The sequence below is a fragment of the Salvelinus namaycush genome, chromosome 18 (genome assembly GCF_016432855.1).
Source record: "Salvelinus namaycush isolate Seneca chromosome 18, SaNama_1.0, whole genome shotgun sequence".
Lineage (NCBI taxonomy): Eukaryota > Metazoa > Chordata > Actinopteri > Salmoniformes > Salmonidae > Salvelinus > Salvelinus namaycush.
The window spans coordinates 3,627,687-3,699,775 of NC_052324.1; the positions used below are offsets into that span (position 1 = coordinate 3,627,687).

Genomic DNA, 72,089 nt, shown 5'->3' on the forward strand with positions numbered 1-72,089 from the left:
AGGAATATATAGACTTAGACCTATGAACACTTAAAAAAAACGAGTCAGGGTTAGTGATGTGTGTATATTATTGGTTACCCTGACCTGGATGCCATGTATTATAGCCTCTAAAATGAGAAATATTACCACCGTCTCTTGCGCATGTCATTTTCCTTTCGTAACCAAGGGTTAGCTACGCTGCCAGCTTTTAGAGAGATAATTTAAACAACCTGTTTAAATTATTTGAGCAAAAAATATGTCATTTTATTTGGAATGGCAAGCCAGACAAAAAAGGGCCTATTGTCGCACCCAATGTTCAATAATGGCCTTGTTCCCTTTATTCAGATTACAACCGCTCACTTTTGGTTATTTGAAAACGAAATCTCCAAAATATCATTGTTTTTTAAACAAGGACTTGAAAATGAGATTGTGAACTCTGCAAACAACGTTTCCAGTCCGAGAATGGTAAATTATTAATTAATACCTTTGGTACCTGGCAGCGTAGCTAACCTTTGGTAGGTCATCAGATACGTCATCAGAGCGCGCAACAGAACATTGTACTGTCTACACTTGGTTTGTTGTTTATATTAAAACATTTCCATTAAATCGATTTTAATCCGAACTAAAGTTTTGTTGTTAAGAATGCCACGACGCAGTTAGCCTTTACGGCTGGGACTGCAAGTTATGTGTTCCTTTTTTTGCGTGGATTCCACGAGTGCTGGCTGTACTACAGACACCTGTCGTTGTCATGGGAAAGACTCATTGTTATCTTTTCATAAAACAACTGGTTGCAGTAAAGAGCCAATCTGGATACTAAGGAGATCCTGAGGGAAATCGATGAGTACCAACAGCTTTACGCTAAGGAGGAACATCATACTCCATCATGGAAAGATCCGACCACCTCAAAATAACTTTAACACGACAACAAAAAAAAGAAAAACATATTCATGTACAGACATGGACGATTTACTTACCATTGAGTTAGAGGCTAGTACTCTGGACGGAATCCATGCAACACTGGAAAAGTTGTGTGAGGAGGTAGCAGGGCAGAAGGGGAGTTTGGAGTTCAGCCAGAGTGAAATTCTCACGCTCCAAAGAGAAAACAAGACACTCACAGCCAAGGTAAAAATCCACGATTCTAACATGGATTGTCTACTCAGGGAAAACAGGGTGATGAGTCGCTTCTATACATACAAAGTCGTAGCATGCGTGAAAAATATATTTTTTTCTGTGATTCCTGAGGACGCATCTAATAATCAGAGAATTCATGCAATCCGCATTGAAACTTCCTATCTAGACTGTAAAGAAGGTGGCTTTTCACCAAGTACACAGACTTGGAGCGACAAGACCAATCATCGCAAAATTTGAACACTACCAACTAGAGGTCGACGGATTAATCGGCATGGCCGATTTATTATGGCCGTTTTCAAGTTTTCATAACAATCGGAAATCGGTATTTTTGGACACCAATTTGGCCAATTTTATTTTATTTTTTACACCTTTATATAACTAGGGTATATGCAGCAGTTTGGGCCGCCTGGCTCGTTGCGAACTGTGTGAAGTCCATTTATTCTTAACAAAGACCATAAATAGTTTGCCAGAATTGTACATATTTATGACATAACATTGAAGGTTGTACAATGTAACAATTTGTAAGTCGCTCTGGATAAGAGCGTCTGCTAAATGACTTAAATGTAAATGTAAAATGTAACAGCAATATTTAGACTTAGGGATGCCACCCGTTAGATAAAATACAGAACGTTTCCGTATTTCACTGAAAGAATAAACTATTTTTCTTCTCTTTGAAATGATAGTTTTCGGATTCGACCACATTAATGACCAAAGGCTCGTATTTCTGTGTGTTATTATGTTATAATTAAGTCTATGATTTGATATTTGATAGAGCAGTCTGACTTGAGCGATGGTAGGCAGCAGCAGGCTCGTAACCATTCATTCAAACAGCACTTTCGTACGTTTTGCCAGCAGCTCTTCGCAATGCTTCAAGCATTGACCTGTTTATGACTTCAAGCCTATCAACTCCCGAGATTAGGCTGGTGTAACCCATGTGAAATGGCTAGCTAGTTAGCGGGGTGCGCTCTAATAGCATTTCAAATCGGTGACGTCACTCGCTATGAGACTTGGAGTAGTTGTTCCCCTTGCTCTGCAAGGTCCGCGGCTTTTGTGGAGCGATGGGTATAGAGAAATAGTCCTATAATTCCTATAATAACTACAACCTAAAACTTCTTACCTGGGAATATTGAAGACTCATGTTAAAAGGAACCACCAGCTTTCATATGTTCTCATGTTCTGAGCAAGGAACTTAAACGTTAGCTTTCTTACATTGCACATATTGCACTTTTACTTTCTTCTCCAACACTTTGTTTTTGCATTATTTAAACCAAATTTAACATGTTACATTATTTATTTGAGGCTAAATTGATTTTATTGATGTATTATATTAAGGTAAAATAAGTGTTCATTCAGTATTGTTGTAATTGTCATTATTACAAATAAAACTTTTTTATTATTATTATTTTATTCATTTATTTTATTAAAATCGGTCGATTAATCGGTATCGGCTTTTTTTGATCCTCCAATAAATCGGTATCGGCATGGAAAAATCATAATCGGTCGACCTCTACTACCAACAAAAGGAGCTGATCAAAAGCAGGGGAAGGGAGCTTAAAGGGACCAAATTCAGTCTCAATTACCAATTTCCAAGGGAAATAAACAAACGTCGTAAGAGACTGTATCTGGTAAAAAGACAACAAAGGGAGAATGATAAGCGTGCCTTTATCATTGTGGACAAACTATTTATAGATGGACAGCTATTCCGAGACAGCTCCATAACACCATGGCTGTACTAAATTCTACAGGGACTTCAGGTTACGAAAAAAAGAAAGTATGGGAACTTTAAAAATATCTGAACATCATGAAGTGGATATGAACACACACGTACTCAATTACATGCTTGCTTACACATACACCTTCTCTCACTCTTTTCTCTTCTCTCCCTCTCTATTGTCGAGAACTGTTTTATAATTGAATGTGTTTATGGTTTGTCTATCTTTATGCATTTGTCTACAAGTTCATAACAACAACAAAAAAGTATCTGAATGTGCAAATAGTCAGTTATGATTCGCAAGGAAGGTGGTTCCTTTTGAATATGAAGGTTGACGAAAAGGAGATTTGGCTCATAAATCTATATGGTCCAAATCAGGATGATCCACACTTCTTCGAAAACATTTATACCAATTTATTGAACTTACAGGCAACAAATGGTCTAATCATTATGGTAGGAGACTATTACACAGTGTTAAGTACCTCAATGGACCGTAAAGGTAATCACTCTACAAACTATCATCACCGTGCCCTTAAGGAAATCACAAATATTATGGACACATTAGAAATAATGGTTATTTGGAGACAAAAAAAACCTGACCTAGTGAGATATACATGGAGGAGACTTAAGCTAGTCGTCTTGACTACTTTGTCTCTTGCATCAAAGGTTAAAAAGTTTTAATAGGAGACAGAATGCAATCGGGTCATCATCTAATTGGCATTCACATAACTCTTATAGATTTTCCACGTGGACGGGGATATTGAAAATGTAATCAAAGTTTACTGGAGGACAACTTATTTTTAACTAAAACAAAATAATCTGCCCAGGGACTGTGGTTGAAAATTAGCCAGTTGGCTAAAACCGGCACTTTTACTGAAACGTTGATTAATGTGCACTGTCCCTGTAAAAATAAAATAATTCATAACTGAATTTTACCAGTATAATAATCGGTTCAGCAAATCCCCTTATTGTTTGGGATTCCTTTAAAAATGTACCTTCAGGGGTCATTCAATTCAATATTCATCAATAATAAAAAAGCAGTTTCTGTCAAAAGAGACAAGACTAACAAAGGGAAATCCATGAACTAATAGCACAGGTAGATAGCAATAAAAACAATACTACAGAGATACAAAATAAGTTAGAGGAAAAACAAAAATAATTGAACTTATTCAAGAACGATTTAATGTAATCTATTACAAAAATAAAGCAAACTGAATGGAAGAGAGAAAAATTCACAAAATTCTTCCTGAATCTCCAATACAGGAACGCTAACAAAAAGAATTTGCAGAAACTCGTTACTGAAGACGGAGTCTTCTTCGATTCTCCGAATGATATTTTAAAAGAGGAAGCCAATTATTTTAGGCAGATGTTCTCTTTTCCGTCTCATCCTTTCCCACTGAATGAAGATTATGGTAAGGAATTCTTTCCAAATATAAAAAATTGAAAATTAACAAATGTACAGAAAGATCAGTGCGAAGGCCCAATTACAGAGGAAGAACTTTGAGGCTATTAAATCCTTTCAGTCTGGAAAAACCCCAGGGCTTGATGGCATACCGGTAGAGGTATATCAAGTATTTTTTGATATACTAAAAGCTCCATTGTTAGATTGTTTTAACTACTCCTATAGAAATGGTAGTCTGTCAGGTACTCAGCAGGAAGGTCTGATTTCTCTATTATTAAAACAATACCCAGATGGCAAATATAAAGAGCCAGTCTATCAAAAACCTGGAGGCCCCTTACACTTCAATGTTGTGATGAAAAATACTAGCAAAATGCATAGCACTCAGAATTAAAAAAAGGGTTTTACCAGGTATTGTTCATCCTGATCAGACAGGCTTTTTACATGGACGATACATTGGAGACAACTGCGTTTATTTTCAGCAAACTTAACATGTGTAAATATTTGTATGAACCTAAGATTCAACAACAGACAAACTGAACAAGTTCCACAGACATGTGACTAACAGAAATTGAATAATGTGTCCTTGAACAAAGGGGGGGGGGGGGTCAAAATCAAAAGTAACATTATCTGGTGTGGCCACCAGCTGCATTAAGTACTGCAGTGCATCTCCTCCTCATGGACTGCATCAGATTTTCCAGTTCTTGCTGTGAGATGTTACCCCACTCTTCCACCAAGGCACCTGCACGATCCCAAACATTTCTGGGAGGAATGGCCCTAGCCCTCACCCTCCGATCCAACAGGTCCCAGACATGGTTAATGGGATTGAGATCCAGGCTCTTTGCTGGCCATACAGAACACTGACATTCGTGTCGTGCAGGAAATCACGCACAGAACGAGCAGTATGGCTGGTGGCATTGTCATGCTGGAGGGTCATGTCAGGATGAGCCTGCAGGAAGGGTACCACATGAGGGAGGAGGATGTCTTCACTAACGCACAGCCTTGAGATTGCCTGCAATGACAAGCTCAGTCCGATGATGCTGTGACACACCGCCCAGACCATGACGGACCCTCCACCTCGATCCCGCTCCAGAGTACAGGCCTCGGTGTCACGCTCATTAATTCGACGATAAACGCGAATCCGACCATCACCACTGGTGAGACAAAACTGAGACTCGATGGTGAAGAGCATTTTTGCCAGTCTTGTCTGGTCAAGCGACAGTGGGTTTGTGGCCCATAGGCGACGTTGTTGCCAGTGATGTCTGGTGAGGACCTGCCTTACAACAGGCCTACTAGCCCTCAGTCCAGCCTCTCTCAGACTATTGTGGACAGTCTGAGCACTGATGGAGGGATTGTGCGTTCCTGGTGTAACTCGGGCAGTTGTTGCCGCCTTCCTGTACCTGTCCCGCAGGTGTGATGTTCGGATGTACCGATCCTGTGCAGGTGTTGCTACACGTGGTCACCACTGCGAGGACAATCAGCTGTCCATCTTGTCTCCCTTTAGCGCTGTCTTAGGCGTCTCACAGTACGGACATTGCAATTTATTGCCCTGGCCACATCTGCAGTCCTCATACCTCCTTGCAGCATGCCTAAGGCACATTCACGCAGTAGAAAGACCTCTTTAGTGTCCTAAGTTTTCATAACTGTGACCTTCATTGCCTATCGTCTGCAAACTGTTAGTGTCTTAACCGTTCTACAACAGGTGCATGTTCATTAATTGCTTATGGTTCATTGAACAAGCTTGGGAAACAGTGTTTAAACCCTTTACAATGAAGATCTGTGAAGTTATTTGGATTTTTACGAATTATCTTTGAAAGACAGGGTCCTGAAAAAGGAACGTTTCTTTTTTTGCTGAGTTTATATAACCGTAGAAAACAGTTGCAGGTCGGAGGGCCATCTAACGAGTGCAGATCGGAGGGCCATCAAGTGAAACAGACCAATGAAGCACGGGTAAACGGCGGGAGTATCTATGACTGAGGACTGGGACGGGGGCCCACGCTCTCCGCTTCTCCCTTCCCTCGGTGCGGAATTCGTCTCTCGCCCAAGCTCGGTTCCTTGCATCTACATGTCGCCTGGGTTGCGCCCGACCGGCTCCATCCCCCCTTTCCGAAGGGGATTTGGGTTGCTGGTGAACCAGGTCTTCCCGCCTCCGTCTCCAATATCAAGGTGCACATGGGCCTATTTCTATAATGAATATGAATTCGGAGGGCAGAAATGATTAAATATTAAAGTATTAGACCTCTCACTAAAGGCATCAGTCATACAATAGTTATACTTAAATCCTAACTGGTTCTCTAGCAAATGAGTAAGAATGGATTATTCACCATGGCAACCAACAAAATGTATTTCTTAGTTAGGTTGGCTTGTTTGCAGAATTCACAGCCTGCTACGCTTGAGGAAAAACAAAATGCCTCCAGCAGAATATCTAAAGGGCTTTTATATAATTAAAATGCAGGGTTAATAATAATAATAATAATAATCTTTGGATAACAGATCACTATCATAATATTAAAAACTTTCAAATGCATTCATGAATTAAATAGTTTTAGCCGACAATGTTGCGGTTCGGCCTATTTCGGAGGGCAGAAATTATTAAAGTATTAGACCTCTCTCTAAAGGTGTCAGTCATACTAAAGTTAATCTTATAATCTCCAACCTGTTCGGATTTAAGAGTACATGGCGATAAAGGCTAGATCCTTTAAGCTGTTCAAACCCAGCAGGGTCAAATAATATAAACAGTGGTTATAGAGGGTGCAACTGGTCAGCACCTTAAGAGTAAATGCCAGTTGGCTTGTCATAGCTGAGCATTCAGAGGTCAAGACAGCATGTGTGAGAGTGTGAGGGTGAGAGAGAGAGGACCGAAAGACACAGTAACGTGTGGGATATAGCAATAAGAAAGTCAGTTTAATATGCAGTGCAGATCAGCTCATATTACCCTTCTCAGAGTTTTAAGAATTGTGTGTGCTCAATTATTTGTGACATTGTGGCATTTAAAGATAGAAGCAGTAGGAGTTGAAGCGATAGCCTACCTGTGTGTGGTCAACTATTTCAGCACGGTTTCGCGCTGCTCTGAGACAAGCATGTGGACTGCTCTTAGCCTACTCCCGACCGGTCACGTCGTACAGCACCATATTTTCCTAACGGAAACCCTGAGGGTTTCGTGTTTCATTTTTCTTGGAATAGAAACACCATAATAGGGGCGGCATGTAGCCTAGTGGTTAGAGCGTTGGACTAGTAACCGAAAGGTTGCAAGATCAAATCCCCGAGCTGACAAGGTAAAAATCTGTCGTTCTGCCCCCGAACAAGGCAGTTAACCCACTGTTCCTAGGCCGTCATTGAAAATAATAATTTGTTCTTAACTGACTTGCCTAGTTAAATAAAAGGTAAAATAAAATTTTAATAATTTTAATCAAATTAAGCTAAATTTCTTAAAATCAATCCCATATACTATGTTCTTACTTAAATGCTCTAGTACAGCCAATATAAAAAAAAAAAGTAAAATGCTTCTCAAAGATGCCCTCGTGGTCAAACTAGCATTAATGGCAACAACGGCTGACACTTAAATAACGTGCCATAGAATTCTGTGGTACTCCATCTAGCAAAGTCAATTTAGTGGGCTTCTGCAGTCACTACGGGGAGCTCTTTCTAGAGCACCCGGTTAAATTGTGCTTAGGAGCATTTTTATCTCTAAATGATTAAACTAGTGAGAAATACAGTGCATTCGGGAAGTATTCAGACCCCTTGACTTTATCAAAAACAATATACGGGGATGTTTTTCAACCATCCCCGAGCCCGAAGGCTAACCGGGAGGGTTCCGGGGGACAGACAAGACAACTGGGACAAGCCCTCAGCGCCGCAATACTGGACCAAACGAGATGGCACAAGCCAAACTGAGTTGGGGACAGCAGAGCACTCAGGTGGCGAAGCTAGCTAGCTAGCTGCTCCAAGTTATTGAATAGATGCAGGTATACTTATGTGCTTATAATATAGAGCTTTTACCAAGCGAATCCTCTCTGGAACGAGCCGAGAAAAAAAAAGAAGTGGAAGTAGTGCGGCGGCAGCTATTTAACAGGGTCAGCCGCAGCACTACTAATTCTTACTTGGAATGTATCCTGCAGAGCGGAAGGATACCATATTGGAATAATCCAATATAGTGCGACGTAAATACATTCACAAGAGAAATCAAGTCAACAACTATGTGGGAGTTGTAGTTTTCATTAAGCAAATATTCAACCTAGTTCAGAGCAGAAACACTATAATTAAGCACAATGACCGTAATTCATTGCAAAAAAAAAAAAAATCCCCCCAGCCGATGGATCAGAGAGGAAGAGGCGAAGCGGGAAGTTTCACTTTTGCCAAAATCTGTCCAATACATTTCTATGGGCTTATTTGGGACCTAAGCTTGTCACCTGCCTTCCCAGATCTCTGTACAGATACACTTTTATGCTATGTTAGGTTAAATACACACAGACTGCATAGACTACATGAGAGAGGAATGTACACAGCACAATAACTAGAGGGACAGAGACAGTTCGTGAAATTTGACTTATCTACTTTGAAGAACTAGTAAAAAGGATTTCAGACAGCTCTGCAGCAGGCTAGCTAAATATGATGACTGTACAGTATGGGGAGCACATAATGTTATATGGCCTGGCTGCCTGACTGCTACTTCCTGAGTAGAGACTTAAAGGAATGAAAAATACATTTTATTTGTCTAAGTAATACACAGCTGAAATATTTCATAGTCATTTCCTATTGATGTCTACCTGATAGAGACAATATTATCAATGGTTTTGGCAATTGAATGTTCACTATTTTTGGCTTTGGAATTTCAATTACAAAGCTCTAAAATCATTGTAACGTCGTCATTATTTCATAACGCATTTCAAGAAAAAAAAAGAAGCATAGATCAAAACCAAAATCCGTGATTCTTTTTTAATAATCGAACTGAAACGACCTCAAAAAGCACAAATCACTCAGCACTAACAAATTGTCTTCTAACCAGTGATGTACACATTCCGTGTGGTTTTTGAACTGTGTTAAAACTAACAGTACGTGCAACTTCATCTCCCCCTCGCATGCAATGTGATAATCGATGAGCGATTGACAAAACAGTGTTGAGTTTCTCTTTCTGTTTTGGTGATCCCCGTATCAAAACGCAAACATTCCAGTGAACCGTGTTCTGCAGATAGTCCTCTAGGCAGTGTGTTGTGAAATCTGTGAATGTATTGTAATGTTTTTACAATTGTATAAACTGCCTTAGTTTTGCTGGACCCCAGGAAGTGTAGCTGCTGCTACTCAATCATTTATGTAAATGGTAAATCTCTACTGACAAACTGGGTAAATCAAGATGTAGCCAGTCTACTCACAATACAGGTGAATGCATATTATTCAATAGGAGTGTGTGCATGCATTGAGTTATTGAGCTTGTTTTAGCTGACTTCACAGGGCTACAGATGACAAACAATCCCTTCCATGTCAGACTTATTTTATTGGCAACTGCTATGAGAGCGTATTTTATAGTACTGAACAACATTTTCATAAAAGAAGCAAATCGCTTCTTTTATAAAACTGTGCATTGTCTCTAAGAATGTAATGACGTCATTGGTGAGGCAGAATGTGGCCAAAGAGTTTCTAAACCTACAATTTAAAATGGTGGAAAAACGATTGGAACCATTTCCGGGTTTTACCACTACGTTTTATGGGTATTATGACTCATAATGTTGTACTCAATTGCAAAAGAATTGGTGCTTTAAAGACAACTGGGAACTCGGAAAAAAAAACAAGGTCAAATCATGACGTCAGTGATCTTCAGGTCGGAAAGTCAGAGCTCTAGAAAGATGCCTGAGTTTCTGACTTGGAATTCCGACTTGGATGACCATTCCAAATGATTTTTCCTAGCTGGAGCTTATTTTTTCCCCCCAGGGTTCCCAGTTGTCTTGAATCCACTGAAGTCAGAGATTTCCGAGTTCGCAGTTGTTTTGAACACGACTTAACCTCTCTTGGGTACGTGAGACGTTAGCGTCCCACCTCTTCAACAGCCAGTGAAACTGCTGGGTGCCAAATTCAAATACAGAAATACTCATTATAAAAATTCAGAAAACAAAACATATTTTACATAGGTTTAAAGATGAACTTCTTGTGAATCCAACCACGGTGTCAGATTTAAAAAATGCTTTACGCCGAAAGTATACCTTACGATTATTTGAGAACATAGCCCACTAGACAAATCATTACAAACAGTAACCAGCCAAGTAGAACAGTTACACAAGTCAGAAATAGAGAAAATGAATCCCTTACCTTTGATGATCTTCATATAGTTGTACTCAGCAGACAGTCATTTACTCAATAAAATGTTCCTTTTGTTTGATAAAGTCTCTTAATATCCAAAAACAGGCTCAAACGCAGTCAAAACAGGAAAAAAAAAATCCAAATTGTATCCGTAAAGTTCATAGAAACATGTCAAACGATGTTTATATTCAATCCCCAGGTTGTTTTTAGCCTAAATAATCGATAATATTTCAACCGGACAATAACGTCGTCAATTTAAAAGGTAAACAAAAAACGCACTCTCTCCGTCTCACGCATGAAAAAGCTCTGTGACACTTTAGGGTCCACTCATTCAGACTGCTCTTACTTCCTCATTTGTCAGGATACAAGCCTGAAACAATTTCTAAAGACTGTTGAAGGCATAGAAACTGCAATTTGAGTCAATGGATACTGTAATGGCATTGAATAGAAAACTACAAACATTTAAAAAATCCTACTTTCTGGATGGATTTCTCTCAGGTTTTTGCCTGCCAAATCAGTTCTGTTATACTCAGACATTATTTTAACAGTTTTGGAAACTTTAGAGTGTTTTTTTTATCCAAATCTACCAATTATATGCATATCCTAGCTTCTGGGCCTGAGTAGCAGGCTGTTTACTTTGGGCACGCTTTCATCCAGAGGTGAAAATAGTGCCCCCTACCCTAGAGAAGTTAAGAACAAATTATTATTTACAAAAGGCCTACCCGGGGAACAGTGCCTTGTTCAGGGGCAGAACGACACATTTTTACCTTGTCAGCTCAGGGATTCGATCCACCAACCTTTCGGTTACTGGCACAACGCTCTAACCACAAAGCTACTTGCCGCCCCCAAAATTAGTGGACCTGGCACTTTGCTCTTCACTATAAAAGGGGCTGCACTGATAGAGTTGATCTTCTCAATCATGTGACACACATTTGACAGAAGTAGCCTAAAGAACGTATTTTAAAAAATTATACCGAAGTGTTTTTTGTTTTTTTTATCTAAAAATGTCAGTATACCATGCAACACTAGCACATAGGCCCAGAGTCAAGAGCACTAAGCAGTGCTCCATAGTCCTGCACGCACAAACATGCACACGCACACAAGCATTTAATTGTCCCGTGTACACTTTGCTGTATCCTGTGCAGATGACAAATAAATGTTGACGCAACTGCACACAGTCTCCAATTGCAGATGTAGCCAGTTTCATTGCTCTCTGAAGACCAGCTCATTATTCAGTAGCACCTCATCCACTTCCCCCTGGAAGCCCTCCTCGAATGGTCATTAGTCTGCAAATTAACCTCCACACCACACGTCAATGATAATTGCGTTGGTGGGTTAATGCTATCACTACTGTGTGAATGGACCTGCTCAACACCTGTAACTGCGTGCTCTGCTGTGTTCAGCTAATGAACCTCCCAGAGGAACCATTCAGACGTCTATGTTCTCAACGTTAACCTCAACACGTCTGCCATTGAGCTTTAAGATGAAAATCGAGATTATGACTATAGCAATGAGTGCCATTTGACATTCTCACCCATATCTGATCAGTCTCTACATACGAGTTAACCCATGTAGTCATTGAATATAGGCCTTGTTGGATGAAAGACCATGCCCAAGAACAAGAATGTCACAGGTCACTTTGGATGCCAGAGAAAAGACATTTGTTAGAACAAAAAGAAAATTTATTGTCTAGACATTTCAATTGATTTATATTAGCTAGCATTAAGACCATTTAGTGTTTTTTCCTGGTTAGATATTTTCCATGTAAAAGACATACCAAACATTTGTTATTTCTAAAGCAATTACTGTAAGAAAACAAATATATACACTTTTTACAAGTACTCGACCGATAAAATACAAAGAAAAGAAAACTAATTACACAATAGCAATAGCAGACATGTAGGAAAGGACACAGTACTAGGGTGTGAAAGGTCTGAGTGGAAAGTCATGTCTGAAAGAAGAGCAAGCTGAGGTCAGAGGTCACAAATGGTAGGAGGTCACCTGGCCATTCACATTCTTTGTCTGTAAAAATAAACTACAATGCCATTAATTCGGCACCTCTGAGGTTTCGGTCCGCCTTTCTGTCCATCTGTCTATAATGAGGTTTCGGTCCATCTCTCCATATCCATGCATACATCCGCCCGTCTGTCCATCATCAATTGTTCTGGAAGCTCTGCCCATGAATGGTCATGTATAGAGAATGTTCTGTAGGATCCCATGACCCAGGGTCAGTTGTACAGTTCAAAGGTCACGTATATACAGTACCTTCAGAAAGTTTTCATACCCTTTGACTTATTTCTCATTTTGTTGCATTACAGCCTGAATTCAAAATTGGATTAAATATAAAGTTGAAGTCAGAAGCTTACATACCTTAGCCAAATACATTTAACCTCAGTTTTTCACAATTCCTGACATTTAATCCTAGTAAAAATCCTGTTTTAGGTCAGTCAGGATCACCACGTTATTTTTAGAATGTGAAGTGTCAGAATAATAGGAGAGAGAATTATTTATTTCAGCTTTTATTTCTTTCATCACATTCCCAGTGGGTCAGAAGTTTACATACACTCAATTAGTATTGGGTAGCATTGCCTTTAAATTGTTTAACTTGGGTCAAACGTTTCAGGTAGCCTTCCACAAGCTTTCCACAATAAGTTGGGTGAATTTTGGCCCATTCCTCCTGACAGATATGGTGCAGAGTCAGGTTTGTAGGCCTCCTTGTTAGCACATACTTTTTCTGTTCTGCCCACAAACTTTCTATATGATTGAGGTCAGGGCTTTGTGATCGCCACTCCATTACCTTGACTTCGTTGTCCTTAAGCCATTTTGCCACAACTTTAAAAGTATGCTTGGGGTCATTGTTCATTTGGAAGACCCATTTGCGACCAAGCTTTAACTTCCTGATGTCTTGAGATGTTTCTTCAATATATCCACATAATTGTCTTACATCAAGATGCCATCTATTTTGTGAAGAGCACCAGTCCCTCCTGCAGCAAAGCACCCACATAACATGATGCTGCCACCCCTGTGCTTCATGGTTGGGATGGTGTTCTTCGGCTTGCAAGCCTCCCCCTTTTTCCTCCAAAAATAACGATGGTCAATATTGCCAAACAATTCTATTTTTGTTTCATCAGACCAGAGGACATTTCTCCCAAAAAATACGATCTTTGTCCCCATGTGCAGTTGGAAACCGTTCTTCCTTGCTGAGCGGACTTTCAGGTTATGTAGATATAGGACTCGTTTTACTGTGGATATAGATACTAGAGGTCGACCGATTAATCAGAATGGCTGATTACAAGTTTTCATAACAATTGGTAATAGGCATTTTTGGACACTGATCATGGCCGATTACATTGCACTCCACGAGGAGACTGCGTGGCAGGCTGACTACCTGTTATGCGAGTGCAGCAAGGAGCCAAGGTAAGGAGCTAGCTAGCATTAAACGTATCTTATAAAAAACAATCAATCTTAACATAATCACTAGTTAATGGTTGATGATATTACTAGTTTATCTAGCTTGTCCTGCGTTGCATATAATCGATGCGGTGCCTGTTAATTTATCATTGAATCACAGCATACTTTGCCAACCGGGTGATTTAACAAGCACATTCGCGAAAAAAAGCGCTGTCGTAGCACCAATGTGTACCTAACCATAAACATCAACGCTTTTCTTAAAATCAATACACAAGTATATATTTTTAAACCTGCATATTTAGTTAATATTGCCTGCTAACATGAATTTATTTGAAATAATTGTTTCACTTCTCTTGCATTCTGTGCAACAGAGTCAGGGTATATGCAGCAGTTTGGATGCCACCCGTTAGATCAAATACGTAACGGTTCCGTATTTCACAGAGAATAAACGTTTTGTTTTCGAAATTATAGGTTTCCGGATTTGACCATATTAATGACCTAAGGCTCGTATTTCTGTGTGTTATTATGTTATAATTAAGTCTATGATTTGATAGAGCAGTCTGAGCAGTGGTAGGCAGCAGCAGGCTCGTAAGCATTCATTCAAACACACTTTCCTGCGTTTGGCAGCAGCTTTTCGCAATGCTTGAAGCATATCAACTCCCGAGATTAGGCTGGCAATATTAAAGTACCTATTAGAACATCCAATAGTCAAAGGTATATGTAATACAAATGGTATAGAGAGAAATAGTCCTATAATAACTACAACATAAAACTTCTTACCTGGGAATATTGAAGACTCATGTTAAAAAGGAACCACCAGCTTTCATATGTTCTCATGTTCTGAGCAAGGAACTTAAACGTTAGCTTTCTTACATTGCACATATTGCACTTTTACTTTCTTCTCCAACACTTTGTTTTTACATTATTTAAACCAAATTGAACATGTTTCGTTATTTATTTAAGACTAAATCGATTTTATTGATGTATTATATTAAGTTAAAATAAGTGTTCATTGTTCATTCAGTATTGTTGTAATTGTCATTATTACAAATATATGTATAAAATAGGCAGATTAATCGGTTTCAGCTTTTTTGGTCCACCAATAATCGGTATCGGCATTGAAAAATCATAATCGGTCGACCTCTAATAGATACTTTTGTACCCGTTTCCTCCAGCATCTTCACAAGGTCCTTTCCTATTGTTCTGGGATTGATTTGCACTTTTCGCACCAAAGTACGTTCATCTCTAAGAGACAGAACGCGTCTCCTTCATGAGCAGTATGATGGCTGCGTGGTCCCATGGTGTTTATATTTGGTTACTATTGTTTGTACAGATGAATGTGGTACCTTCAGGCATTTGGAAATGACTCCCAAGGATGAACTTGGACTTGTGGAGGTCTACAAATTTTTTTTCTGTCTGATTTCTTTTGATTTTCCCATGATATCAAGCAAAGAGGCACTGAGTTCGAAGGGAGGCCTTGAAATACATCCACAGGAACACCTCCAATTGACTAAAATTATGTCAATTAGCCTATCAGAATCTTCTAAAGCCATGACATTTTCTGGAATTTTCCAAACTGTTTAAAGGCACCCCACCCAACATCCTATAATGACAAAGTGAAAACATGTTTTTAGAAAGGTTTGCTAATTTCTTGAAAATAAAATACAGGTATCTCATTTACATAAGTATTCACACCCCTGAGTCAATACTTTGTAGAAGCACCTTTGGCAGAGACTACAGCTGTGAGTCTTTATGGGTAAATCTCTAAGAACATTCCACACCTGGATTGGGCAACATTTGCCCATTATTCTTTTCAAAATGATTCAAGCTCTGTCAAATTGGTTATGGTCATTGCTAGACAACCATTTTTAGGTCTCGTCATAGATTTAAGTGAAAAATGTAACTAGGCCACTCAGGAACATTCACTGTCTTCTTGGTAAGCAACTCCAGTGGCCTTGTGTTTTAGGTTATTGTCCTGCTGAAGGTGAAGTAATCTCCCAGTGTCTAGCAGAAAGAATCAGGTTATCCTTTAGGATTTTGCCTGTGCTTAGCTCCATTCCTTATTTGTATTTAATGCCCAGTCCTTAACAATTAATAGCATACCGATAACATGATGCAGCCATCACTATGTTTGAACATATGGAGAGTGGTACTCAGTAATGTGTTGTATTGGATTTGTCCCAAACATCAGGACAAAATGTTAATTGCTTTGCCACATTTTCTGAAGTATTACTTTAGTGCCTTGTTGCAAACAGGATGCATGTTTTGGAATATTTGTATTCTGTACAGGCTTTCTTCTTTTCACGCTGTCAATTGGGTTAGCATTGTGGAGTAACTACAATGCTATCCATCATCAGATTTCTCCTAACACAGCCATTAAACTATTTTAAAGTCACCATTGGCATCATGGTGAAATGCCTGAGTGGTTTTCTTCCTCCCCGGCAACTGAGTTAGCAAGGATGGCTGTATCTTTGTAGTGACGGGGTGTATTGATACACCATCCGAAGTGTAACTAATAACTTATTTAAAAAGGGATATTCAATGTCTGCTTTTTCACCCATCTACCAATAGGTGCACATCTTTCGAAGCATTGGAAAACCTCCCTGGTATTTTGTTGTTGAATCGGTGTTTGAAATTCACTGCTCGACTGAGGGACCTTACAGATAATTGCACTGTCTGTGTGGGGTGCAGAGATGAGGTAGTCATTCAAAAATCATGTTAAACACTATTATTGCACACAGAGTCCATGCAACGTATTGTGTGACTTGTTAAGCACATTTTTACTCCTATTTAGGCTTGCCATAACAAAGGGGTTGAATACTTATTGACTCAAAACCCATTTGACATTATGGGGTATTTTGTGTAGGCCAGTGACCAAAAATAAATCTAAATTCAGGCTGTAACAATAAAATGTGGAAAAAGTCAAAGGGTGTAGAATTTTCTGCAGTATCCCCTGACCCAGGGTTGGTTTTAGGACAGTGAAAGCTACTTTGGGTTGTCAGTTGCTGATCATAGTGCTCACCAGTGCAGTCTAGTAGATGACTTCATAGACAGTGGCCTTCTTATCTCCAGAACCTGTAACTATGTACTTATCATCCACTGAGATGTCACAGCTTAGCACTGACGAAGACTCCTTCGACTAGAGTTAGAGAGAGAGAGAGCAAGAGAGCGAGAAAGATTGAGGGAAAGATTAGTGCAAGATCAACACCCAGCCTTGATACAAGATAAATAAAACATGTTGGTAGGTAGGCCGTCGGAGTGAACAGACGGTTGTCCAAGTGGACAGGTGTGTGTGTACCTGGAATATACTGGCTCCGTACGGTGTCCTCCACGCATTCAGCAGGTTATCCTTCCCTGTGCTCACAAACCATTTACCTGGGCAGGCAGAGAAATAGGAGACAGAGCTTTAGGAATCACATAGACATACAGTAGAGCTAGGACAGATACTACTGTGGATGCAGGGGCCAAATCCCAGAGAACCCAGAGTATAAATAAAATGAATTTAAAAAACAATCAATCACATCAAGTTAGGATTAGAGCTACTGTATATGAGGAAACAAGGAGAGAGCCAATTGCATTTCCTTGACTCCTCACCTCCTTTCTCCTCTCCGCCTCCTCAAAACCCACTGGATGATAAAGTCAGAAGTCCCTCCCCTCTGACCTTCTCCTCCAATGGATTTTGAGGAGGAGAGAGGACACGAGGAGTCAACGAAATACAATTGAGATTCTCCAATGAAAACCGAATATAAGGCTGTCTACTAGGTCAACAAAAAAAGTTGAACTGCATACCTGTATTAAACAGGGAGTTTAATATATCTCGGTTCAAAGTGGAAAATGAACCAGGGAAAGGCGACTCATTTGGGGGCCAGTTCCATCAGTTAGAAAATGACAACATAACCTCAGTATACATGGAGACAAACACCAGTAACATCGTTGTTCAGATGCATCGAACATAAAGAATCTTCAAAGTAGCCATCATTTGCCTTGATGACAGCTTTGCACACTCTTGGTTACTACATGATTCCATGTGCTATTTCATAGTTTTGATGTCTTCACTATTATTCTACAATGTAGAAAAAAGTAAAAATAAAGAAGAACCCTTGAATGGGTAGGTGTCCAAACTTTTGACTGATACTGTACATCAAGTTACAGTACACAGCTAACAAAGACATAGTATGGGTCCCAAATGACCCCCAATGCTATATAGAGCTCTATTGAGCATGGTCAAAAGTAGTGCACTACATAGGGAATAGGGTGCCATTTGAGACGCAATAATACACTAATCTTGAGCACGTCAGCCCCAGAGCTCTGGTGACATGGCCTTACCACAGGAAGCAAACTGGAGAGAGAGCACACAGCTCTCGTGGAGGTGGAGCTGGTACTTGTCTGGCTTAGTGACGTGGAGCACCTCCACATTACTACTCTCCATCCCCACCGCCAGCCACTCTCCCGTCGGACAGTACCCCAGAGAAAAGATCTGGAGAGGGGGCAGAGGGACAACATGGTCCATGTGTGTGTGTTCATGTGCGTGAGAGATAGACAGATACATACAGTAGTATCCCAGAGAGAAGATTTAGAGAAAGGGCAGGGGACAACCAGGGCCCGGTTTCCCAAAAGCATCGTTATTAACGTTGCACTTGAAAACGCTCGTAAACTAAACACCTGCCTCAGACCACTTGTAGAACAGCTAAGTGTGTCATTCGATGCTTTTTTTGCCCTCCCGTGTCACTTTATACAGAGAAGAACATAGAATCATATGATTTATCAGTCTCCTTGTGACCGCCGATAACTTCAGAACAAAGATCACTACAAATACAAAGTTACCAATGTGTTTGCAATTGATACAAACAAGCGACGTATAAAATAAATACGCTTAAAATGAAAAATTAAATGACTGCATTAAAACATAGGCCTGTAGGCTACAGGCCTATTTCAATCCAATTGAAATGAATTTAACGTTCAATCAATTGAGCTCCATTACCCTACTTGTAGGCTACTGTCTAATTTGTCTCAATACATTTAATGATGTGTAGCCTAACATGGTGAATTTGTGCATTTTTATTGGGTAAACAGAATAAGGTGCCTCAATATTTACAGCCGTAGGTGGAAATCTCTCTGAGCTGATCCCTGATTGTGAAATAATTCTAATGTTAAGGAAAAATGTGAATGGAGAAAGCTGATCCGAGAGCAGCGCTTCGTTTCTTTCGATCCTATCAGTATCGACATATACTCTTAGCAACCTATCTCTCTGCGTGGTATTTGGGGGAAACGCATGTTGCATCTTCGGCCATTGTAGGAAAGAAATTTAAGTTCCATCGCTATTGGGAAACCGGTCTCTAATCAGTGTGTGCGTGTGTTCAGGGGCGTGAGAAATCGACACAGACACAGCTGCCACAACAAACAACCCTGCCTTTCTCCTCTTTACAATTCACTCCTTAGGTGTTAAGCTAATAGCATCCTGCTAGAAGGCTAAACGTGTTTTAAAAAAATCCGAAAACAACAACCTTACCGTGAAATGCTTACTTACAAGCCCTTAACTTCTTTGATATAGGGGGCAGCATATTCACTTTTGGATGAATTGCGTGCCCATAGTGAACTGCCTCCTACTCTGTCCCAGATGCTAATATATGCATATTAGTATTACTATTGGATAGAAAACACTCTGAAGTTTCTAAAACTGTTTGAATGATGTCTGTGAGTATAACAGAACTCATATGGCAGGCATAAACCTGAGAAAAAATCCAAACAGGAAGTGAGAATTCTGAGACTGGTCGATGTTAAAGTCATCGCCTATTCAATTCCCTGTAATATATGGATCTGTTTGCACTTCCTACGCCTTCCACTAGATGTCAACAGTCTGCAGAACGCTGAATGAAGCCTCTAGTGGGATGTGGGGCCGGATGGAAGGTGTTTCAGTCATTGGTCTGGCAGATTGCCAGTTCTTGATCACGCACTTTCCTCATGATATCGCCTTGCGTTCCATTACTTATACAGACATGAAGGAATCCTCCGGTTGGAACGTTATTGGATATATATGATAACAACATCCTGAAGATTGATTCTCTATTAAGTTCGACCAGTTTATTCGACTTGAAATATAACTTTTTGAAGTTTGTCCGACGTTTGCCTGCATCTCCGCGAGCATTTGGACACGTGTACTACACATGCTAGCAAAAGTAGCTAATTGGACATAAGTAATGGACATTATTGAACAAAACAACGATTTATTGTGGAACTAGGATTCCTGGCAGTGCATTCTGATGAACATAATCAAAGGTAAGGGAATATTTATGATGTCATTTCGTATTTCTGTTGACTCCAACGGCGGAGAAACTTTACGTAAAGTTTTTTTTAAAATCTGACACAGCGGTTGCATTAAGAACAAGTGTATCTTTAATTCTGTGTAAAACATGTATCTTTCATCAAAGTTTATGATGAGTATTTCTGTTATTTGACGTGGCTCTCTGCAATTACTCCAGATATTTGAGGCATTTCTGAACATGGCGCCAATGTAAACTGAGATTTGTGGATATAAATATGCACATTATCGAACAAAACATAAATGTATTGTGTAACATGATGTCCTATGAGTGTCATCTGATGAAGACCATCAAAGGTTAGTGATTAGTTTTATCTCTATTTCTGCTTTTTGTGACCATCTTTTGCTGGGAAAATGGCTGTGTTTTTCTGTGGCTATGTACTGAGCTAACATAATTGTTTGGTGTGCTTTCGCCGTAAATCCTTTTTGAAATCAGACATGTTGGCTGGATTCACAACATGTGCAGCTTTAATTTGCTGTCTTTCATGTGTGATTTCATGAAAGATTGATTTTTATAGTAATATATTTGAATTTGGCGCGCTACATTTTTTCAGGATTTTGGCCAAGTGGGACGCTACCGTCCCACCTATCCCAGAGAAGTTAATGGTGTTGTAGTAGTGCTTGGTCATGCAGTTGTGGGTGGATATGGTGTACAGGAGGGGGCTAAGCACGCACCCGAGGGGTCCACGTGTTGAAGATCAGCATGGCAGATGTGTTGTTGCCTACCCTTACCACCTGGGGGCAGCCAGTCAGGAAGTCCAGGATCCAGTTGCAGAGGGAGGTGTTTAGTCCCAGGGTCCTTAGCTTAGCGATGAGCTTTGTGAGCACTATGGTGTTAAACGTTGAACTGCATTCTGACATAGATGTTCCTTTTGTCCAGGTGGGAAAGGGCAGTGTGGAGTACGATTGAAATTGCCTCATCTGTGGATCTGTTGGGGATGTATGCAAATTGGAGTGGGTCTATGGTTCTGGGATGGAGTTGTGAGCCATGACCAGCCTTTCAAAGCACTTCATGGCTATCGACTTAAGTGCTACGGGCGATAGTCATTAAGGCAGGTTATCTTTGATTTCTTGGGCACAGGGACTGTGGTGGTCTGTTTGAAACATTTAAGTATTACAGACTCGGTCAGGGAGCGGTTGAAAATGTCAGTGAAGACACCTGCCAGTTGGTCCACGCATGCTCTGAGTATATGTCCTGGTAATCAGTCTGTCCCCGCGGCCTTGTGAATGTTACTGTTCAAAAGGTCTTGCTCACATCTGCTACGGAGAGCGTGATCACACAGTCATCCGGAACAGCTGGTGCTCTCATGCACGCTTCAGTGTTGCTTGCCTCGAAGCGAGCATAAAAGTAATTTAGCCCATCTGGTAGGCTCGCGTTACTGGACAGCTTGCGGCTGGGTTTCCCTTTGTAGTCCGTAATAGTTTGCAAGCCCCACCACATTCGACGAGCGACAGAGCCGGTGTAGTAGGACTCAATCTTAGTCCTGTATTGACGCTTTGCCTATTTGATGGTTCATCTGAGGGCATAGTGGGATTTCTTATGAGCATCCGGATTAGTGTCCAGCTCCTTGAAAGCATCAGCTCTAGCCTTTAGCTTGGTACGGATGTTGCCTGTAATCCATGGCTTCTGGTTGGGATATGTACGTACAGTCACTGTGGGAACGACGTCGTCGATACACTTATTGATGAAGCCGGTGACTGAGATGGTATACTCCTCAATGCCATTGGATGAATCCCAGAACATATAGTCTGTACTAGTGAAAAACAGTCCAGTAACGTAGCAGCCACATCATCTGACCACTTCCGTATTGAACGAGTCACTGGCACTTCCTGCTTCAGTTTCTGCTTGTAAGCAGGAATCAGGAGGATAGAATTATGGTCAGATTTGCCAAAAGGAGGGCGAGGGAGAGCTTGGTACGTGTCTTGTTTTCCCTCTGGTTGCACATATGACATGCTGGTAGAAATTAGGTAAAATGGATGCAAGATATCCTGCATTAAAGTCCCCGGCCACTAGCAGCGCCACTTCTGGATGAGCATTTTCTTGTTTGCTTATGGCCTTATACAGCTCGTTGAGTACGGTCTTAGTGCCAGTGTCAGTGTGTGGTGTTAAATATACAGCTACGAAAAATAGATAAACTCTCCTGGTAGATAGAGTACCTCATGATAAGCTGTAGACCACACTATGTCAGGCGAGAAATACCTCGAGACGACCTTAATATTAGACATTGCTCACCAGCTGTTATATTGACAAAGACACACACCCCCATCCCTCATCTTACCGGATGTAGCTGTTCTGTCCTGCCGATGCATGGAAAACCCAGCCAACTGTATATTACCTGTGTCATCGTTCAGCCACGACTCGGTGAAACTTAAGCTATTACAGTTTAATGTCCCGTTGGTAGGATAGTTTCGAAAGGAGCTCATCCAGTTTATTCTCCAGTCATTGCACATTGGCCAATAGAACGGATGGTAGAAGGCGGGTTACCCACTCACCAACGAATTCTCACAAGCCACCCTGATCTGCGCCCCCTGTATTTCCTTCTTTTCTACATGTCAATGACAGGGATTTGGGCCTTGTCCGGGAGCAACATTATGTCCTTCGCGTCAGACTCATTAAAGAAAAAATCTTCATCCAGTTCGAGGTGAGTAATCGCTGTTCTGATATTCAGAAGCTCTTTTCGGTCATAAGAGACGGTGGCATCAACAAAATAAGTTAAACAATGCGAGAAAAAAAAACACAAAACAGCAGCCATCCCCTCCGGTGCTATTGCGTATTACACTATTGTGTATTATTGTGTATTACACTATTGTGCTCCCTATTTTCACATAACAGATACGTAGTGTATTACTCCGGATACGCCTATTGCACTAGCAGGCTGTAAAGAATACACCGCTGCGAGGAGAAAACGAGCAGCGACCAAATGGTATGAGATCATTCCTCACCAGTGATTTTAGATGCCGGGCTCCAAATTATTATTTTTCATTGTTAACAGAAAATAAGATTTTATAAATTGAGATGAAGCCAATATTGGGCATTTTAACCAATCAGATCAGCTCTGATTGGTCAAAAGACCAATTAGTGGCAAAAATATCAGAATTGGCCTGCCTGTCTAAACGCAGCCTATGAATTCTATCTACTTTGTGCCCTAGAAATAAATATGTAAAAATGGAAATACATATCTTTATTATAAAAGCTAAAATGTTTATACGAATACCTGTCATTGAAATTACAAAGTAATTTGTGGAATATTAGGTTTCTACATTGTATAAAAGCACTATTTTCCCATTGAGATGTATAACGTTGAACATTTTACACTGTCGCTTTAAAGACATGTAGGGATCATACATGTAGAGGTCATAAATGTATTGCTATGATCATTGATGTCCTGAAGTAGCTATGCCTTTTCCTTTATCTGTGGCTCCAAATGTTTGGATATCCTGGTTAAGTAGGGCCCCATGATTTCCGCGATGTGGAAAACGTGGACGGAATCGCGGAACTTGGTAATAAAATGGAATCAACTGTAAAACGTGGAATATTGCAGAATTTTTCATAATTTGGCTGAAATTTACTTTAAAAAAATCTGAAGTAGGTCTAATTATTGTAGTAACCTACCCTTATGTCACCTCACAACTTGGCTGTCACTTTGAGAAACATGTCAAAGAGGCTGTCAGAGGGCCAAGTCGACCCTAACCCCTAAATTCAGAGCAGAGCAATACCCAAAGGACTCTTATGAGTCAGGCAATAAGCTGTTTTGCAAATTCTGTCAACATACTATTGATTGGACCCGTAAAAATACATGTGATGACCACTTAAAGTCTAAAGCCCATGTGAAGAACAAGGAAAAGCACCATGTTAGCCAGAGCATGCCTCTTCAAACGACCATTACTAGTGCAAGCGCATCAGCAGATTCAAAACAAGAATTTATTCAGGACTTTGTGTCATCCCCTTAGAAAAGTTAAGAAAGCTACAGTCGTTACTAGTGAAGCATTGCAAACAGGGAGGAGCGGTGCCCGAAAATGAGAGCAGCCCCCGTCAAACGCACCTGCCAAGTGTGTTCGCCCAACATATGACTGCCGTTCTACAGAAGGACCATGGGCAGAAGTTTGTGGTGGTTGCTGACAAGACAACCAGATGCAAGGGATTGCAGCATTCTAAACATCGTCATTGGTGAGTTAACTTAGCCTATTAATATACCGTTGCAATAGTCTACATTTACATTCTGCAATGTGAATTGTACGCATGCAAATTGTGATATTCCAAACGACGAGCTATCGCGGTGAAATACAGGGATGCATAATGTCAGCAGCTGTCTGCCTCTCCATTCTAGCTAACTATGGCTGTATCTATATTGTGTTTAACCTTGAAATTTAAATAACACTTAGTGTCACAATATTATTTTAAGTGAAAACATAATTCAAGTTTTTCCTTATCTTTCATTGTAGGTGTTGAAAACCAGTACTTTATGGTGGATGACATTTTCATGGACAGATGCAACTACTCAACATTTTCCCAAGCTATACTAGCCTCCCTCCACAGCAACGATCTGAACCTGAATGATGCCCGGGCAGTGGTCACAGATAATGCCTCCTACTGCCTGAAGGCATTCAAGGAGGTTCTGAAAGGAACTCTGCCATGTCATCAATCTGGTGGGTGAGACCTGGCAGCACTACAAATATTTATCTGAAGTTGCATCACTTGTGACATGGATGAGATCCGTCTTCTTCAAGAAGCCTGCCAGAAAGAGAAGATGGGTGAGCTTCCTCATTATGAAGAGTTCGTGTAGGCCAAGGATCCTAATGAAGCAGTGAGCTCCAGATGGAATAGCTGGTTTGAGACAGTGAAGTACCATGCAGAGCATGTTCATCTGTACAGAGAGTTTTTGGTGGCAAAAAAGTCATCCTCCCAAGCAGTCACAAACATCCTCAGCCAGCTGGACACAGAGAAGGTTGCTGCATTGTTGCCTAGATTCTTGCATTATTTATTTTCCATTTAAAAAAGTGCAATGGTGTGTTGCATCATTACAAATGTACTGTTATATCTTATTAAATTGACTTTATATTCAATCACATTATTAGACACTCTTGATGATAAAATGAACGTAAATCGTAAATAAATTCAGAAAAATAGAAACGGAATTTGGGAAAAAATAAAAGGGATTTCATAGGGCCCTAACAAAGTTACCAGGTTGTTAGCTAGCCAATGAGGTAATAGGACTGAACAAAATGTCATCGAAATGGTTAATAACGTCGACACACGAGTAGTTTTAGAACAGCCCACAACATGATTTATGAATGTAGAAGGTCCCGGTGATCCACTATAGGTAGATAAAAATGTTGTGGCGGTAATATAGGTTAGATCTTTTGACCTGGTAGGGCTAGAAGCAAGCCGTTTTCGCTGTAGTAATGGTGCAACCATGACGCTAACGCAATTGCACTCGCTTTTACCCTTCAGGGCACTCAAAAACAACAGTACAGCAAAGCCTTATCATTGCAACAATTATTATCTGGGATACTTTTATCATAGTCGCACCGTGCTCCCAAAATAAAACCCCTGGTCACACAGCTAAATATTTAGTTGTATATGCGCCCAAATTGGTCACACTTTAGAGCCCTGCCTGTGTGTTTGCAGGGTGTGTGTGAACCTCTGGTTCAAGTCGTGCTGCTGGAGCTGTTCTGTGTCTTTGAGGAGTGTGTGTGTGCGTGCATGTACCTGTGAGGTGAAGTCGTGCTGCTGCAGCTGGCGTCCCTCTCTTAGGTCCCAGGAGCGTACGGTGTTGTCCAGCCCACCCGTCCACAGCTTGGTCCCATCGTTGGAGATGTCAATACAGCTGGCTCCGTCTGTGTGGCCCTGGAACTGTCTGTGATAAACACAATTAACAGATGTTATCAAAAATACGTGGTCCTGTGTGGCTCAGTTGGTAGAGCATGGCCCTTGCAATGCCAAGGACTGTGGGTTCAATTCATATGGAGCCACCCATATGAAACAGTATGCACACATGACTAACCATTAGGGGGATGAAACAATATCTGACAATGGACCAGTGGTTAGAGGCTACTAATTTCTACCTGCTCCCTATTGGCAATGTATTCTCCCATGTGGTCCTTACCTGACCAGGGTCTGGTTGTGCAGGTCCCAGACGGCGATGTTCCCATCGCTGCAGCAGGAGAAGCACACCTTGGAGTCAGGGGAGATGGCCAGGGCATAGCAGGCCGGGGCTGAGGAGGTCAGCTCCGCCTTGATGCGTGGAGTGGGCGTGGCTAGGTCCCAGATTGACAGTGTGCTGGCCTCGCCCCCCACGATGAGCGTCCGGCCGTCGGGGAGCAGCCGGCACGAGCGGATATAGTTGTCTCGGTTCTGACAAGCGCGTGCACAAAGTTATTTTTTGTCTCTAATACACAAACTATGCACACAAAGTGGTACGTACAGTACCAGTCAAAAGTTTGGACACCTACTCATTCAAAGGTTTTTCTTTATTTTTACTATTTTCTACATTGTAGAATAATAGTGAAGACATCAAAACTATGAAATAACACATATGGAATCATGTAGTAACCAAAAAAGTTAAACAAATCAAAATATATATTATATTTGAGATTCTTCAAAGCATCCACCCTTTGCCTTGACAGCTTTGCACATTCTTGGCATGCTCTCAACCAACTTCACCTGGAATGCTTTTCCAACAGTCTTGAAGGAGTTCCTACATATGCTGAACACTTGTTGGCTGCTTTTCCTTCACTCTGTGGTCCAACTCATCCCAAACCATCTCAATTGGGTTGAGGTCAGGTGATTGTGGAGGCCAGATAATCTGATGCAGCACTCCATCACTCTCCTTCTTGGTCAAATAGCCCTTACACAGCCTGGAGGTGTGTTGGGTCATTGTCCTGTTGAAAAACAAATGATAGTCCCACTAAGCGCAAACCACATGGGATGGCGTATCACTGCAGAATGCTGAGGTAGCCATGCTGGTTAAGTGTGCTTTGAATTCTAAATAAATCACCAACAGTTTCACCAGCAAAGCACACCCCCACACCTCCTCCTCCATGCTTCACGGTGGGAACCACACATGCAGAGATCATCCGTTCACCTACTCTGCGTCTCACAAAGACACGGCGGTTCGAACCAAAAATCTCAAATTTGGACTCAGACCAAAAGGACAGATTTCCACCGGTCTAATGTCCATTGCTTGTGTTTCTAGGCCCAAGCAAGCCTCTTCTTCTTATCGGTGTCCTTTAGTAATGGTTTCTTTGCAGCAATTCAACCATGAAGGCCTGATTCACACAGTCTCCTCTGAACAGTTGATGTTGAGATGTGTTTGTTACTTGAACTCTGAAGCATTTTTTTGGGCTGCAATTTCTGAGGCTGGTAACTCTAATGAACTTATCCTCTGCAGCGGAGGTAACTCTGGGTCTTCCTTTCCTGTGGCGGTCCTCATGAGAGACAGTTACATCATAGCGCTTGATGGTTTTTGCGACTGCACAAAGAATTTTTGTTTTTTCGTAATTTTCTGCATTAACTGACCTTCATCTCTTAAAGTAATAGACTGTAATTTATCTTTGCTTATTTGAGCTGTTCTTGCCATATGGACTTGGTCTTTTACCAAATAGGGCTATCTTCTGTATACCACCCCAACCATGTCACAACACAACTGATTTGTTCAAACGCATTAAGGAGGAAAGAAATTCCATAAATTAACTTACCAAGGCACACCTGTTAATTGAAATGTATTCCGGGTGACTAATGTACCTCATGAAGCTGGTTGAGAGAATGCCAATATATATTTTGATTTGTTTAACACATGATTCCATATGTGTTATTTCATAGTTTTAATGTCTTAACTATTATTCTACAAAGTAGAAAATAGTACAAATAAAGAAAAATGTAGGTTTGTCCAAACTTGACTGGTACTGTAGGTGTATATTTAAAGCATGTACCCTGCCCACAAACACACATCCTGTGATGTTGGTTGAAGAACAATGCTACCGAATACGTGCTTTAACTGTGCGATTTTGGATAACAGTGTGTATTATTAGGTCTAGCACTCACCAGGCAGTCCAGTTGGGACACAGGACTCTTGTTGCCAGGGTGACTGATGTCCCAGACCTTGACGCAGCCCTTGCCGCCTGTGTAGACATGGCGCGTGGGGTTGCTGATGGTGACAGCACAGACCACCTCACCGTGGTTCAGCGTGTTGATCTGGCGTGCATGGCGCGGGATGCCAGGGCCCACCAGGGCATCTGGAGGGAACGGTACCGGCTGCATCTGTCCATCGGCGCTAACATGGAAGGAGTAGGCTCTGAGAGGAGAAGGTCGAGTAAGAGGGGGACAGGTGGAATTGAGGCATGAAACACATTTTGGGGATATTTGTCTTGCTACTACAGAGAACATAGTGCTATAAAAGACACTCTCCTACAGTTTATATACGGAACACACGCAACTCACGGTTTGCCTCCAGGGATGCCTGATAAGGTCATTCCAGGGACTCTCATGTGAGGATGAGGGTCAAAGCCGGCCTGAGGGAGAACACACACAGAGGGATGATGAGTACACACAGAGTGATGATAAGGAGTACATACTCAAACAGCCACAGGCACGCACACACACCAGAGAAATGAGGTCAGTAGATACCGCAACGGATCCTACATAAAACATACCGACATTTAGCTGTTTAGACACGCAATGATCGCACAATATGGAATAAGAGACACACGAGCACACACACCCACCATAGGGGAGCGTCCGTAGGCAGCCACAGCGGCAGCCGCCGCAGCGCTCATCTGAGGGGACATGTTGTGGAGGCCGGCGTAGCCTGCGCCGGCACTTGACAGCTCCCCATTCATGGCGGCGTGAGGCAGCATGCCAAACGGCCCGGGGTACGGCCCTGACACCGCCAGCGGAGTCCGCAGACCAGCGGCTAGGGAGTAGACAAGAGCTGTTTTCAGATGGGTTTAATGTATCTGCAGTGCAGTCAGAGTGCAGCATATTCACAACCATATGACGCAAAACGCATCCTAAAGGCAAGTTTGAACTCTTTACAGAAAGTGCTCCATCTTCAAAACTTGACTGCTGACATGCAAAACATTTTTGGGATTGTATTAACAGTGGACTAATGAACAAAATATTAAAATATTAATTTGAGTGGAGTACGCCTTTAATTAAACTAAACAAATACATATTAGTAGGTAGCCTATACTATAGGCTGTTAGGTATGATTGGAAAAGGTCCTGAGGTCAATTCAAATGGGGTGAAGTTTCTCTTACTAGGTGGGTGAGGTAGCTCCATGGAGGGGGGCTTGGATAGGCTGGGGCGGAGAGTGGGTGTGGCACTGGGTCCGGGGGTGGAGTCTCCTCGGTGAGTGGGAGTGCTCGACTTCGGTTGAGGCGTACCCGGCTTGTCACGCTGCCATGGAAACATATAGGCTGTCGTTACCCAGATATCACACCATTAAAGAGAGAAATCAAGGGATGGATTGAGGAAGGTGGTAAGAGATAAGACATTCCACCACTCTTTAGAGGGAAATGGGAAGGTCCATTAAAAAGTGTGTGTTTCTGTGACCCAGGATTAAAGACTTCAGACAGCGAAAAGTATCAGTGTGTGGAGAGCTTTGGCCACACCCACCATTCCCATCTCTTTGGACTTGAGGGAGGAGGAGCTTGCAGAGGAGGCTGTGGAGGCGGGGCTACAGGATGGGTCCTTCTTCAGGAGGCGTGTCTTGTCCAGCCCGTTCTCTCTGGGGGAGGGCAGGGGCGTACCATGAGGGGAGGCAGGATCCTGGAGAGGGGGGGTCACACACACACACACTGACTCACACTCAGCGCCCTACTTCCCCTGATGTGAAATGATTAAATGCGTCCCAAATGGCACTCTATTTCTTATATAGCGTACTACTTTTGACCAGGACCCATACGGCATCCACAGAGTTGCTTTGAGCCATCTAGCGAGGCCTGATTCAGAGGGGTTGGGTTAAATCTGGAAGACACATTTCAGTTGAATGCATTCAGGTGTGCAACTGACTAGGTCTCCTCCCTTTCCTTTCCCTAAAAGACCGGCAGAGTCACAGGATGTCCAAAGGACATCAACCTCCCGAGTCACGGCCTGTTCACCCTGCTATCATCCAGAAGGCGAGGTCAGTACAGGTGCATCAAAGCTGGGACAGAGAGACTGAAAACCAGCTTCTATCTCAAGGCCATCAGACTGCATAGCCATCAATAACCGGCCTCCACCTGGTTACTCAACCCCGCACCTTAGAGGCTGCTGCCCTATGTACATAGACATGGAATCAGTGGTCACTTCAATAATAGAACACTGGTGACTTTAATAATGTTTACATACCGTTTTACTCATTTCATATGTATATATTGTAATGTACTGTATTTCAGTCAATACCACTCCGACATTGCTCGTCCTAATATTAATACATTTCTTAATTCCATTCTTTTACTTTGAGATGTGTGTATTGTTAGATACTACTGCACTGTTGGAGCTAGGAACACAAGCATTTCACTACACCTGCAATAACATCTGCTAAATACGTGACGAATAAAATGTGATTTTATTTGACACACACACACACACGTACCTCATTGGAGACATCCACCACCAGGTTGTCATCACTCTTCTCTCCATCACTATCCTGTGGGGACAAAAGGTGTGTCAGTGTCATTCACCGTTCACACACACACAGCTATCCTCCTCACTGCTGCTGCTTACATAATGACTAGAGTCCTTGTCCTCTACTTTCCTCTTCTTGGTGTCGTTGGGGAGTTCAGGTCCGTTGCGTCGCTTGTCTGAGTTCCTCAAACTGTCAGCAACCGGCAGGGTATTACTCTGCCAAAGACAGGAAGAGAGGATGAGAAGAAGCAAGGTGGAAAGAAATAAGGAAATAGCAGATATGTGCTATAGTCCAAGGGAAGGTGGGGCTGTCTGCCAGTCAAAGCCCTTGTGTCATGCAGTCCCCACAACTACACCATTTGGATAGTGGTGGGGTTACACATACATATTCATTTCGGGCACATGGGAGCAACACAACCACACAGCGAGAAGGCCCTGATTAGTGTGAGTTGTTCTGCCGCTCTATCAGTCCTCCCTCTCCTAGCCCTGTCCAGTTTTTACAGCGGCAGCTAAAGGGCAGTGTGTACTTTGTGTGTGTGATTCACTTCCACCATCCCCTCCCCCAGCTCCCCTGACTCTGTGGATTAGCCCATCATGTTGGAGTCCATTTAGGCCTAAATCTGTCATTGAAAATGTGCCTCCAGGAGCAGCAGAGACATACACACAGCCCCAACCGACAGGCCGTGGGGGAGGGAGGCCCCCCTCTTTCTCCCCATGCCTCCCCTCTCCTTGTCCCCAGCCAAAGGCTCCTTCACACCCCCCCTTCTCAGGGGGAACATTATTTAAAGGCTTTAGAAAGCAGATTGCTGACCCACAAAACACAAGCAATTTCCCGCCGTTCTCTCAGGTCATACAATGCTCCCCCCTGTCAGTGGCTGTATTAAACACAATGAGACCCTTTAAGCGTGGGATTAGGAGAGTGGGAGGAGCAATCTGCTCACAATGCAGGGGCAGTGAAGGGAGAGGCCCCCCCCTCCCCCACCGAGAGAAGTCGATCCAGATCAGAGATACAGCCCAACACCCCAACCCCCTCAAATGTTATTTGTCACATGCGCCAAAATCAACAGGTATAGACCTTAGTGAAATTATTTCTTACGAGCCGTTTCCCAACAATGCAGACTTGAAAAATTTGAAAAAAATAGGGATATAGTCACACAAAATAAAGAGGCAATATAATGTACAAGGAGTACCGGTACTATGTCAATGTGCAGGGGCACGAGGCAGTTGAGGTATATGTAGGTAGGGATAAAAGTGACTAAGCAATCAGGATAGACAAACAGAGTAGCAGCAGCAGCATATGTGAAGTGTGTGGAAGTGTGTCTATGCGAGTGCTTTGAAGGGCTGGTCATGGCGTGCTTAGTCCCCTCCTGTACTCACTGTTCACCCACGACTGCGTGGCTGCGCATGACTCCAACACCATCATTATGTTTGAAGACCACATTACTGTGGTAATCTTGATCGACAATGACACAGCCTACAAGGTCAGAGAGCATCTTGACTGGCTGCATCACCGCTTCGTATGGCAACTGCATACTAACAAGTGCTCAGCATATCTGGGAAACCCTTCAAGACTGTTGTAAAAGCATTTCAGTTGAAGCTAGTAGAGAATGCTAAGAGTTGGCAAAGCGGTCATCAAGGCAAAGGGTGTCTACTTTGAAGAATCCCAAATATATTTTGATCTGTTTAACACTTTTTTGGTTACTACATGATTCCATGTGTGTTATTTCATAGTTTTGATGTCTTCACTATTATTCTACAACGTAGAAAATACTAAAAATAAAGAAAAACCTTTGAAAGAGCAGGTGTCCAAACTTTTGACTGGTGTGTGTGAGATTATATATACACTGCTCAAAAAAATAAAGGGAACACTTAAACAACACAATGTAACTCCAAGTCAATTACACTTCTGTGAAATCAAACTGTCCACTTAGGAAGCAACACTGATTGACAATAAATTTCACATGCTGTTGTGCAAATGGAATAGACAAAAGGTGGAAATTATAGGCAATTAGCAAGACACCCCCAATAAAGGAGTGGTTCTGCAGGTGGTGACCACAGACCACTTCTCAGTTCCTATGCTTCCTGGCTGATGTTTTGGTCACTTTTGAATGCTAGCGGTGCTTTCACTCTAGTGGTAGCATGAGACGGAGTCTACAACCCACACAAGTGGCTCAGGTAGTGCAGCTCATCCAGGATGGCACATCAATGCGAGCTGTGGCAAGAAGGTTTGCGGTGTCTGTCAGCGTAGTGTCCAGAGCATGGAGGCGCTACCAGGAGACAGGCCAGTACATCAGGAGACGTGGAGGAGGCCGTAGGAGGGCAACAACCCAGCAGCAGGGCCGCTATCTCCGCCTTTGTGCAAGGAGGAGCACTGCCAGAGCCCTGCAAAATGACCTCCAGCAGGCCACAAATGTGCATGTGTCAGCATATGGTCTCACAAGGGGTCTGAGGATCTCATCTCGGTACCTAATGGCAGTCAGGCTACCTCTGGCGAGCACATGGAGGGCTGTGCGGCCCCACAAAGAAATGCCACCCCACACCATGACTGACCCACCGCCAAACCGGTCATGCTGGAGGATGTTGCAGGCAGCAGAACATTCTCCACGGCGTCTCCGGACTCTGTCACATGTGCTCAGTGTGAACCTGCTTTCATCTGTGAAGAGCACAGGGCGCCAGTGGCGAATTTGCCAATCTTGGTGTTCTCTGGCAAATGCCAAAAGTCCTGCACGGTGTTGGGCTGTAAGCACAACCCCCACCTGTGGACGTCGGGCCCTCATGGAGTCTGTTTCTGACCGTTTGAGCAGACACATGCACATTTGTGGCCTGCTGGAGGTCATTTTGCAGGGCTCTGGCAGTGCTCCTCCTTGCACAAAGGCGGAGATAGCGGCCCTGCTGCTGGGTTGTTGCCCTCCTACGGCCTCCTCCACGTCTCCTGATGTACTGGCCTGTCTCCTGGTAGCGCCTCCATGCTCTGGACACTACGCTGACAGACACCGCAAACCTTCTTGCCACAGCTCGCATTGATGTGCCATCCTGGATGAGCTGCACTACCTGAGCCACTTGTGTGGGTTGTAGACTCCGTCTCATGCTACCACTAGAGTGAAAGCACCGCCAGCATTCAAAAGTGACCAAAACATCAGCCAGGAAGCATAGGAACTGAGAAGTGGTCTGTGGTCACCACCTGCAGAACCACTCCTTTATTGGGGGTGTCTTGCTAATTGCCTATAATTTCCACCTTTTGTCTATTCCATTTGCACAACAGCATGTGAAATTTATTGTCAATCAGTGTTGCTTCCTAAGTGGACAGTTTGATTTCACAGAAGTGTGATTGACTTGGAGTTACATTGTGTTGTTTAAGTGTTCCCTTTATTTTTTTGAGCAGTGTATATATATATATATATATATATATATATATATATATATATATATATATATATATATATATATATATATATATATATATATATATATATATATATATATATATATATATACACACACACACACACACAGTTGAAGAAGTCAGAAGTTTACATACACTTAGGTTGAGTCATTAAAACTCGTTTTTAAACCACTCCACAAATTTCTTGTGAACAAACTATAGTTTTGACAAGTCAGTTAGGACATCTACTTTGTGCATGACACAAGTAATTTATCCAACAATTGTTTACAAACAGACCATTTCATTTATAATTCACTGTATTACAATTCAAGTGGGTCAGAAGTTTACATACACTAAGTTGACTGTGCCTTTAAACAGTTTGGAAAATTGGAGAAAACGATGTCATGGCTTTAGAAGCTTCTGATAAATGATGTCAATTAGCCCGAGTCAATGAGAGCAGTACCTGTGGATGTATTTCAAGGCCTATCTTCAAACTCAGTGCCTCTTTACTTGACATCATTGGAAAATCAAAAGAAATCAGTCAAGACCTCAGAAAAAAAATGGTAGACCTCCACAAGTCTGGTTCATCCTTGGGAGCAATTGCCAAACGCCTGAAGGTACCACGTTCATCTGTACCACGTTCATACAAACAATAGTAGTATAAACACCATGGGACAACGCTGCCGTCATACCGCTCAGGAAGGAGACGCGTTCTGTCTCCTAGAGATGAACGTACTTTTGTGCGAAAAGTGCAAATCAATCCCAGAACACGTGAAGATGCTGGAAGAAACAGGTACAAAAGTATCTATATCCACAGTAAAACGAATCCTATATCGACATAACCTGAAAGGCCGTCCAGCAAGGAAGAAGCCACTGCTCCAAAACCGCCATAAAAAAGCCAGACTATGGTTTGCAACTGCACATGGGGACAAAGATCGTACTTTTTGGAGGAATGTCCTCTGGTCTGATGAAACAAAAATAGAACTGTTTGGCCATAATGACCATCGTTATGTTTGGAGGAAAAAGGGGGAGGCTTGCAATCCCAAGAACACCATCCCAACTGTGAAGCACGAGGGTGGCAGCAGCATGTTGTGGGGGTACTTAGCTGCAGGAAGGACTGGTGCACTTCACAAAATAGATGGCTTCATGAGGAAGGAAAATTATGTGGATATATTGAAGCAACATCTCAAGACATCAGTCAGGAAGTTAAAGCTTGATCGCAAATGGCTCTTCCAAATGGACAATGACCCCAAGCATACTTCCAAAGTAGTGGCAAAATGGCTTAAGTACAACAAAGGAAATGTTTTTGGAGTGGCCATCACAAAGCCCTGACCTCAAACCTATAGAAAATTTGTGGGCAGAACTGAAGAAGCGTGTGCGAGCAAGGAGGCATACAAACCTGACTCAGTTAGACCAGCTCTGTCGGGAGGAACGGGCCAAAATTCACCCAACTTATTGTGGGAAGCTTGTAGAAGGCTACCCGAAACGTTTGACCCAAGTTAAACAATTTAAAGGCAATGCTACCAAATACGAATTGAGTGTATGTAAACTTCTGACCCACTGGGAATGTGATGAAAGAAATAATAGCTGAAATAAACAATTCTCTACTATTATTCTGACATTTCACATTCTTATTATAAAGTGGTGATCCTAACTGACCCAAAACAGGGAATTCTTTCTAGGATTAAATGTCAGGAATTGTGAAAGACTGAGTTTAAATGTATTTGGCTAAGGTGTATGTAAACTTCCGACTTCAACTGTACACCTACCTACCTATATATAAGCTGGTCTATAGCTTATCATAAGGTATTCTACCTCAGGCGAGTAGATTTCGATAATATTAGCGATTGCGGACCAGCTGTTGTTAAGAGACACACACCCCCCCGAGCTTACCCGACGCTGCCGTTCTGTCTTGCGAATGTAAAGGAAAAACAGCTAGATTAAGTTTTTCCATGTCCTTGTTCAGCAACGACTGAGATACATAGGATATTACAGTTCTTCAGATCACGTTGATAGGATAGTCTCGAACGGAGCTCGTCCAGTTTATTTTCCAAAGATTGCAAGTTCGCCAACAGAGGGCAGCTGCGGTTTATCCACCCCTTCAACGTAGACTCTTCCTTTTTTCGAGTGTCAGGGATTTGGGCCTGGTCCGGGATGAGCAAATATGTCCATTCCCTCGGACTCATTGAAGAAGAAATCATCATCCAAATTGAGGTTAGCGATCGCTGTTCTGATGTCCAGAAGCTTTTTTCAGTCATAAGAAATGGTGGAAACATTATGTACAAAAGTTAAGATGAGCGCAAAATAAACAAAATATCACAATTGGTCAGGAGCCCGTAAAATGTCTACTATTCTCTCCAGCGTCATTCCCTCCCCTCCCACCAGCCATGATGTTTACCTAAGAGGCACACACACACACTCAAAAGCCATGGATGCATGTGTAAATGAAGCCCAGGTGGTTGTGAGAGTGAGGGAAAATGGAGGTGAATCAAAGCAATGATGGTGGGTTGTACAGAGTGGTGCGTGTTAGAAAGATAGTGAGGGTTTAGGAAATGATTAGCAGGGGTTAAGTTCAAAAGTTCTAGGGCGTTGAGTATAGTGTTGTAAAGTAGCATCAGGTCCCCAAGCACCGGGGACCAGTTGCTTCTCTAGTTTCATCCTTTTCTTATTAAAACTACAATGCTTGTTTCAAGGTATTTGACACACGCACACAGGTGTGAACGTTGGAATGAGTAGGGAAGGGAATGAGGAGGAGGATGCAGCCAGAGGTAACAGGAAGTACTTACTGTGCCCGGCTCTTGCTCTGTTCCCATAGCAACGACGACACAGCATCAGGTGATAAGGTCATCAGGGCGCACACGAGGGAGGCAAGACAAAACACACAAAAAGAGAGAAATTCTAATCCTGAGTCCTGCACTTGTGGTTTTCAGTATATTTATTAAAAACAAACCCAATGATGATACAGTCTTGTCAGTTCAGTTTGTCTATCTGTGCGGGCCAGACAGACTCCTCCTTAGGTGCAGGCCCAGTAACAGTGGGTCTGGCTGCTGCTCACCTCTCAGCTGCTCAGCCTCCGCCGGGTGTTTCTTGTCCTCTTTGCCCACCAGGTGGTGCAGTGGCGCCCCCAGGGCACTGGACAGGGCGAGCAGGCTGGCCCCTCCCCCCAAGTGGGCTGGGTTGAGCCCAGCCGGGTGGGGGGTGAGGGGGACATGGGGGCCGTGCGCGTGGGACAGATGCTGATGCTACAGGAGAGAGAGGGAGAAGCAATCAATTACTAATCCATAATCAATATGGCCTACCACTGGAAAGTGTGTCAATCAATACGACAAGCCATTAATATACAAATGCAGCCGAGTGATCAATGTGAAAATATATAGAGGAATTCATGACCCTTCAGTTTTTCCATCAAGAGCAGCTTTCAACGACGTGGCATGCTTACAAATAATGTCAGAGGCAGTAAACCTCCCTTTTAACACACACACACACACACACACACAAAAAACACCTCCCTCTGGGGTCAAACAATAAACAATAGTGACAGCTGGGATCACAGCCCAGAGCCTGAGGATGGAGGGAGGATACGAGAGGAGGGGGTTAGAGAGCTACAGCTGCTGCCTGCAGGCCAGGGAGGGTGGGGGCTCTGGTGGATTGGGGTCGTAGAGCTGTCAGGTCTCGGTGTCTTTCACACCAAATCAGGTGCTCGTCTGAGCGTGAAATGCTTTTGTGTTCCAAAACATAAATTATTGCGTCTTCAGACAGTAGCCACGGGAATCAAACCCCTGAGGTTTGCCACGGGGGGAGGGAGATTTCAGCAGTAGAGTGGGGGGAGGGGCGGTGGTGAAGGGCAACCCTCTTTATCTCACCTAATTGACTAAGATTCCCCCCCCTTCAGAGAACCACAGGAGAGACGCCAGAGCACTCTATCCCCATCTCCATGCCTACTCTTTCACAGCGCTAATCCCTGGGCTTGCCTTCCAAAACACACACGCACCATCCAAGCCCTTGTTCGCTGTGCCAAAACAGCACAGCAAAGGACGCTCTCACACACACACGGTGAGAGTCAATGGAGGGGAGGTATTGGTGGAGGCAAGGGGAGCCCTGTGTGTTAGGGGGTGTTAAGGTGTCCACATGCTTCCCAGCTGAAACAGTTCGGGAAGAGTTTGTGCATATATTATCTACGCCCCTTCATCGGTGATTGGTTAACAGTAGGGATTCTTCAATGAGAAACGAATCGTTTTCATATATATATATTTTTTTAAATTGAGAAATACTGCACAAAACATCTTACATAGATGTGAAATTTAATCATCTTAGATGAATTCTACAACGTCTCCAAATAGAGACAGTACACCCTTGCCATTTTTTTTTCTTGTTTTTCAAGCAAAGGTCTTAAGGGAGTATGTGCCAGCCGAACTGAAGAATGCTGACGCCTTTAGGGTAAGCCGCAGGGGGAGAGGTGAGAGGGTGGCCACGCTTCATTACACTCATTTAACACACATAAACAGGGTGACTGACAGCTTGGTGAGAGGACCAGACGCTCAAACCCCCTTTATACACGCACACTAGAATCCTGCAATTAAGACACAAATGGCAACTGCCACCCCCTGCCACAGCCATCGAGCAAAGCCCCCACCCCCTCCAAAGCTTCCCAGAACCGTTGAGAAAATCCAAAACAGCAGCCTACACACAGCAGATCTTATGGTTGCCAAACACAGTAGTATCATATCCTTGGGTAAATAACACAGTAATATTTCAGTAAAGAAAATGTCACAAACACACCGTCAGAGTACACACAAACACGGGAAGTTGTAGTAGAGAGTGCATTTACTGTGGGTGGTAGACCGGGAAGGCCACGTACCCCGATGACAGAATTGAGTTCGCCCATGGTAACCTGCTTGGCCCTCTCCACTGCCTGGATCACCTGCTGTTGGTGCTGCATGGGCGCACACACACACACACACACACAATACAGGGGAGCGAAATAAGATTGCAAGAGGCTTACCCGTTTGTGCCTTTCAATGTTCAGCCCGTAAGACCTTTCATAGTACTGTGAACACACACACACACTTACCTCCTGTGAGAGGAAGGGGATGACTTGTGCACAGATGGTATTGAGCCTCTTGGCAATCTCGGTCTGTTGGATAGAGTAGAGGATGGATAAGTATGGGCAATGTCAACAACACCTGGAATAGCCGCACAACTACATTCAGCCGTGCACAGAGATCCAAAGGGATTCCCGATTGTATTCACAGCTAGTATGTTCAGGTCAACTCCACCTGGGGTGTATGCATTAGTGCACACCATAGCAAAACTTTTTTGCAACGAGAAAAGGTTTTGCAATGAAAATTAGAGAGTTTCTTATTAGACAAGTTCAGGCATGTCCCTCCCCGTTTCGGCCTGTTTGCGTCCAAGTACAGCATAGGTCAACTCCACCTGATATCCCCATGTATGTGTGATGCTGGAGAGTTACTGAAGGATAGGCAGACATCTAACTGCTCATAGGAGCAACTGCTGCTATCGGTCACGACATGGGCTCACTGCACACAACACATATTAGTCAATATGGGTATGAATGACTCCATACACACAATTAACTTGGGGGGGCTAGTGAACAGCTTGCTGCCACAGTTGACAGAAAACACATGCAGTTGTGCGCATACACATGTTCGAGTGCACCACAGGCATACGCAGGCAGTCACACACATACGTGTGCAAACCAGAGCATGTGAGTGGAGTTTATCTGTTGGAAATCCGAGCGGTGAGGAGAAGCTTCAACTCCAAATTCGCTCCATTCATTAAAATTAAAAATCACAATTTAACCAACTATTTTTGTGACTACTTGGACCTACCATATGGTTTTGAAGTATTGAAACAAAACCATATGATTTGAACGAAAAGTACTTTTATAAACATGAAACGGTGACAGTAAGAAGGGCTCATCATTTCAAATAGGCTACATGTCATATTAAACAGCATATAAAAACTCGAAATAGGTCAAGAGCCAGGCAAGCAGCCTAACGAAAATGAATTATACTGAATAAAAATCTAAACGCAACATGTCAAGTGTTGGTCCCATGTTTCATGAGCTGAAATAAAAGATCCCAGAAATGTTCCATACGCACAAAAAGCTTATTTCTCTATAATGTTGTACACAAATTTGTTTACATCCCTATTAGTGAGAAATTCTCCATTGACCAAGATAATCCATCCACACGATTAAACAGCATGATCATTACACAGGCACACTTTGTGCTGGGGACTAGGGTTGGAAACTTTCCGGAATCTTTCCTGAAATTTTCCATGGGAAGTTAAGCCCTGGAATTTGAGGAATTTTGCTTAAAATTCATCAATAAAAGTTAGCTTATAACAGTGAACCTTTTTTTGTGGGATACACATAAGGCAATTCTAGGTCTTAACATATTGCAACTCTGCATCTTCCATCATATGTGCAGTGCACTCTTCCATCACATGTACAGCTGATTTTCAAGATCTTGCACACGAATGAGATTTTTGGTATTTGGTATTTTATTAGGATCCCCATTAGCTGTTACAAAAGCAGCAGCTACTCTTCCTGGGGTCCACACAAAACATGAACATAATTACATAATACAGAACATCATTAGACAAGAACAGCTCAAGGACAAAACTACATACATTTTTAAAAAGGCACACAGCCTACATATCAATGCATACACACAAACTATCTAGGTCAAATAGGCGTTGTGCAACGAGGTGCTGCTATATCTGTTTTTTTTTAATCAGGTTTGCTGTTTATTTGAGCAATATTTGATAGGAAGTTCCATGCAACAAGGGCTCTATATAATACTGTACATTTTCTTGAATTTGTTCTGGATTTGGGGACTATGAAAAGACCCCTGGTGGCATGTCTGGTGGGATAAGCGTGTGTCAGAGCTGTGTGTAAGTTGACTATGCAAACAATTTGGGATTTAACAAATATGATTTTTTTGTTAATTAGTAAATAGTAGCCTACAGCTAAGTGTGTTTAAATCATTTCTAACTTGTTAACAATTTCTGCTAGTTAGTTTTTGCTATCATGTGGGTTTTAGCTTGCTTGAGCCTGCTAACTGAGTGTTAATTCACCTGTTTCCATACATGTTATTTTAAAACATTTATCTTACAAAGGAGTTGTTTAATCTAACTGCTTAACTATTAATCTGCACATGGAATTGTATTTGTTTTTCCTACTCTCGTTTTTTGTAATCTTTAAGGGAAATGCCATCTGATGTGTGGCGACATTTCACTGCAGCTAATGTAGAAGGAAATGCTGTGTACATTTGCGAATACTGTGCCAAATCATATGCAAAGAATGCAACAAAGATGCAGAACCGTCTGGCCAAGTGCATAACGTTCCCTCAGCGCTCACAACAAACAACCTCTGACAAAAGTCCCTCTACTTCTATTCAAGGTGAAAATTATGAAATCTTATCGAAATCTTATGGCACCTTATCGATAGCAACATCTCATGGTCCTCCTTGATTCAGAAGTTTTTTGACTCAATGGAGGAACGTAGTCAGAGAAATGGTGATGAATGTCTTGTTTGAGCTGTGTATGCAACTGGTTCACCTCTGATGCCCACAGGCAATGTGTATTGGAAGAGATTTCTGAACGTTCTTCACCCAACATACACCCCTCGAACCAGACATGCTTTATCTACTCAATTGCTGGATGCAGAGTTCAACAGAGTTCAAGCAAATCATAGAGAAAACAGACTATTGCAATCATCTCTGATGGGTGGTCAAATGTCTGTGGGCAAGGAATAATTAACTACATCTCCACCCCTCAACCAGTATTCTACAAGAGCACAGACACAAGGGACAACAGACACACCGGTCTCTACATTGCAGATGAGCTGAAGGCAGTCATCAATGACCTTGGACCACAGAAGGTATTTGCACTGGTGACAGACAATGCTGTGAACATGAAGGCTGCTTGGCCTAAAGTGGAGGAGTCCTACCCTCACATCACACCCATTGGCTGTGCTGCTCATGCATTGAATCTGCTCCGCAAGGACTTCCTGGCACCTAAAACAAGGGATACACTCTACAAGAGAGACAATGAAATGGTTAGGTATGTGAAGGGTCATCAAGTAATTGCAGCAATCTACCTCACCAAGCAAAGTGAAAAGAATAAGAGCACCACATTGAAGATGCCCAGCAACAACCGTTGGGGTGGAATTGTCATCATGTTTGACAGTCTCCTGGAGGGGAAGGAGTCTCTCCAAGAAATGGCCATATCACAGTCTGCCGATATGGACAGCCCCATCAAGAGGATCCTCCTGGATTATGTATTTTGGGAGAGAGTGGTAAGCAGCCTGAAACCTATAGCAGTAGCCATTGCACGGATTGAGGGAGACAATGCCACCCTGTCTGATGTTCAGACTCTGCTTGCCGATGTAAGAGAAGAAATCCGTACTGCCCTGCCCATTTCACTGTGCTCCAAGCAGAGGAAACTGCAGTTCTGAAATACATCAAAAAGCGTGAAGACTTCTGCTTGAAGCCGATACACACAGCAGCGTACATGTTGGACCCCAAGTATGCTGGCAAGAGCATCCTGTCTGGTGCAGAGATCAACAAGGCCTATGTTGTCATCACTACCGTGTCTCGCCACCTTGGCCTGGATGAGGGCAAGGTTCTCGGCAGTCTGGCAAAGTACACTTCCAAGCAAGGGCTTTGGGATGGAGATGCAATATGGCAGTCATGCCAACATCTCATCAGCCACCTGGTGGAAGGGACTTTGTGGATCTGAGGCACTTTCCCCTGTTGCCTCCATCATCCTCCAAATCCCACCAACATCAGCCGCCTCAGAGTGCAATTGGTCCTTGTTTGGGAACACACACACACCAAAGCACGCAACAGGCTGACCAATACAAGGGTTGAGGAATTGGTGGCTATCCAGACAAATTTGAGGCATTTTGAGCCTGACAACATGCAATCCTCAACAATGTTGGAAAGTGACAGTGAAGATGAGGCCTCAGAGTCTGATGTTCAAGAGGTGGACATTGAGGAGGTCCAGGGAGAAGACCTGGAAGCCTGAGAGGAAGACAACCAAAGCTTTAGTTTCTAGACTATCATTTTACATACGTATGTTGAAAACATTTTAGGGAGATGCGATGGATCATTGGGGATCATTCAATATTCTCTTTCTTTTGTTGTTCGGTGAAATCATCCCATGTGAAGAGTCAACTCATTTAATTAAAGTTCAATTCATAACTAAATTGTTTTTTTTATTTCTATTGGAGGGATTTAATCATTCGCAATTTCTACTTATTATAAGGTAAATGGTTTATGTTTCTGTCTCCATATGATATGGTAAATATATCCAATGCAAAAAACATCTACATTTAAATGGTATTCATTTGCATATATTTCCGTTAATTCCCATATATCCCGACGGAAAGTTTCCGCCTCTGAATATTCCCCAAAATGGTCAACCCTACTGGGGACAATAAAAGGCCACTCTAAATGGTGCAGTTTTGTCACACAACATAATGCCACAGATGTCTCAAGTTGAGGGAACGTGCAATTGACATGCTGACTGCAGCAATGTGCACCAGCGCTGTTGCCAGAGCACTTAATGTTCATTTTTATAACATAAGCCACCTCCAACGTTGTTTTAGAGAATTTGGCAGTATGTCCCAACTGACCTCACACCCGCAGACCATGTTTAACCACGCCAGCCCAGGACCTCCACATCCTGCTTATTCACCTGCGGGAACATCTGAGACCAGCCACCCAGACAGCTTATATGAACTGTAACTCAGCAAAATCATTGAAATTGTTGCATTTATATTTCAGTTTATTTAGGCTATATTATGATTAGCCTATTTCAATTATATCAAGGCTGTAACCTACAAATAAATACAATTGTGAAGCATTTGTGTGTGTTGACATACTAGGTTGGCATGAACATCAAGCTTCAGGCTCTTGCAATGGTGCCTGCAAAGCAGGCCGGCAGCGGAGAACACACCCGCCGCTCCTGCAGAGCCACTAGGGATGCTAAACACCCTTCAGGACACTCTTGCCAGGCTCGGCAGGGATGCCTTTTTTCCCCTTCTATTAGGTAGGCTTAAAGGTTTTTAGGCAAAATAACCCTATTAAAACAGAATGCTCCTTTGAAAGAGGTAATATATGTCAGGCCTATTGGGCCAAAATCAACGATAGCCTAATGAATAGATAGAACAAAAATTAAATCAACTTTTAAGAGATCAGATTTTTTATTATTTATACACACTAGCTACCCACCTCATTCCTTTCTGTTAGCAAGTGCACGTAAGTACACCATGTATTTTCAGATTCACAATGAGTCTTTTGTTGTGAACACTACATCCCTCCACTCCCGCTCTTCCTCATCTTTGTAAGTCACCATGATTTTGCACCCAGGTGTTTTATCAGTTTCCTTATGAAAATATTTTGTGAATTCCATGACAGTAGCTAAAGCTAGGGGCTATAGCAGCACACAAGTAACCTACAAATGCATGCTGGGACGGGTATGCCCTGAGCTCTACCGGAGCAGGCGAGAAGGACGATGCTCCAGCCATTGGGGAACACGCTCCACGCTCTATTTAAAATGGACACGCTCTGCTCCTAGCGCCACTCCAGCTTTGCTCACATACTCTGGTGCAGACACACACACACACAAAGCAGTGAATCAAAGACAGGCCCCAGCCTTGCTATCATGTCAGCCTTAGATTAGGTTTCACCGTGTCTCACTCTTCTATTCTTCCACTCCCATCGGCGCTTAAAATAATCTCATCACTCCTAATTTAATTTGGTCCCACTCTCATAACCATGGCCGGGCATCCGGCCCCCGGAGGTGACTGCGATTGCCTGGATACCCTATATCCCCACGGAGGCGGCAAATCAGATGATCCAGCTGAAATTACATATCGGCCAAACAAATTGATACGAGGCGGGCCAGGGTACAGGGGGAACTAGAGGAGCCTACGAATGCAGTAATGGGATATTACTCAGACACATGCACACACTCGCACAGACAGTCACACGCACAGACACTCACACTCACGACACAGCCCATTTGCCTTTGAAAAGCTGGTGAGAAAACTGGAGTGCGGGCTCAGGGGCCATATGTATCAAGTTTCTCATCGCAGAAGTGACAACCTAGGATCAGGTCCCCCCTGTCCATGTAATCGTATTCATTGTGATCTAAAAGGCTAAACTGGGCCTAAAATCAGCATTCCTTCTCTGGGACGCTTGATACATACGGCCTCAAATCTCCATAACATAAAAACACGGCTGCGCCAGAAGAGGACTTGCCATCCCTCTGAGCCTGGTTCCTATCGGTTTCTTCCTAGGTTCCTGCCGTCTAGGGAGTTTTTTCTAGCCACTGTGCTTCTGTAAAGCACTGTGACAACTGTTGATGTAAAAAGGGCTTTATAAAAATACATTTGATCAATTGAGTTCCTCCAGCCAGTCTTCTAGCAGCCCAGCTATAGGCCCTGTCCTCATGTGACACGCCCTCAGAAGCCTCGGCCTGACGGGCTTATCATTAGCACACACGCAGGCTAGCTCCTAGAAACACAGCAGATAACCTATAATACCTCGCTAGGGCAATAAAATACCTGCCTCTCCCACTGTGCTTTCCCAGAATGTCTGAGGGGCATTCTTAGCCAGCAGATAGGTACTGCAGGCCAGGAATAGGCTGTGTCCAGTACACTACCGCTAAGCTAAACCCACGGGAGGGAGCTAGTTACAGGGAAACTAAGCTTCCTGAAGCATTGAGCATTTCCAGTCAATTGTGTCAAAAAGTAGGTTCATTACTTGAGGCTTTGATCAACACAGTGTACAGTAGTTGCACCTGCTGGTCAAAATCATTTAGAGCAGCCAAATTATTATAGATGATGTCGCACCAGGGTAGCCTTTTTGCCTTCTACCAAACCAATCAGGTGGCTGTTCGACAAAACAACGCTTCAATTGTCAGTGATTACGCGCTTCTGATAAAGTGACAAGCATCTGCCCACGGCTTCGAAGTAAACTGCTTAGTGATTTCAATGCATGCCTCAGAGCCCTGGCATCAAACGTAACATCACTAGAGGGAGCTAACGGGATAAATTAAGGGGTGGTTAAGGAAATAATCATGTGACCCAGAGCTTTGGGCCAAAGTGGGTAAGTGTGATTTACCTGCACGTGTCTTACCCAACCACACCAAAAGTCAGACAGAATGGTGGTTATCACACATGCCAGAGGGTTACATTGAAAGGACCGCCTGTCGTCATTGAGTAGACTGACGCTCTTACGCAGAGCATAAGACGATAAGTGCGTTCAGCTAGGGTAGTAGGTGACAAAACAAACCACACGTCCCAATCATGATGAGTTCTCAAGTCATCACCTAGGATATCAGTGGTTGGGGGCCTTCAGGTCATAGGACAGAGAGTGTGACCTGAGCAGCAGGGCCTGCCAGGTGGCAGAGAAAGTGAGCCCTACAGGGACTAGGAGAACATATGTTGAATTTCAGAACTACCCCACTCTCTTAAAGATCAACTGCCCTTTATAACCAACTCTTATAACTTATAACCAACTCTGGTTTGAAATGGCCTGTGGCATCGATACGGGTCAGAAACATGAATTCCAGTGTCAAAATTGACTAAAATGTGTAAATAGGATAATATGGGTCATAAACAGAGTTTGGTAAGTGACTGTGTCATCACTTGAGGGTTTGGTTTGGCTTACTTGAGTGCATTCAGGAAGTATTCAGACCCCTCGACTTTTTCCACATTTCGTTACGTTACAGCTTTATTCTAAAATGGATTAAATAAAAAAATGTTCGTCATCAATCTACACACAATATCCCATCTTTTCAAAGTGAAAACGGGCTTAGAAATCTGTGCACATTTATTAAAAATTTAAAAACAGAAATACCTTATTTACATAAGTATTCAGACTCTTTGCTATGAGACTCGAAATTCAGCTCCGGTGCATCCTGTTGTTTCCATTGATCATCCTTGAGATGTTTCTACAACTTGATTGGAGTCCACCTGTGGTAAATTCAATTGATTGGACATGATTTAGAAAAGGCACACACCTGTCTATACAAGAACCCGATGGTGAATCTGTCAGAGCTCCTCTGTGGAGATGGGAGAACCTTCTAAAAGGACAACCATCTCTGCAGCACTCCCCCAAATCAGGCCTTCATGGTAGAGTGGCCAGACAGAAGCCACTCCTCAGTAAAAAGGCACATGACAGCACGCTTGGAGTTTGCTAAAAAGGCACCTAAAAGGAGATTCTCTGGTCTAATGAAACCAAGATTAAACTCTTTGGCCTGAATGCCAAGCATCACATCTGGAGAAAACCTGGAACCATCCCCACGGTGAAACATGGGGAAGTTTTTCAGCGGCAGAGACCGGGAGACTAGTTAGGATCGAGGGAAATATGAACGGAGCAAAAGTAGAGAGAGATACATGATGAAAACCTGCTCCAGAGCACTCAGAACCTCAGACTGGGGCGAAGGTTCACCTTCCAACAGGACAACGACCCTAAGCACACAGCCAAGACAACGCAGGAGTGGATTCGGGACAAGTGTCTGAATGTCCTTGAGTAGTCCGGACTTAAACCCGATTGAACATCTCTGGAGAGACCTGAAAATAGCTGTGCAGCGACGCTCCCCATCCAACCTGACAGAGCTTGAGAGGATCTGCAGAGAAGAATGGGAGAAACTCCCTAAATACAGGTGTGCCAAGCTTGTAGGGTCATACCAAAGAAGACTCGAGGCTATGATCGCTGCCAAAGGTGCTTCAACAAAGTACTGAGTAAAATGTCTGAATACTTATGTAAAACATACATACACACATTTGAGAAAACAAAAATCCTGTTTTTGCTTTGTCATTATGGGGTAGTGTGAGATTGAGGGGGGAAAACAATTTAATCAATTTTAGAATAAGGCTGTAATGTAACAAAAAGTCAAAAGTGAAGGGGTCTGAATACTTTCTGAATGCACTGTACGTCAACAATTAATTCCCCCTTTTGCCTATTGTGACCCAGTGTTTTCTGTGAAAAGACTGGGCGAGCTGCCTTTACATGGCCTGGTGCCCTGTGCGGGTGAAGGACATATGGAATGGTTGAAAATGAGCAAGTCCTGCTCACCAAGGGCACCCGGTCACGCAAAACGAACCTGTCGACTGGAACCTCTTCACCAGACAAAACGTGTGGTTAATACTTGCCCTTTCTCAGGAAATAGCTACACTATAGAAAATGGGATTCCATAAAGTTGTTCAACAATCATGGGCATATGGCCAGGATATGGATTACATCCGACTAGTTTCTACTTGGGCTGTCAACTGTCAAATCTGAGACTGGTGTGTTGGTAAGTAGCTAAGATTTGTTGATTATTCATTAACAGCTACAGCTCATTATTTAATAGGCTGTGCCGCTATGATACTAAGCTACGATACCGTGATGTAACTAGCCAAATAAACTTAGCAAAAAAAGAAAATGTCCCTTTTTCAGGAACCTGCCTTTCAAAGACAATTCGTAAAAATCCAAATAACTTCACAGATCTTCATTGTAAAGGATTTAAACACAGTTTCCCATGCTTGTTCAATGAACCATAAACAATTAATGAACATGCACATATGGAACGGTCATTAAGACACTAATAGCTTACAGACGGTAGGCAATTAAGGTCACACTTATGAAAACTTAGGACACTTCAGCGGCCTTTCTACTGACTCTGAAAAACACCCAAGGAAAGATGCCCAGGGTCCCTTCTCATCTGTGTGAATGTGCCTTAGGCATGCTGCAAGGAGGCTTGAGGACTGCAGATGTGGCCAGGGCAATAAATTGCAACTAAGACAGCGCTACGGGGAGACAGGACGGACAGCTGATCGTCCTCGCAGTGGCAGACCACATGTAACATCACCTGCACAGGATCGGTACATCACACCTGCGGGACAGGTACAGGATGGCAACAACAACTGCCCGAGTTACACCAGGAACGCACAATCCCTCCATCAATGCTCAGCCTGTCCGCAATAGGCTGAAAGAGGCTGGACTGAGGGATTGTAGGCCTGTTGTAAGGCAGGTCCTCACCAGACATCACCGGCAACAACGTCGCCTATGGACACAAACCCACCATCAATGAACATGACAGGACTGGCAAAAAGTGCTCGAGTCGCGGTTTTGTCTCACCAGGGGTGATGGTCGGATTCGCGTTTATCGTCGAAGGAATGAGCATTACACTGAGGCCAGTACTCTGGAGCGGGATCGATTTGGAGGTGACGGACGTCATGGTCTGGGGCGGTGTGTCACAGCATCATCGGACTGAGCTTGTTGTCATTGCAGGCAATCGCAACGCTGAGCGTTACGGGGAAGACATCCTCCTCCCTCATATGGTACCCTTCCTGCAGGCTCATCCTGACATGACCCTCCAGCATGACAATGCCACCGGCCATACTGCTCGTTTTGTGCGTGATTTCCTGCACGACACGAATGTCAGTGTTCTGCCATGGCCAGCGAAGAGCCCGGATCTCATTCCCATTGAGCACGTCTGGGACATGTTGGATCGGAGGGTGAGGGCTAGGGCCATTCCCCCCAGAAATGTCCGGGAACTTGCAGGTACCTTGGTGGAAGAGTGAGGTAACATCTCACAGCAAGAACTGGCAAATCTGGTGCAGTCCATGAGCACTGCAGTACTTAATGTAGCTGGTGGCCACACCAGATACTGACTGTTACTTTTGATTTTGACCCCCCCCCCTTTGTTCAGGGACACATTATTCCATTTCTGTTCGTCACATGACTGTGGAACTTGTTCAGTTTATGTCTCAGTTGTTGAATCTTATGTTCATACAAATATTTACACATTTTAAGTTTGCTGAAAATAAATGGAGTTGACAGTGAGAGGAGTTTACATAGCCTCTCCCTAACGTGTAATGTGAGAGGAAGATTTGCATGTCTAATGTTCGCTAGCTAGCTCATCATCAAGCAAACCTGGTGACATGTTTGATGCATGTTGTCAGCTTGCTTTCAATAATGTTGTAACTCAAATTGACTAGCTACTGTTTGCTGTGATTGAATGTCAAAGACTCCCAAATCAAACTCTCGTTTACCTTCAGTCATGGCCGCTAGCATTTCTTAATAAGCAGTGATGAAAAACAAGGCCAAATCAGGAAGTGCAGTCGCCCTTTAACTCCCAGGTACTGCTGGTTCTGTAGTTCACCTGAGGACTGGATAGGCTAAATTTCAACCTATCAGAGGGCAAGATGGAGCTAGACCTAGTACCATACCAGTTAATTGAGCTCCATTCAATTCCGTTAGGATCTATGTAAAGTCCCTAGGAGTGAGTTTAGAATTCAGCCCCAATACCTTTATTTGAGAACGGGGCTGCTCTCCATTCTCCTAAAACTCAATACACCCAGGCAGCAGAGACAGGAGCTCCAATTCACAGGAGGTTGGTAGCAGGTTCATTGGGGAGGACGGACTTGTGGTAATGGCTGGCGCGGAATAGTTGGAATGGTATCAAATACATCATGGTTTCCATTAGGGATGCACAATATATCGGTGAACTTATCGGAATCAGCCGATATTAGCTAAAAATGCCAACGTCGGCATCAGCCCGATGTCTGGTTTAACGTCGATGTACAAAACCGATATCAAAGCTGATGTACCTACATTATATAGGAATGCACATGACGTAATGACGCAATGTAAAATTTAGCGCTACACGTGCAACACAGCATTCCTAACCTAGCCCACAATATCTGCTGTGTGGATCGAGCAGTCAACAAGTTGAGCAGTCATTTGAAAGAGTAAGAAAATTTCATCTAGACAACTCAAAAGCAAAATCCATTAAAATGCCAAGATAATGGAATTCATTGCCCTTGACAATCAACCGTTCTCTGTCGTGGGTGATGCTGGCTTTTGCCGACTGGTCGAGCACCAGATCCTCTCAAGCTCTGTCAGGTTTGGGGAGCGTCGCTGCACAGCTATTTTCAGGTCTCTCCAGAGATGTTCAATCGGGTTTCAGTCCGGACTACTTCCGGCGCCGACAGATGGCCGCCTCGCTTCGCGTTCCTAGGAAACTATGCAGTATTTTTTTTTTTTTTTTTACGTGTTATTTCTTACATTGGTACCCCAGATTGGTTCGCGCCCAGGCTCTGTCGCAGCCGGCCGCAACCGGGAGGTCCGTGGGGCGACGCACAATTGGCATAGCGTCGTCCGGGTTAGGGAGGGTTTGGCCGGTAGGGATATCCTTGTCTCAGTATGTAAAATGTAATAAAATGTATGCACTCTACTGTAAGTCGCTCTGGATAAGAGCGTCTGCTAAATGACTAAAATGTAAATGTAAAATGTAATCTTAGGTTTCATTACATACAGTCGGGAGGAACTACTGAATATAAGAGCAACGTCAACTCACTATCATTACGACCAGGAATATGACTCTCCCGAAGCGGATCCTGTGTTTTGCCTTCCACCCAGTACAATGGATCTGATCCCAGCCGGCGACCCTAAACAACGACGCCGTAAAAGGGGCAAACGAAGCGGTCTTCTGGTCAGGCTTCGGAGACGGGCACATCGCGCTCCACTACTTAGCATAATACTCGCCAATGTCCAGTCTCTTGACAACAAGGTTGATGAAATCCGAGCAAGGGTAGCATTCCAGAGAGACATCAGAGACTTTAACGTTCTTTGCTTCACGGAAACATGGCTCACTCGAGAGACGCTAACGGAGTCGGTGCAGCCAGCTGGTTTCTTCACGCATCGCGCCGACAGAAACAAACATCTTTCTGGTAAGAAGAGGGGCGGGGGGGGTATGCCTTATGATCAACGAGACGTGGTGTGATCATAACAACATATAGGAACTCAAGTCATTCTGTTCACCTGACTTAGAATTCCTCACAATCAAATGTTGACCGCATTATCTACCAAGGGAATTCTCTTAGATTATAATCACAGCTGTATATATTTCCCCCCAAGCAGACACATCGATGGCCCTGAACAAACTTACTCTGACTCTATGTAAACTGGAAACCACACACCCTGAGTCTGCATTCATCGTAGCTGGGGATTTTAACAAGGCTAATCTGAAAACAAAACTCCCTAAATTCTATCAGCATATCGATTGTGCTACCAGGGCTGGTAAAACCCTGGATCATTGTTATTCTAACTTCCGAGACGCATATAAGGCCCTCCCCCGCCCTCCTTTCGGAAAAGCTGACCACGACTCCATTTTGTTGCTTCCAGCCTACAAACAGAAACTAAAACAAGAAGCTCCCACGCTCAGGTCTGTTCAACGCTGGTCCGACCAATCTGATTCCATGCTTCAAGACTGCTTCGATCACGTGGATTGGGATATGTTCCGCATTGCGTCCAACAACAACATTGACGAATACGCTGATTCGGTGAGCGAGTTCATTGGAAAGTGCATCGAAGACGTTATACCGACAGCAACGATTAAAACATTCCCAAACCAGAAACCGTGGATTGATGGCAGCATTCGCGCGAAACTGAAAGCACGAACCACTGCTTTTAACCAGGGCAAGGTGACCGGAAACATGACCGAATACAAACAGTGTAGCTATTCCCTCCGCAAGGCAATCAAACAAGCTAAGTGCCAGTATAGAGACAAAGTAGAGTCGCAATTCAACAGCTCAGATACAAGAGGTATGTGGCAGGGTCTACAGTCAATCCCGGATTACAAAAAGAAAACCAGCCCTGTCGCGGACCAGGATGTCTTGCTCCCAGACAGACTAAATAACTTTTTTGCTCGCTTTGAGGACAATACAGTGCCACTGACACGGCCCGCTACCAAAACCTGCGGGCTCTCCTTCACTGCACCCGAGGTGAGTAAAACATTTAAACGTGTTAACCCTCGCAAGGCTGCCGGCCCAGACGGCATTCCCAGCCGCGTCCTCAGAGCATGCGCAGACCAGCTGGCTGGTGTGTTTACGGACATATTCAATCAATCCTTATCACAGTCTGCTGTTCCCACATGCTTCAAGAGGGCCACCACTGTTCCTGTTCCCAAGAAAGCTAAGGTAACTGAGCTAAACGACTACCGCCCCGTAGCACTCACTTCCGTCATCATGAAGTGCTTTGAGAGACTAATCAAGGACCATATCACCTCCACCCTACCTGACACCCTAGACCCACTCCAATTTGCTTACCGACCCAATAGGTCCACAGACGACGCAATCGCAACCACACTGCCCTAACCCATCTGGTCAAGAGGAATACCTATGTGAGAATGCTGTTCATCAACTACAGCTCAGCATTTAACATCATAGTACCCTCCAAACTCGTCATCAAGCTCAAGACCCTGGGTCTCGACCCCGCCCTGTGCAACTGGGTACTGGACTTCCTGACGGGCCGCCCCCAGGTGGTGTGGGTAGGTAACAACATCTCCACCCCGCTGATCCTCAACACTGGGGCCCCACAAGGGTGCTTTCTGAGCCCTCTCCTGTACTCCCTGTTCACCCACGACTGTGTGGCCATGTACGCCTCCAACTCAATCATCAAGTTTGCGGACGACACTACTTGATTACCAACAACGACGAGACGGCCTACAGGGAGGAGGTGAGGGCCCTCGGAGTGTGGTGTCAGGAAAATAACCTCACACTCAACGTCAACAAAACGAGATGATCGTGGATTCAGGAAACAGCAGAGGGAGCACCCCCCTATCCACATCGACGGGACAGTAGTGGAGAGGGTAGTAAGTTTTAAGTTCCTCGGCGTACACATCACGGACAAACTGAATTGGTCCACCCCCACAGACAGTGTTGTGAAGAAGGCGCAGCAACGCCTCTTCAACCTCAGGAGGCTGAAGAAATTCGGCTTGTCACCAAAAGCACTCACAAACTTCTACAGATGCACAATCGAGAGCATCCTGTCGGGCTGTATCACCGCCTGGTACGGCAACTGCTCCGCCCACAACCGTAAGGCTCTCCAGAGGGTAGTGAGGTCTGCACAACGCATCACCGGGGGCAAACTACCTGCCCTCCAGGACACCTACACCACCCGATGTCACAGGAAGGCCAAAAAGATCATCAAGGACAACAACCACCCGAGCCACTGCCTGTTCACCCCGCTATCATCCAGGAGGCGAGGTCAGTACAGGTGCATCAAAGCAGGGACCGAGAGACTGAAAAACAGCTTCTATCTCAAGGCCATCAGACTGTTAAACAGCCACCACTAACATTTAGTGGCTGCTGCCAACATACTGACTCAACTCCAGCCACTTTAATAATGGGAATTGATGGAAATTTATTTAAAAATGTATCACTAGCCACTTTAAACAATGCCACTTAATATAATGTTTACATACCATACATTACTCATCTCATATGTATATGTATATACTGTACTCTATACCATCTACTGCATCTTGCCTATGCCGTTCTGTACCATCACTAATTCATATATCTTTATGTACATAATCTTTATCCCTTTACACTTGTGTGTATAAGGTAGTAGTTGTGGAATTGTTAGGTTAGATTACTCGTTGGTTATTACTGCATTGTCGGAACTAGAAGCACAAGCATTTCGCTACACTCGCATTAACATCTGCTAACCATGTGTATGTGACAAATACAATTTGATTTGATTTACACACTACCAAGTGCGCTATTTTTCAGATGTTGCCCTACCGGAGTTACACAGTAATAGCATCACTGCAAAAAAATAATAAAACATTTTAATACAATTGCGTCACTGCTATTAGCTTCACGACTGACATTTGGACCAGCGATATCAGCCCCATGATCATGTGGAGTCTGACAGCACAGCGGGTCGCTGAGGATTTCGTACTGAGAAAAGTCGTATTGCATGCTTATGAATGTGCTGGTTGTCATACCGCTGCTGCCATTTGAATGGAATTTGAGAACATGAACACTCACTAGCTCGATTCGAACTGACTCGAGAAATAAGCTCATCAACTGCGCCTGCAGCAGATGTGATACCCACTGTCATGGCATTGAAACGCCTGCGCAACAAAACTGCACACAGGCTGTGAACAAGCAATTCGGTGGCACTCGCTTTACTGTGTCGCCACCATGCTCAATGCTATGTACAAGGACCGCTACTTCAATGCAGACAACAACAAAAAAACTGGGTTTATGTGAAATGTTACATACACAGCTGGACAAGATGGAAACAGACACAGTGCGCACCGAGGAAGAGGCCATGGACAGACACAGCTGAAACTTCACTGCTTGACATGCCTGATGAAATCCTGGTTCAGAATGAAACGACGGAACAACGAAACAGCACAGCAAGTAAGTGAAAGAAATAGGTTTTGATGTTTTACTGGTAATGGGGACATACAATGACGGCCTACCCTGGCCAAACCTGGATGACGCTGGGCCAATTGCGCGCCGCCCTATGGGACTCCCAATCACGACTGGATGTGATACAGCCTGGATTCGAACCAGGGACTGTAGTGACACCTCTTGCACTGAGATGCAGTGCCTTAGACCGCTGCGTCCATGTGTGTGTTAACTATTTAACTGTATTATTATGCTTAAAAAGGCGCTAAAATTCTAAATATCGGTATCGTTTTTTTGGGCAAGGAAAATGTCAGCTATCGGACAAAATTGTCATAGTTTAAATAGTTTCCATGCGTTTGATGCCATTCCATTTGCTCCGATCCGGCCATTATTATGAGCCGTCCTCCCCTCAGCAGCTTCCACTCCTCCAAGGGGAGGCCACATTAGCCTGGGGCTGGAGTGGCCAGAGCAACAGGCTACAGTGAGGAGGCAGTACGGATACATCACGCACAATACGCCCCCCTCTGGAGACAACGAACAGAAACGGCATCTCCCTCACAATAGGAGGCATGCATTAGTATCAGAAAGAGAGAGGGGGAGAGACATAGAACCCACAAAAATCCTTCCTCAGCAAACCACCCAGGCCAATCCACCTCCAATTTCCTCTGTCATGACCAATCGATTTCTGTAGTAATTACTGGTAAATGCTGTGAGCCAGAGTGCTCTGGTCCTGTGGGGCAAACTTGTGTGTGAGAGATATATGGGAGTGCTCCTTTGCATTTCCTGGATCAGGGAGTTCCGTGATTGATTCCTATGCCTTCCCCAGCCCAGCCTCTTCAATGCAATAAAACAGGCTACTCCCCCAGACAATACCAATCAATCAGAGTAATTCATCCTGCCTATGGGCTCGTACCACCGGGTCTAACTAGAGAGAAACAGAGCACCATCTATCATTGATAAACTCTGATAAAACACACTCCAGTTCCCTGGCAGGCTAAAAGCTCATTCCCTGGGTGAACCCACACACACTATGGAGGAGAGATAGAGAAGAGTGTGTGAGGCTTACCTGTTTGTGCATTTCAATGTTCAGCCCGTAAGACATTTCATAGTACTGTGGATGACAGAGTTGGAGTTACTAGGATTACAGTAAATTCCAATTTCCTACATCTCAATGTAGACTGCTTCTTGGCCATAAGAGAGATATGTGAATAATACTACTGGTGTTTGAAAAGGACAAAACAACCTCAAAATGTGGCATTCACTCCAACTCAATAATGTACTGGAGATCATTGAGCACAGAATGTGAGAGACAATGTGTGTTTGTGAATGATGAGTGTGCGTGTAGTCCTGTTTGTGTGTGTGTGTGTGTGTGTGTGTGTGTGAGCAACAATAAGAGATAACAGTAAGCTTGCACGTACAATGTGGCAATAATATCTAGCCACACATTGACAGTGTTAACATCTACGAGTTGATTGGTTGAGAGTTGAACATAGATTGTGCTGATTGGACTCACCATAACATAGTGCCTCTGCATCTCTGTCTTCTCACTGGCCAGCTTCTCACACTCCAATTTCAAACTGCCGAAGACAGGGACACAATCAAAACAAAGCAAGAGGCCTCGGATACCATCACCAATCCTGAACACAACCAGAAAACATTCAAAATTCAGTTCAGATAAACATGGTCAGGAAAACCTCTTGGAATCATGGAAGAGCCATATTTGTTTACCTTTTTCCAGTAACAGGTCTAGGGCTATAGGTCTAGGGCTATAGTAGCAGCAATATAGCCTACTGCCTGCTACTGTGAATGCAGGGCATTCCAGCTCACTGCTTTACCTCTCACTAGATAGGATAAAGTAATCCTTCTAACCCCCCCCCCCTTAGAAGATTTAGATGCACTATTGTAAAGTGGCTGTTCCACTGGATATCATAAGGTGAATGCACCAATTTGTAAGTCGCTCTGGATAAGAGCGTCTGCTAAATGACTTAAATGTAAATGTAAATACAGCAACATGCAGTTGCACACATGGGGAATAAGAGGGGATTTATAATAATCTGACCTCAGACGCCACCCCTCTGGCTCAAGCACATCTGCATGTCTTAGACCTATACAGTCTGAGCACACAAACTGTGACATCTTGGCCTCAGAGTATGTGTGTGTGTGTCTGTGTGTTGAACAGCCACTCACCTGTGGTACTGAGCTTGGAGAAACTGGAACTCCTCTTTGATGCGGTCCAGTGACTCTGGGATGGTGAATTTGAAAGGTTGGCCTGGGGCCTGGTGGGGTGTCTGTAAAAATAAGACATTTTTAAAAATAAAACACATCATTCAAAACCCGTGTTTCTGCCTCTGATGAAGCATTTCAAATACTTCAGCTGTAGGCTAATTAGTAGTGAATTACACAAAAAGCAATACGGCATTCGCTGCCATGCGCGATATACGCCTTGCCCTAATTACTGGGAGTGAATCATGATAAACTCATTACAGAAATGTTACAGGCCGACAGCCGCTAAGGCAATGACAAACAAAGGAACTTCGACCGACCCGCCATCGTGGGCATACAGAGCTATAGAAATGCTAAAATGGTTCAACATGACAAATGAGTGCAGAGAATCTGCGGATGAGGAATGCGTTTCACTGGCCAACCTTACCGGGTGTCGACCCTGGGGATACATCGTTCTACCTCGGCAGATGCCCGGTTCCTGATAAACCCGTCTGCTAACAAAATAGGGACAGGCGCGGGGATGCTCCAGATTACGATAAATTCATCCTAGCTCCTTCCGAGACTGTCCGTTAAATGACACAAACAAGTCCGACCATTTGTCCTCATAGATCTCCCGTCAACTCTTTATCAGCGGTGCTCCGGTGAATGATGCGTGTAAGAATCTCCTTTTCTCTCGCTGTAGGCTACTCCAACATACGATCATGTATCAACCATAGAAGGGAGAAAAAAACAGGTGAGGACAAAAAAAAAGTCTCCTACTAGTCTTCCTATTCATGTAGACTGTAATCCTGTCCACGCAGCAATATCCAAATAGCCCGAAACTCCAGTTAGTCAACAAGCCAAACCCACAACGCGGTCATGAGAAGCGTAGGCTACTAAAACAAATCGACAGAAGTTAATTGCAATTTGACTTGCCGCAATAGCTTGTGGTGAATGCTCGGTATAAATTAATATTAGTTAACCGAAGAATTTCCTGTATTCGAATACATGGGGGGGGGCTGTAGTGCAAGAAAGGTTTCGTAAATGTTTTTGTTGTTTTGATAACTACCAGCACAACAAAATATAACGTTAGCTTGCCTCAAAAGCAACTTTCTCACGCGGTTTCAGACCGAGGGAGTTCTATTAACCTGAGCCGCGGTGCACCGCTCTATGGTGAACGGGCAAAAGCAGCGAGGAGCGCCCTACTCAAATCGAACAGCAATCTGCACCGCTTGGTCAAATTGTCAGCATAGAACCATCGTCCATAAAAATCTCTTTTCCATAAAATATATGTTCGATTTATTTTTTACGAATTTTCATTGGGAAGGTAGATAAAGCGTTTTGATCAAGCAAATAAGCAATCACTTTTGCAGGTCAGAACACAGAATCATACTCTTTACTACAAGTGCTTAATCTAGCCTAGGCTACTTCACTTTTGTTTTGAACCTATTTAGCCGTGGGTTTTGGATGGGGAACCTGGCACACGCCCGGAGGTAACCCAGTTCCATAACGAATGCAATCCCTTTTCAACCAGGTTCATGCTCCCCTCATGGGAAAGCCAGTGCCAGATAATCGAACGCCTCCACCCAGCTAACCAAAAAATGAACCGCCCCCGAAAATTGCACAGGCCAATAGCCACAGGTCTTTTCACGTGGCAAAATGATGCGATTTGTAGAATCCTCCAATAGATGTTCTATACATGTATTCAAGCCTGGCGATTAGTTTGAGCTACACAGACACTAGCCAATCCCGAATGACAGATAGGTTTAGCGAGGAATGGCGCACAAAACAGCTAGCTACTGAAGAGTGACAGATCTCAGCTGTCAATCAAAGTAACGTGGTGCCGTTAAAGGTCCTTAAATGCGCGATGATATCACGAATCCCCCATCAGACCAATTCTTTGAAAGCCCTGCTATTTGAAATTTGTAGTTGTGTCTTCACTGGGTGAATATACTGTAGCCATAATGGGAGGTTAAACAGACACGCCTGGTTCCCAAATGGATGATGTATGTCACGCAGCTGAGAGTCTTGTTTGGGGCTGGGTGGTAACCAGTGATGACCCCCTTCCTGTAGCCCGGTTGACAAAGTGAATTCGTTGACAGGGCTGGGTTCCATGAGGGAGGTGAAAATAAACATAATTTACTTGGTGGGGATAAAAACAACAATAGTATAGAAGAACAAGTTGTCGTCTCAAGTTTTCTCAGCGGTCTTGAGGAAGAGGGAAGATGGCAAGTACGCCCGAATGGAGTCAGAGGAACCCATAGAGGTTGGTAAGAAGGCTGGAAGAGAAAAAGGGAAGAAAGGGGAACATATTAAGAGTAAATATAGAGTGCTGCAGAAGGAAATTGAACACGACGAGAGTGAGGATGAATTAACTGCTCTGGCAGGTGCGGTGAAGACCGCCGAGTTTGAGCCCAGTTGGAGTAAGATTTTTGAAGAATGGATCCTTGCCTTCTGGCTGATCCATGTGTGGTGTCAGGTTGGGTGGAGAAGAGGTCGGGGAATGTTGGGTCGGTGAAAGTGACTCGAAGTGGAATTGTGTAGATTTTGTTGGGTGTCTGTCATCCAGAGGGGAGCTTGTGCGTTGCCCCGCGCAACTGGGGACAAGAACTGTGACTAGCGTTCCTCTCAGGGCACCGTTGAAAAGAGTCAGTACTGGAGTGGCGTTAAATGTTCAGGAGAGTCAACTGAAGTTGAAGATTCCCGGTGTCTGTGACGCCCGCCGTTTGGTGCAACGCAGACCCAGTGGAGAGAGTGGTGAAACAGAGAAGACACTGTCTGGTACTACTGAGGTTTGATGCAGAGACTTTACCAGATAAAGTCAAGTTAGAATGTGTCAGTTATCCCGTGAGAGATTTGTCCCGAACCCATTACAGTGTCTTAGGTGTCAAGCTGATGGTCATGTGGCAGTAGTGTATAGGAGGGAGATTCCTAGATGTGAGAAGTGTGCAGGAGGACATGAGACAAAGGAATGTGTAGTAAGTATCGGTGGAAAAATGTGTATGTGTAAACTGTAGGGATACCCATGGTGATGGAGATCAGAGGAGGCCGGTGAGAGAAAGGCAGTTTGAGGTTGCCAGGATCAGAATAGTACCAGAGTAGTGCAGAAGGTGTTGTATGCTGAGGCAGTGAAGAGAGTAGTAGAGGAAGATGGGTCCAGGGTGAGAGATCCTAAGAGGATCCCTGTGAGTTGGCCGAGGCCAATAGAGAGTGATAGGAATAACGCGCTCCAGTAAGTATTTTTTGTGTGGTTTTTTTGGTGCTCACGGCCACGGTTGTCAACTGTACATCAGGAAAGGAACATAAATCACAGATGTTAGATGTTGCGGTGGCAGCAGCAGGTAAGTACTCTGGGTGTACGAGATTTTACTGCAGAAGAGTTACAAGGTGTTTTGAACGATAATGTCTTGTCCTCCCAGTCTGCTGGCCTTCAGTAGGATTAGATGGGGACAATGTAAAGGAATAGGGGTGAGGTTTTAATGGGTGTAGGGTTAGTTGGTAGGGCACATTTTTTTTCTCACAAAGTGTAATGAATTCATACTACAGAATAGTAGTAAGATACACAACCAATACAGTAGGTGGCGGCATGCACCTATAACATTTGTTTGTGGACCGCCATAATACCAAAGAAGAAGAAGCAGAATTAAAAGTTTTATTTATTTAATCTTTATTTAAACAGGCAAGTCAATTAAGAACAAATTCTTATTTACAATGACAGCCTACCAAGAGGTAAAGGCATCCTGTGGGGACGGGGCTGGAATAAATAAAAAAGTAGGACAAAACACACATCACGACAAGAAAGACACCACAACACTACATAAAGAGAAACCTAACACAACAACACAACACATGACAACAGTTGAGTGTGGCGACAAATGGATTTGGTTCAGTCGGTTGTCCTGATAAGCCCATCGCAGCTTGCTAGTTTATGCTGGCTAGATGGCAACAACAGCAGCATGGCGCTAGTTAAAACCTGTCAAGTAAAGTGATGTCTATTTTGATGGGCGTGGGAGAAAAATGTGTAGTATTGGTCACCATTTGGATTTGGTCACCATCTCCAATTTGTTCCATCCCTCTTTTTATTTGGAGTAGGATAGCAGCCTACATGACTAATAACTTGTAATATTGATACTATCTGATGCCACAGGGAAACAGTCTACACTGCTCAATGGGGAGAGTTTGCGCTGTAAGTCTACAACACAACAACACCGGGCACAGTGTCCTTCGCTCCCACTTGCCGCAGTAAGGAGAGGGAAGTAGCTAGATAGTGTAGCCACTGCCTGAACTGCCTAAACCGAATTAGTTCGTATCCACTCGACTCTCAAACGTCATCAATTTGGGCAGCAGGCGTGTCCGTATAGCCTCTCCCAACCATAATAGACATGTATAGATAATAGATAGACATTATGATTGAATCTTGTGTGTCTTTACCCAATGCGGGACTTGTCATAAAACAGGTGGGATAAGCCTAACAATATGTATTCAACCTTAGAATATGTGATGGTTTTCTCATTGATGTTTGTCCTGTGGCAAGATTTGGAAACTATAGTATTGAGTGAGTAGATAAGGGGATTGGGAGTTCTGGGTAGACTTTAACAAGCTGTTAAGTATACTAGATGGCGCTTTCTGCCACACATATACGTCTAGATACGTACACCTTATCCGTAGAGACATCTAAGTACTTATGCTTGTCGAAATTAGTAAGTGATGTAAGTGCATGACTTGCTTTACTAACCCTACAATCCAATCCTATATGTTGATTCCATCTGTGCTATCCAGTTTAGAGTAAACAAGAAGGTGTATTCCAGGCAAACCCCAAAGGTAGAACGCTGCCTGACATTTTCAACAACGTTTGGTCTTTTTGTATTTTGACAGACAGGGTAGATATTGACATGACATGATCATGACATGATCATTGTCACTTCATTTTCCTCGCAAACCACTCTGGCCTATTTCTCTGTTCCCCCCACCTACATTTGTTTAGAGTGGAGACGCACACCATTATCACCTGCTTTGAAGGACAGATATAACCAGCATACAAGCCTCTATTTGGTTTGCAAATGTTCATTCATTTCTGATTTGGTGGCTAAACAAATTACTGTGCTTTTATAAAGAACAAGAGAGACAGCCAGGAGAAGTGGCTATTTCAGCAGTGACCGTGTCAGTCCTGCTGTAGTGATGAGAAACTCTCACAGATAGTGGCTGAACACGCAACTTTGTGTGGGAGGCTAAATGGAGTGATCCCACTCTAGTCACTCACCACAATAGAAGAGGAGAGGGCTGCTATGCAGGATTCATGGACCTGAGGTGTGTCAGCAATGGACATTTTCTTGAGGTTTTCAGTTGAGCTGTTCTATGAAGCCAGTCATTTGTTTCACTCGGCTTCATGGTGCAGTAATTCAGGCATAGCGGTGGACGTTCCACACGATGGTGTTATTCAATTGTGAAGACTAAGTAAGATATTTATTTTTGATAGATGGTACCACATTATATTGCACTAATTTCTCTTATAGCCCCTGAATGCATTGTGTTTGATTGCGTTGAAACTGAAAAGAAAAAGGGGGCAAAATTCTTGTCTGTCTTGTCTTAATATCCAAGGGCATAATTTGACAAAAATAAACTCTGTCTGTCTGTGTGTTTGTCTAGCACTGACTTAGGAACAGCACAGAGGGGTGAGTGAATCCACCAGAGACACTAGCAGACGGACCCCATGATCACACAGTGGCATAGCAGCCACAGCAGCCCCATCCCAAGAAGCGCTATGAGATTTCACAGGAGGGCTGAAAAAAAAAAAAAGAAGGAAAACATGTGGGGGGCGAATACTAGAGAATATGTAAATGACACGCTGTGCACCCCCACCTCCCCACTCCCTCCCCCCTCCAGGCTGACCTCTGAACCAAAATAAACCCCCTGGTTTATTAGCCTCAGCTGGGCTCAGAGCCACTTCAAAGGCAACATGTGGAGCTGCTTTGGTTCCGACCGGGATATTGGGCCCAGATGGGCGACAGCCGTTCTGATGGGTGTCCCGCACAGATTAGATACTTTCAGTAGGGTATTTGTGAATATAACACTGTGTGTGTGTGTGTGTGTGTGTGTGTGTGTGTGTGTGTGTGTGTGTGTGTGTGTGTGTGTGTGTGTGTGTGTGTGTGTGTGTGTGTGCATGCGTGCGTGTGCGTGACATGGTTGCGTGCATGCATGCTTGTGTATGTGATGAGAAGGAGGGGGTGGTGGTTGCTCTGTCTGTGTTTCCTTACACGTGTAGCTGTGGAACTCATAATGCAAATCAGGTGTCCAACGCCTGAGTGGCTCATAAACTCTCTGTGAAGAGATGGGGCTTTGCCCTCCGATTAGAAATGCTTAACACCACCCAACAACACACAGGCCATACTGCAACCCTGTCCTGCTCACAGCTCTCTAACCGGTGGAGGGCATGACGTTTATCAAAAGCATAAAGATAGATGCTTCATTTCATCAATGAAACGTAGAAGTACTTATGTGCAGTTAGGACAGAGTACCAGCACCAGTGTGTGTTTGTATTGTACTTTTTTTTTTTTTTTTGACTTGTTGTGGTTTGGCTATGTTTGAACTGCACTGGTCATGTTTTCCCTACAGAGGGTTGGGGGTTAAGTGCGCACACACACACACACACACACACACACACACACACACACACACACACATGAGAAGTACATTTTCTTTCAAGCAAACACCATGTCAGTGCTAATGTATGTTAGGGCATTCTGCTTGATCTCCCCATTCTCTTTGAAACATTCTCTTTCTGACGACATAACAAAGAAAGCAGTATTTTTTCTGGGCTGTACTTGTCAATTCACTCAACAGCATAAGATTATTTTATGTCTGTAAAAAAATGTATTTAGCTCAATCAACTTTTGATGCGTCTCTGTACATTGAAACGTTTCTCTGTAAAAGGCATTCACTTTGTGTTTTTTACAGAGAGCTCAGTTATAATGAACCAGCGATCTGAGTGACATGGGTTACTGTAAAGCTCAAGGGGAACAAAGATGGCTCCATAGTTGGATAAACAGCATTTGTTTAACACTAATGAAAACACACTTTGTTGAAATACCCTAACTCAGGCTAATAATGGCAACTTGCTGTGGTCATGTGCCCCTATATGGGCCTATACTCACACTAATTTCCCTGTGTGTCTGTGTGTGCATACAGCATATTATTTGTATATTCTTGTTTGTTTGTGGGAGGTTCATATGTTTGTAGACTTTGCATGTCTGCATTTGTGTGTGTATAATTTGAATGTGGTGAGTGCGGATGGTGTGTGTTTATGTGTGTGAAATCTCCTCAGCTGACTTGCTAATCCAGTAGGCAGGCTTAGACACTGAGACTCTCAGCCCTATGAGTAACCTCTAGTACAATTAAACTAAACTAAAACACACACTGAGAAATGGGATAAAGTAAGAAGCAGCATCAGGAAAAACACATGCCTTACAACCTCTCAGCCTCCTATATCCAAACCTCGCTTTTCAATTGCTTGTGCATGCTTTACTGACCTACCCTCTCTCTTTCTTTCTTTCTCTCTCTCTTACTCTCTCTCTCTCTCTCTCTCTCTCTCTCTCTCTCTCTAAGCTGGTCTAAATCCCTCTGTTTCTCCCACTCTATTCATGTCACCTTAAAACTTCTCTAGGATAGGGGGCAGCATTTTCACGTTTGGATGAAAAGCATACCCAAATTCAACTGCCAGCTACTCATCCCCAGAATATAAGATATGCATATTGTTAGTAGATTTGGATAGAAAACACTCTGAAGTTTCTAAAACTGTTTGAATCATGTCTGTGAGTATAACAGAACTTATTTAGCAGGCGAAACCCCGAGGACAAACCTTTCAGATTTTTTTTTTTGAGGTCACTCTCTTTTCAATGAGATTTCATTGGGAAACCAGATTTCTAAGTGACCTGCTTGCAGTTCCTACCGCTTCCACTGGATGTCAACAGTCTTGAGAAATTGGTTGAGGTTATTCCTTTGTGTAATGAAGAAGTACGGCCATCTTGAACGAGAGTCACATTAAGTGTCCTGTTAGATAGAAGTGCGTTACCAGAAAGCTGGCTATAGTTGGTTTTAATCCTGTATTGAACACAGATCATCCCGTCTTCAATTTTATCGATTATTAACGTTAAAAAATACCTAATGTTGTATTACAAAAGTAGTTTGACATTTTTTGGCAAAGTTTACAGGTAACCTTTGAGATATTTTGTAGTCACGTTTCACAATTTGGAACCGGTGTTTTTCTGGATCAAACGCGCCAAATAAATGGACATTTTGGATATATATCGACGGAATTAATCGAACAAAAGGACCATTTGTGATGATTATGGGACATATTGGAGTGCCAACAACAGAAGCTCGTCAAAGGTAAGGCATGAATTATATTTTTTATTTCTGCGTTTTGTGTCGCGCCTGCAGGGTTGAAATATGCTTCTCTGTCTTTGTTTACTATTGTGCTATCCTCAGATAATAGCATCGTTTGCTTTCGCCGAAAAGCCTATTTGAATTCTGACATGTTGGCTGGATTCACAACCAGTGTAGCTTTAATTTGGTAACTTACATGTGTGATTTAATGAAAGTTAGATTTTTAGAGTAATTTTCATAGTAATTAATTAGAATTTGGCGCTCTGCATTTTCTCTGTTTTTTTGCCAAGTGAGACAGTAGTGTCCCACCTAAACTCAGATTTTTGGATATAAATATGAACTTTACCGAACAAAACATACATGCATTGTGTAACATGAAGTCCTATGAGTGTCATCTGATGAAGATCATCGAAGGTTAGTGATTAATTTTATCTCTATTTCTGCTTTTTGTTACTCCTCTCTTTGGCCGGAAAAATGGCTGTGTTTTTCTGTGGCTATGTACTGACCTAACATAATCGTTTGGTGTGCTTTCGCCGTAAATCCTTTTTGAAATCAGACATGTTGGCTGGATTCACAACAAGTGTAGCTTTAATTTGGTGTCTTTCATGTGTAATTTCATGAAAGTTTGATTTTTAAAGTAATATATTTGAATTTTGCGCTCTGCATTTTTACTGGCTTTTGGCCAAGTGGGACGTTAGCGTCCCACATATCCTAGAGAAGTTAACTCAACGACTCAGCTTGTTTATTGTTGTATGTGGCTAAATTCAAAGTGATTCGTTTCAGAAAAGGTTATTATAGTTTTGTGTTTTTCTAATTTTATAAAAATTCTAAGTTTAGTTTCAGTTAGTTTTCTGACTTAATTTACTAGTTTTTATTCAGTTTTAGTTTGATAAAACATTTCTATTTCGTTTTTATATTATTAAGTTTCAGTTTTAGTTTAAGTGTTAGGAACAGAAAGTAGCCTATGCGTGGGAGGCAAGTAACCATGTTTGTGTTGTAGGTTGTTTTTCTTTCCTGTTAGCGAGTGATAGCTAGTAGTCTTGGAAAGCAACAGCACTAGGTCTGAGGAGGATGTCAGATTGTCTTGGAATTTTCGGAGGGAAAAAATTCCTGGGAGGCTCCTCTTCAGACAGAGAACTCTCCAGACTCTCCGGCCAATCCTGAAAAATTGAATTATTTCCGTAGTCTGTAGTAGAGGTCGACCGATTATGATTTTTCAACGCCGATACCGATTATTGGTGGACCAAAAAAAGCCGATACCAATTAATCGGCCGATTTAAAAAAAAAAAAAAAAAAAAAATTGTAATAATGACAATTACAACAATACTGAATGAACACTTATTTTAACTTAATATAATACATCAATAAAATCAATTTAGCCTTAAATAAATAATGAAACATGTTCAATTTGGTTTAAATAATGCAAAAACAAAGTGTTGGAGAAGAAAGTAAAAGTGCAATATGTGCCATGTAAGAAAGCTAACGTTTAAGTTCCTTGCTCAGAACATGAGATAATATGAAAGCTGGTGGTTCCTTTTAACATGAGTCTTCAATATTCCCAGGTAAGAAGTTTTAGGTTGTAGTTATTATAGGACTATTTCTCTCTATACCATTTGTATTTCATATACCTTTAACTATTGGATATTCTTATAGGCACTTTAGTATTGCCAGTGTAACAGTACAGCTTCCGTCCCTCTCCTCGCTCCTACCTGGGCTCGAACAAGGAACACATCGACAACAGTCACCCTCGAAGCAGCGTTACCAATGCAGAGCAAGGGGAACAACTACTCCAAGTCTTAGAGCGAGTGACGTTTGAAACGCTATTAGCGCGCACCCCGCTAACTAGCTAGCCATTTCACATCGGTTACACCAGCCTAATTTCGGGAGTTGATAGGCTTGAAGTCATAAACAGCAGAGCTGCTAGCAAAACGCACGAAAGTGCTGTTTGAATGAATGCTTACAAGCCTGCTGGTGCCTACCATTGCTCAGTCAGACTGCTCTATCAAATCATAGACTTAATTATAACATAATAACACACAGAAATACGAGCCTTAGGTCATTAATATGGTCGAATCCGGAATCTATCATCATCGAAAACCAAACATTTATTCCTTCAGTGAAATACAGAACCGTTCCGTATTTTATCTAACGGGTGGCATCCATAAGTCTAAATATTCCTGTTACATTGCACAACCTTCAATGTTATGTCATAATTACATACAATTCTGGCAAATTAGTTCGCAACGAGCCAGGCGGCCCAAACTGTTGCATATACCCTGACTCTGTGTGCAAGGAACGCAAGAGAAGTGACAATTTCACCTGGTTAATATTGCCTGCTAACCTGGATTTCTTTTAGCTAAATATGCAGGTTTAAAAATATATACTTCTGTGTATTGATTTTAAGAAAGGCATTGATGTTTATGGTTAGGTACAGTCGTGCAAAGATTGTGCTTTTTTCGCAAATGCGCTTTTGTTAAATCATCCCCCATTTGGCGAAGTTGGCTGTCTTTGTTAGGAAGAAATACATTTACATTACATTTATGTCATTTAGCAGACGCTCTTATCCAGAGCGACTTACAAATTGGTGCATTCACCTTATGATATCCAGTGGAACAACCACTTTACAATAGTGCATCTAAATCTTTTAAGGGGGGGGGGGGGGTTAGAAGGATTACTTTATCCTATCCTAGGTATTCCTTAAAGAGGTGGGGTTTCAGGTGTCTCCGGAAGGTGGTGATTGACTCCGCTGACCTGGCGTCGTGAGGGAGTTTGTTCCACCATTGGGGTGCCAGAGCAGCGAACAGTTTTGACTGGGCTGAGCGGGAACTGTACTTCCTCAGAGGTAGGGAGGCGAGCAGGCCAGAGGTGGATGAACGCAGTGCCCTTGTTTGGGTGTAGGGCCTGATCAGAGCCTGAAGGTACGGAGGTGCCGTTCCCCTCACAGCTCCGTAGGCAAGCACCATGGTCTTGTAGCGGATGCGAGCTTCAACTGGAAGCCAGTGGAGAGAGCGGAGGAGCGGGGTGGCGTGAGAGAACTTGGAAGGTTGAACACCAGACGGGCTGCGGCGTTCTGGATGAGTTGTAGGGGTTTAATGGCACAGGCAGGGAGCCCAGCCAACAGCGAGTTGCAGTAATCCAGACGGGAGATGACAAGTGCCTGGATTAGGACCTGCGCCGCTTCCTGTGTGAGGCAGGGTCTCACACAGTTCGCAACGAGCCAGGCAACTGCTGCATATCCCCTGACTCTGTTGCAAAAGAAGTGACACAAAGAAATTCATGTTAGCAATATTAACTAAATATGCAGGTTTAAAAATATATACTTGTGTATTGATTTTAAGAAAGGCATTGATGTTTATGGTTAGGTACCTTTTTCGCGAATGCGCACCGCATCGATTATATTATATTATACGCAGGACACGCTAGATAAACTAGTAATATCATCAACCATGTGTAGTTAACTAGTGATTATGATTGATTGATTGTTTTTTATAAGATAAGTTTAATGCTAGCTAGCAACTTACCTTGGCTTCTTACTGCATTCGCGTAACAGGCAGGCTCCTCGTGGAGTGCAATGAGAGGCAGGTGGTTAGAGCGTTGGACTAGTTAACCGTAAGGTTGCAAGATTGAATTCCCGAGCTGACAAGGTAAAAATCTGTTGTTCTGCCCCTGAACAAGGCAGTTAACCCACCGTTCCTAGGCCGTCATTGAAAATAAGAATGTTCTTAACTGACTTGCCTAGTTAAATAAAGGTGTAAAAAAAAAAAAAAAAAATCGACCAAATCGATGTCCAAAAATACCGATTTCCGATTGTTATGAAAACATGAAATCGTCCCTAATTAATCGTCCATTCCGATTAATCGGTCGACCTCTAGTCTGTAGGCAGACATTTCAGACCGTTGCGATTTGAAACCAAGGTTTGAAGGCAAAACCTTTGCCGCGGTTTTCGTAGTAGATGGTGCAAACTAGCGAAATGCACTCATTAAAAATAACCTCTGCCTTCTCCATCTCGGTAGCTAGCTACTACTTTGTGTCCGGCGGGGATGCTTATGCTAGGGCAGCAAGCGGATAAGGGGGTGACGTCACCGGAAAAGGCAGTGTCTGTCTTCCCATGTTCTGACTCCTTTCTGCCTTGACTGACGCAAGTACTTTTACAGACGTATATGCTTGAACATTGGTACATTGCGGGAGACAATCCGTCTGTCTAGAGAAACTGCAAGTGAAAGTGATGCACAAACTAGGCCTATTAGAAACATCGCCATCCCCTGGCAGCATTTACCTGCTTGAAAAAAGCACAAAAACCTATTTGGATTTTTGCCCAAAGTTTAGAAGAGAAAAAACTAAAGCGGAACATAATTTATGATGTTAGTTTTGGTGTCAAATATAATAGTTTAGTTTAATATGATAACCTTGGTTTCAAAACACATGATTATTCCATGAGGGTGGGAGTGTGTGTGTGTGTTTGTGTGGAAGGGTACAAAATCCTGACTATCACGGTGAGCAGTGACTGTATGGGGGGGGGGGACAAGAGGGATACGTAAGCAGATTTTGCTGAGTTATTAAACACTTGTGCTAAAGAGGCTTAGCCCTGCATCCCACATTGCCTGCCAGGCAATCGGATCACAGCAGATCAGACGGGATCACAGAGCCCGGGTGGGGGTGGGGGGGGGGGGGGTCACAACAGCAGATTACACCCAGGGAAATATGTGAAACAATATGAAAAAAACAATCAGATTACCCCCCCCCCCTTAGCCCTGATGTAGGCAGGGGCACAGATCCACTGTTTGCTTGATGAATCCCTACTAAATAAAATATGAAATTTACAAAGGGGAAAAAACACAAGATATACAGCCTACACTGGAGGGATGGAGGGGTGCCCTTTCTCTGCCTGCCTGACAAGGAGAAAGGCCATAGACCAGGCATTCAGGTATTTTTCATGGTTTGATGTTTCTGAAGACACAATGGGGTATTGTGTAATGTGTTATGGTGCGGAATCCATTTTCTTGTTTACTTCCTCTAGGAACAAGGCTTCTCTCTGATCCTCTGATCTCCACATCACCTCCTTGGCAATAAAGCTCCTCCGTCATCATGGCAACTAGCCACTGTGACACATTCTTGCCCTAATCTAATGTTCTACAATGATCCATGGTGTTTATTAGAGCCATCAAACGTGTCCCATGACTGATCCTGCATTCCACAAAACAGACCACTGGTTTTCATATTAAAAGTGTCTTGTCTGTCTGTCTGTCTGTCTGTCTGTCTGTCTGTCTGTCTGTCTGTCTGTCTGTCTGTCTGTCTGTCTGTCTGTCTGTCTGTCTGTCTGTCTGTCTGTCTGTCTGTCTGTCTGTCTGTCTGTCTGTGTGCGTGGATGTATGCATGTGCCTGCATGTGTGCATGCGTCTGTGTGTGTACACACATGACTTTACTCTTTGTTAACACTAATTCTTCACTGAAATGATTGCTCTACTTGTAACTTCTCACACAACGAAGTATCAAAGCAAACACCCAGGAGGTCACTGTACTACAGCTGAGGTTGACCGACTGTACAACGGTTGTCCATGTAGGTTTGTACATTTATTTTATTATAAAAAAAAAAATATTTCACCTTTATTTAACCAGGTAAGCAAGTTGAGAACAAGTTCTCATTTACAACTGCGACCTGGCCAAGATAAAGCAAAGCAGTGTGACACAAACGGAAACCGGATTGCACAGCGGGGAAGGTACGGTGGGATTCGAAATGGTCAGTGATCTGTTTATTAACTTGGCTTTTGAAGACTTTAGAAAGGCAGGGCAGGATGGATATAGGTCTGTAACAGTTTGGGTCTAGAGTATCACCCCCTTTGAAGAGGGGGATGACCGCAGCAGCTTTCCAATCTTTAGGGATCTCGGACGATACGAAAGAGAGGTTGAACAGACTGGTAATAGGGATTGCAACAATGGCGGCTGATAATTTTAGAAAGAGAGGGTCCAGATTGTCTAGCCCAGCTGATTTATACGGGTCCAGGTTTTGCAGCTCTTTCAGAACAGTACATGTTGACCCACAT

General features: G+C 43.2%; 1 protein-coding gene across 1 annotated transcript; it reads right to left on the reverse strand.

The window, feature by feature from the left end:
• Nucleotides 1–12,228: 12,228 nt before the first annotated feature.
• LOC120063505 (transducin-like enhancer protein 1) lies at nt 12,229–58,138 on the reverse strand. The gene is made up of 21 exons (XM_039013881.1): nt 58,115–58,138; nt 57,652–57,752; nt 56,978–57,041; nt 56,531–56,575; nt 39,304–39,366; nt 39,031–39,165; nt 37,288–37,474; nt 37,019–37,035; nt 30,950–31,066; nt 30,819–30,872; nt 29,858–30,010; nt 29,500–29,638; nt 28,966–29,153; nt 28,682–28,752; nt 28,286–28,535; nt 26,349–26,596; nt 25,952–26,099; nt 18,249–18,399; nt 17,221–17,297; nt 16,945–17,061; nt 12,229–12,716 (listed from the first exon to the last, which is right to left on the reverse strand). The coding sequence occupies exons 1-20, from the start codon at nt 58,136–58,138 to the stop codon at nt 16,954–16,956; spliced, it is 2,340 nt and encodes a 779-aa protein (XP_038869809.1). The 3' UTR covers nt 12,229–12,716; nt 16,945–16,953.
• Nucleotides 58,139–72,089: the final 13,951 nt, after the last annotated feature.

Bases quoted from the DNA above. Each gene is read 5' to 3' on its own strand.
- LOC120063505 (XM_039013881.1), bottom strand. From the start codon at position 58,138: ATGTATCCCCAGGGTCGACACCCG. The intron at 29,639-29,857 runs GTGGGTGTGGCC...TTTCCATGGCAG, and splicing joins AGTCCAAAGAGATGGGAATG to CGTGACAAGCCGGGTACGCC. The intron at 28,536-28,681 runs GTGAGTTGCGTG...TTCTCCTCTCAG, and splicing joins GGCATCCCTGGAGGCAAACC to AGCCTACTCCTTCCATGTTA.